The 71,879-nt window shown below is 29.2% G+C and overlaps 5 protein-coding genes and 1 pseudogene across 16 annotated transcripts; 3 read left to right on the top strand and 3 right to left on the bottom strand.

Annotated features, from left to right (window-relative positions):
• LOC111298335 (protein decapping 5-like) overlaps window positions 1-3,498 on the bottom strand; it is a 10,220-nt pseudogene extending 6,722 nt beyond the window's left edge.
• Window positions 3,499-16,875: 13,377 nt separating this feature from the next.
• LOC111298631 (uncharacterized) lies at window positions 16,876-18,009 on the bottom strand. The gene is made up of 4 exons (XM_022893355.2): window positions 17,838-18,009; window positions 17,656-17,709; window positions 17,410-17,532; window positions 16,876-17,133 (listed from the first exon to the last, which is right to left on the bottom strand). The coding sequence occupies exons 1-4, from the start codon at window positions 17,901-17,903 to the stop codon at window positions 17,002-17,004; spliced, it is 375 nt and encodes a 124-aa protein (XP_022749090.2). The 5' UTR covers window positions 17,904-18,009; the 3' UTR covers window positions 16,876-17,001.
• A 1,954-nt stretch (window positions 18,010-19,963) lies between these two features.
• Window positions 19,964-24,462, top strand: LOC111294569 (phytochrome-associated serine/threonine-protein phosphatase). The gene is made up of 10 exons (XM_022887962.2): window positions 19,964-20,389; window positions 20,973-21,119; window positions 21,236-21,303; window positions 21,799-21,856; window positions 22,265-22,375; window positions 22,459-22,509; window positions 23,363-23,506; window positions 23,582-23,677; window positions 23,764-23,835; window positions 24,056-24,462. Exons 1-10 carry the CDS (start codon window positions 20,309-20,311, stop codon window positions 24,137-24,139), a joined length of 912 nt encoding a protein of 303 aa, XP_022743697.1. The 5' UTR covers window positions 19,964-20,308; the 3' UTR covers window positions 24,140-24,462.
• A 13,566-nt stretch (window positions 24,463-38,028) lies between these two features.
• Window positions 38,029-47,213, top strand: LOC111294563 (SNF2 domain-containing protein / helicase domain-containing protein / zinc finger protein-like protein). Of its 10 annotated transcripts, XR_016328660.1 has the most exons (13): window positions 38,029-38,111; window positions 39,068-39,132; window positions 39,231-39,409; window positions 39,529-40,157; window positions 40,785-40,856; window positions 40,937-41,014; window positions 41,135-42,041; window positions 42,344-42,474; window positions 44,016-44,255; window positions 44,639-45,229; window positions 45,467-45,676; window positions 46,220-46,554; window positions 46,773-47,213. XR_016328660.1 is itself a non-coding variant. In XM_089745331.1 (12 exons), the coding sequence occupies exons 3-12, from the start codon at window positions 39,301-39,303 to the stop codon at window positions 46,325-46,327; spliced, it is 3,030 nt and encodes a 1,009-aa protein (XP_089601457.1). In that variant the 5' UTR covers window positions 38,029-38,111; window positions 39,068-39,132; window positions 39,231-39,300; the 3' UTR covers window positions 46,328-46,620. The 10 variants fall into 10 exon arrangements, 8 of the variants coding, with proteins under 8 accessions (XP_089601457.1, XP_089601455.1, XP_089601456.1 ...); XM_089745331.1 differs by lacking the exon at window positions 46,773-47,213 and having other exon boundaries at window positions 41,180-42,041; window positions 46,220-46,620; XM_089745329.1 differs by lacking the exon at window positions 46,773-47,213 and having other exon boundaries at window positions 46,220-46,620.
• Window positions 47,214-57,606: 10,393 nt separating this feature from the next.
• On the top strand, window positions 57,607-62,538 carry LOC111294557 (mitochondrial import receptor subunit TOM40-1-like). Its single transcript, XM_022887931.2, has 11 exons — window positions 57,607-57,873; window positions 58,823-58,904; window positions 58,998-59,097; window positions 59,212-59,307; window positions 59,419-59,469; window positions 59,704-59,769; window positions 60,470-60,571; window positions 61,207-61,275; window positions 61,349-61,432; window positions 61,888-61,983; window positions 62,160-62,538. Exons 1-11 carry the CDS (start codon window positions 57,735-57,737, stop codon window positions 62,211-62,213), a joined length of 939 nt encoding a protein of 312 aa, XP_022743666.1. The 5' UTR covers window positions 57,607-57,734; the 3' UTR covers window positions 62,214-62,538.
• Window positions 62,539-63,312: 774 nt separating this feature from the next.
• Window positions 63,313-68,853, bottom strand: LOC111294528 (uncharacterized). Of its 3 annotated transcripts, none has more exons than XM_022887895.2 (9): window positions 68,158-68,853; window positions 67,382-67,581; window positions 66,775-66,877; window positions 66,597-66,662; window positions 66,214-66,387; window positions 66,025-66,121; window positions 63,996-64,142; window positions 63,787-63,912; window positions 63,313-63,694 (listed from the first exon to the last, which is right to left on the bottom strand). In XM_022887895.2, the coding sequence occupies exons 1-7, from the start codon at window positions 68,508-68,510 to the stop codon at window positions 64,014-64,016; spliced, it is 1,122 nt and encodes a 373-aa protein (XP_022743630.2). In that variant the 5' UTR covers window positions 68,511-68,853; the 3' UTR covers window positions 63,313-63,694; window positions 63,787-63,912; window positions 63,996-64,013. The 3 variants fall into 3 exon arrangements, with proteins under 3 accessions (XP_022743630.2, XP_022743621.2, XP_022743655.2); XM_022887886.2 differs by having other exon boundaries at window positions 67,382-67,599; window positions 68,158-68,809; XM_022887920.2 differs by lacking the exons at window positions 63,313-63,694; window positions 63,787-63,912 and having other exon boundaries at window positions 64,092-64,142; window positions 66,025-66,110; window positions 67,382-67,599; window positions 68,158-68,654.
• Window positions 68,854-71,879: the final 3,026 nt, after the last annotated feature.

Genomic DNA, 71,879 nt, shown 5'->3' with positions numbered 1-71,879 from the left:
CTTCTAGATCATCCAAATTAGGGATTGATATTAGTTCTACTGTTTTTTCAGTAAAGACAGGATTTATATAACTTTGGTATTATCCTTAATTTGAAGCTGATAGCATTCTAGGATATGTGTATCCTACAAGATAGGTGAATCGCTGTGGTGGTAGACCTTATGCAAATTAGACTTGATATGGCTTGAAACCAAAAGGGTATAGTGAGTCATCCTCCTCTTGTTGGCTAGCATTCTCCTCTATTGCCTTCCCCTTGTTTAACTTGTTCAAAGCCTCTAAAATCTTATTCAACTCCCTTTCTAACTTCTCCTGAGCTTTCTCTATTCTTTCGAGATGATTGAAATTTTCTTGTTCCATTCGTCTGGCTTGAGCTCTTGTATTGTATTGGTGAGTAGGGTTCTTTGGTAAAGCTATCCTTGAACCTTTAGCACCACAATTATGATTAGAAATGCTATGCTATGCTTTATGTATGATGCGTTGATGCATGAATAAAATGTATATTTTTATGAATGAAATCTAATATGAAATGGATGCAAATGATTGTATTAAAACATGATCATAAAAATAATACAGATGCATAAAATCAGACAAACAACATAGTTAGTTTCATAGATGAAATGAAAGTGATGCCGATGCATAATGTTACATATGATAATGAAAATGATGCACAAAGTCGGACAATCAAAATGATTAGATAAACATTATTCTTGTGTCATAGTTTCAGGGTATACCTATCATTGGGTAAAAATGGCTCTATCTTAGGTTTAGGCACTTCTAAGGTTCACTATATGTGGTTCAAGGTTAAAGTCTAAAGGCTTTCAAATTGCTCATTACATCATTGTCCATCACAGACTAGTAAGGCACCCTAATCCTCACCCATTATAAGCTACAAGCGGAAAATGTTCAATTTGAATGGAAGTATTTCGCTAGCCACTGCAGAGGCATTAAACCTCACGAAAGCAATAGGTACTTGACTCCCTCATAGAGGGACGGAGTGCGGGTATAGAGCTCATATTATGCATATGCATATGAATGATATAATTAATAAAGTAAATAATCATGAATGAATAAATAAAATATATATACAAAAAGGTTCAATTTTATTAGGCTTTTGGATAACACAAATATATTTGCTGGCCTGACTCTCGGACGTCTCCAATGGAGTCGCCAAGCTATCATAACATCTAGATCCGGGGACCTATCGCTAGACATTGACTTAAGGATTCGCCACCAATCTTTTTTTTATCTAAGTGTGATTGGCCACCTAAGAAATCTATTCTTTCAGGGTACACCTAAGTTTAAAGGTCCCTAAAAAAATAGGTTCAGATCTACTAACCAGAACAGAGTACAGGAGTTCGGTTATCCTTGAAGAAGGTTATAGCACCCTCACAACACCCATCAAAAGATGGTACCAGCTTACTTTTGTGTTATCCAATAAGCCTTAAAAATTTATCAAGTGATTAACTATTGAAAATTATTCTCAATTAACTCTAATACTTTTAGCAAAAAATTGAAAAAATTTTCTCACCTCAAAAGTATGCAAGAAAACTACTGTTTCACTTGCAAAGGCTCCATCGTCGGATTATTTAACATTAAAAAAAATCTAAAGAAATAAAAAAGAAAAATGATCGCTTTTGTACAGGAAAATTTGATACTTTCAACTTCTCTCCAAAATATTTTTTTAGAAAACTTTAATTTCAAGGAAAATTGATACTTTCAACTTTTCCTTAAAACTTTTTTTAAAAATTTATTTTTAAAGAAAATTGATACTCTCAACTTTTTTTCAAAAATATTTTTTGAAAACTTTAATTTCGAGAAAAATTGATACTTTCAACTTTTTCTCAAAAAAATTTTTTTTTTTGAAAATTTATTTTTAAGAAAAATTGATACTTTCAACTTTTCCCAAAAAATATTTTTTGAAATGCTTATTTTCAAGGAAATTTGATACTTTCAACTTTTTCTCGAAAATATTTTTTTTTGAAATTATTATTTTTATTATTAACCAATGTTTTTAAATCACGAAAACATAAAATAAAATGAGTGAATAAATGACATGCTACAACCAAAAAAATCAAAACGGGAAAGAAAACATCTTACCAAAAATTGAACTTAATCCCAGATCAAAACTAATTTAGGCCAACTTTCTGAATCAGACCTAAATTGTTTCTTGAATGGGTTTTGACTCAAGGCTTTGGTTTTGATTAATGAACGGCTCGAGTTTAAGGTCTTGGGTGAGCCTATCTTGGAGCTAATTTTGCTAACTGTATTCCTCTCTATCATCACAAATATAGGATAGGCAGCTGCCCTTAGTCGAATAAATGCAGAGATATCTGGTGCTAACGTCAATTATGGAGATGACACATGAACAGCCTTCACGTCCTTCTGAGCTGTTTGTGAAGACAAGAAAAAGATGCTATGACCAATCCAGGTCGTAAAAGTTGGCCTGGGGTTACTAAAGAAGGAAGCATTCCATCATTCAAAACTGAACTTGTTGTCCCTATGGTGGAGGAAGCAGAATCAGGCATACCTTTAAATGGCATTATGGGATCAGAGACTGTCTTAGGCTTGTCAGAAAAAGACAACATGACAACACTTTTATCTAAAGCAGTACTTAATGGGGATACCAATAGCAAGTTACTAGTTGGAGCTATAGTAGAAAGAGTTAAAGAAGAAGCCCTATCTGGATTCAAACTAGTTGATGAGTCTGAAACTACTGTAGAAGAATGTGATGAAAGAAAAGAAGAGTATAAATTCATGACGCATATACCAAAGGGTGACAGTAACTGACTATTTTTAAAAAACTAAGAAGCTGGCAAGTTAGAAGCTGCAGTAGGCAATGACACATTCATGGCTAGATATTGCATAGATTGCTGCACGAAAAGTGGCTTTGACAAACCAGGTGGGGGTCGAAGTAAAGGTTACTGCTGTAAAGGAAGACCATTTGTTGACCCATAGTAACCTTGCCAGTAAATAGGCATGAAAAACCCACCATTTGTGGTTGGAGCAGTCAATGAACCCCATGGCCCTAAACTTGCACCAAGTTGATATAATGGAAGACTCTCTTGAAATGTTGGCTTCACCAGTCTTACAGACGGAGTTTGGGAACCTGGATCTTGTATAGATCCAGTACTAGAAGGTAAGCTTGTGGATGCAATTACTGGTTGGGGATAGTGAAACTGTATAATGGCAGGATCATTGTGTATAGGTGTTGAGGTCTGAACTGGTGGATAAGATTTAACTTGCAAGTCCTTTATGTCACTTCCACGGAAGAGTATGTACTCATAAATTTTATCACTTGCTGGAACTTGTGGATCATCTTTTTTCGTCTTTTTGTTCCAAATGACCTTACGTTTCTCAAATCGATGCTGGATTCTTCAGTGTTGATGTTAAAGAGAACACCTTATATCTGATTTCAGACTTAGCGTCAAGCTTATCAAGTTGCCTATGTATGAATCAGGAGACCCAGAAGTTGAAGATCTGGAGCTCTCAGTTGAAACCATACCCTTTTAGTTTTTTTACAACAAAGCTGGCTTCTTTTTTTTTTCCTTATTTTTTTCTCTGTATCTCCTCTCATTTGCTCTGAAAATCTAGCTCTCTCACGTGACCCACCACCAAGAGAATCATAGGACAAGGAATCAAAAAATCATCCTTGACATATACAGGCTTAACCTCCTCTTTCAGGGACCCAACACTATCTTTATTTCGTAAATCATTGACATCTTCCTGAGCTCAGCTACTTTTACCGAGATGACCCTAAACTTCATCCTTGTTAAATTTCTCATTCATCGCTGTGAAATCAAATTCTTTAGTAAATCTGGTTGCTGAACGTGAAATCCCATTTTCTCTTCCTCTTTCACGTCTTCCTCTGTAACTATGATAGGCATGCATTGGAGCTCCATGTAGCTTCTGGTCAAAAGGTGAAGGTGAAGACAATATCGGTTCCTGTCCTATTTTTTATGGTTACCGTGGTGCTTGTTCTAACAATTGTGGTGATGCTTGTGCTGAAACTGGTGGTGCACTTGTGCTAACAGAGGTGGTGGTGCTTTTGTTGACAGAGGTGCTAGTGCTTCATTTTCATTCTTTTCTTTTTGGTGCACGAAGGGAAAGGCTAAACCTTTTTCTTAGTTAAAAGTGATCTATTTCCTTCAGAGTTCCTTCAGAATGGAAGATTTTACCTTCAAAGTTTCAGGCTAGAAGTAGTCATCTTACTGGCCTTCGATGCTCTGTGGATCCTCAATACCACCGAGTCTTTGATCGAGACCAACTAATTGCCAGATTCAAATGGAACTAGGGTGCATCCAGACTAAATAATCAGCCTCTTCATTTAACTCTTGAAAGTTGGATTTATGTTTTTTTGAAATTAGTTTGCTGGGATTTGGAACTAGGCTAATGGGTGGTTTCGGACTGAATAAACCACCACAGTGGTTCAAATGGTAGTAAGAGTGAAGGTCAAGGTCAATGAAGGAAAAGTTTCCCACCAAGGGGAAGCCTCGAGGGCTTGGTGGTGATAGGGGCTTCCCTTTTTGTTTGGCTTATGTTTTCTTTTCCCTTTTCCCTTTCCTATTCGGATTTTTTTTCTATCTTTCTTCCCTCCTCTCAAACTGTGAATCACAATGATTTATAAAATCATGCTGATAGAGTTTCAGTTCAATTCTAATTAGTTATCCAATGCTAAAGATTAGCATCTAATTATGCTTTCTGATCATCATCAAGCCTAATCTTAATCTTTTTTCTTTTTTTTTTTAAATAATCAGATAACAAAGATAGAAAAAGAAAATAAACAATAAGTAGACCATAAGATAAAAATTAAAAAAATGATAAATATGAAATAAAAATCTGAAAGAAAAAAGAATAAAAATTTTTATAATCTAGCTTGGACTTGTTTTAATTAACAAAGGACCCCGAAAAAAATGGGGTGTCTACAGTCATTCCATAATAAATTCTATCAATTAATCCGCATTATGTTCATCACTTGATCACCATTCCTAAGCTTCTCAGTACTAGCCATTCTAAAATGAATTTTATCCATTGATCCACATTATTTTCATCATTTGACAACATCTCATAAGTTATATTGACTAATCCATCATCATACATGTGTCATCTTTTCTAGTTTCAAACATCTCTTCTTCTTTTTTTTTGCCCCTTATCATCCTGAATTTTTTTTCAAAAGAATACAAGAATCTTTCATGAACATTATCATTCATTCATTATCATTTCAAATCATGACAAATATAATGCAATCATACATTTTTTTTTTATTCATTTTGGGGATGCAAGAATAAAAAAATGCAAAGTGAATCGAGAGAAAGGTAATCAATGAGAAGTGAGTCTAATACAAAACAAATGGAGAAAAGAATGAATTCAAAGCATATCAATGGTATTGAGTGGTGTAACAATGTCCAAATAATGAATACTTAGACAATTCTTCACATTAATCCAAAATTATTTTTCAAAAACTCATTCCATTGACTTTTAAAGTCATTTTGAGCTTATTAAACTTTGCCTCGACTTTGAAATCTTCATATGTCTTCAATCTTTCATCCATGTGAACTGTTTATCCAACTTTCAGCTCAAAAGTTTTTCTACCTAAATCGCCCTTTCGAATTTTCAATTTAAGTCTCTCTTTCTTTCTTTTTCATTTTTATTACCATTTTTCTCATTTTTTATTTTTTCCTATTTTTTTTTTTTATCTTTCATCCATCACATAGCACGATTCTAGCATACCTTAGCTCAACACATGATCATTCAATTCGAGTATTCACCTTTGATCAAAATAAACTTTTAAAGGTTGTAATGTAGGCTATGGTGAGGGGTCATAAAAGAAATAGATAAAATAGGTCCAAAATATGTGTTTAATGGGTTCAAAATCAAATGATCATTTCTTATCATTTGATGTAACTTGGCATTTTGCCCTATTCTACATCATTTCACCACTTTTTCCTTTTTCACTCACCTTATTCCTTACAAAAAGACTGTCATTACTTTGTCCTAACTCATGTGTGGCATTAATTCTTTTTTTCTTTTTTTTACTTTTTATCTTTGAGACTCATTGCGATTTTTTGCCTATTTTTTTTTCAAAAACTACCCCTCAATGTGGAGGGTAATCCTTGATTGGGGTTCTTTTAGAAAAAAAAATCATAATAGGCCTAAAAGGGTAACAATAGATGGTTTTTCGAATGGTAAAAAAAGATGGCTATTTTTCATCTCAAACATGAATTTTTTCCTTAAAAATCATCTATTAAACAAAAAAAAACTTATGGATATTTAGAAAAGACTACATATCTTCAATACATATCTATTTCATATCTGTTAGCAGCTTGCTTATTTTGCTTAAATAGTCTTTTTAGATCAATGTGAATGAGTTCTCAAAATTAAATCTCAGAATTATTATTGTCATTGTCTAAGCATTCATCATTGAGAATTTAAGAATGAGAATGAAAATAACAAAGTATAGAATAATAGTTGGATGAAAGAGAAAATATAATGAAATACATCATACTTACCTTTTATTAAAATGATAAAAAAATAAAATCTTATTGCAAAAAAAAAAAAATTCCTACCATTACTTTGAAAGAAAAGCTAAAATGATAGGTAACTTTCAACTAGCCTTAACATATTTCTTCTTTCCAAAATTATGCCCCATGCGATCAAGTGAAAGATTTTTATTGACATCTGCCCCCTTGATTCATTGAAGCTTTTCAAGTATTTTCAAATCACACTCATTCTTGATCTTCCCTTGAGGCATTAACATTGTGATTGGGCAATGGATTACTGCTAACATTAGGCATTGTTATACCCCCTATATCAAAATTTATTGTCCCGTCCTTAATGAAACATTGCACTTTATCCTTTAAAGCAGTGTAATTTTTACTGGAATGATTAGCAATATCATGGTGGTAGTCACAGTGAGTTGTAGGATCATACCACTTGAGATAAGGTGGCATGAGCAGCTCCAGACGACTAAGGGCAATTAAGCAGTTATTATAAAGCTCTTGATATAACTTCATATAAGTTATGAAGATTTGATCAAATATAAATTTTTCTTAGGTAGTTCGTAGCTCTTGTAAACCACTTGTTAGGTTAGTAAGACGAATCTAGAGTCTTGCAAGAGGTTGAATATTAAGGTTATATATGAGAGCTTAAGGGTTGAAAACAAGCTGATATGTTGATGGATAAGCTGGTTGTAGGGATGGCTGATATGAGTAAAGTGAGGTATTATTCACTATAGGATAATATTGGGAGTAAGGTTCATAACTTCTGAACTGTTTGTCAAAGCTCATAGCTTAAACTTTAGTCTCTTTCTTCTCTGGCACCTTTTTGGTTTTCTCTCCTTTTAACTTACCATTTTTAATGGCATTCTCAATGATTTCGCTTAAGATCACTATGTCAACAAAATTCTTTGTTGCATTTCCTATATCTTTTTGTAATAGAGAGATTTCAAAGTGCTGATAAATAACACTGTGGTTTTTTTTTTCAATTAGAGGAGGTTACACTTAAGAAGTTACATCCCTTCACCTTTGGACGTATTCCTTGAATGATTCATTTGTCTTTTTCTTTATATGTTGTAAAGATAAATGATCAAAAGCTAGATCTATGATATACTGGTACTGATTAATGAAGTCATGGGCCATATCACTCAAAGAACAAATACAGGTCTTGTCCAACTGGATATACCACCTAGCAACAAAGCAGTAAGACTGTCTTAAAACACATGCATTAATAGTTTTTTATTATAAACATGAGCAACCATCTTTCTACAATACATGGTAATATGAGTCTTTGGGCACTTTGTACCATCATATTTTTTAAATTTCAGAACCTTGAACTTCAAAGGAATGACCACATCTAGGACTAAACAAAGCCCAGTAACATCCACTAAACCATAAAAACCAATGCCCTCTATGGCTTTCAATCTTTCCTCTAACAAGTTCATCTTCTATTCAGCATTTGAGGCTTTTAAAGTCTCATTCTCCCTAGGTCTTAGTTTCTCTTTCTTTTTTAGATCATCCAGATTGAGGATTGGTACTGGTTTTATTGTCTTTTCAGTAAAGATAAGATTTACATAATTTTAATATTGTCTTGGATTTGAAGTTGATGACATTTTGAGGTATGTATATCCTATAGGATATGTAAACTATTGGGGTAATACATCTTGTATGGACTGGGCTTGCTACGACCCAAAACTAAGAAGGTACAGAGGGTTATCCACCTTTTGTGATGGATGGTCTTACTAGTTAGTATTCATTTTTATTTTTTTTCCTTGTTTAACTTATTTAAGGCATCCAAAATCTTACTTAACTCCCCTTTCAGCTTCTCATGAGCTTTCTCTATTCTCTCAAGATGATTTAAATTTTTTTGTTTCATTTATCTGGCTTAAACTTTTGTATTATATTAGTGAGTTGGTTGTGTGAGATGCTTGATTGGTGGAGCTATCCTTTACCTTTAAATATCACAATTATAATCAGAAATGATATGCTATGCTTTATGTTTGGTATGTTGATACATAAATGAAATGTATATTTTCATAGATGAAATTTAATATAAAAATGATGCAAATACACAATGTTACATATGACAATGAAAATGATACATGACATGCAAATGCAAATGCACAAAGTCAAAAAAACAAAATGGTTAAATAAGCAATATATCATACAAATTGTTCCTTCTTGTGTCCTATCTTCGAGTTATATCTATCAAAGGGTAAGAAGGACTCTACCTTAAAGATGGCTTCTTAAATGTACACTATGTGCAATGTTAGGTGATTTTGACCACTTAAGGTTCCCAAATTATTTTTTATATCATTGCCCATTATAGACTAGAAGACAGTCTAATCTTCACCCATCACAGGCTACTAATGGAAAAAATTTAATTTGAGTGAGATTATTTCACTAGTCATTATGGAGATTATCATCTCACAAAAGTGTAGGTACTTTACTTCCTCTTAAGGGAAAAGAAACCTCGGTATAGAGCTCATGTAATGTAAATGCATGTGATAGTGTGTGTGAAGGAACATATAGGTTTAATGCCCCAAAAATAAAAGACAAAAAAGATAAAAAGTTAGTAAACATATAACATAAATGATTACAATTTAAAATCATTAGACCAAAGAATATGATAAATTTAAAAGTTTATGGCTTAACTCTCTATGACTGTCCCCAATGTAGTTACTAAACTGTAATAACATATAGATTCATAAATCGATAGCTAGACTTAACAAATGGAGTCACCACCAATCTTCTTTTATCTAGGTGTGATTGGTCACCTAAGGAATCTATCATTTTAAGGAGCTCTTAAGCTTGACTAAGGGTCCTTGAAAGAATAAGTTTGAGTCTACAAACCAGAATATGGCTCGGGAGTTTGGTTACATATGGGGAAGGCTATAACACCTCTATACGCCCATCTAAAAGATGGTACCATTTTATTTTAAATTTATCCTAAAGTCTTGATTCTAATGGTTTTAAAATTTATGTTGAAATGGAAATAACTCTTAAGACTCTCCATCAATCTGGCAGAATTCTTAAAAAATTTTCTCACTTCAAGAGTATTCAAGAATCCCATTTGATTTTTTGAAGAGGCTCCGTTGTCAAAAAAAATTTTTTTGTCAAAAATATATCTAATTATTTCACCATTTGGGCTAAATTAAAAATATTTTCTCTTTCAAAATTTCTAAACTTTTCACCATTTAGACTTTTTATAAATTCTTTTTATTTCTCTCTCTTTTTTTTGGAAAAGAAAATAATATGACAATTTTTTTTTTGAAATTTCATTTTAATTCTTCCACCATTTATGACAAATTTAAAGAAATTTCTTACATAGAGATTTCTTAAGAATTTACCATTTGAAATTTTTAAGAATCTCATCATTGGATAATTGTCAAATATTTTTCAACTAAAATTTTTATTTGAAAAAGAATACAATTACTTTTATTGAAATTTCATCTAAATTATTCTATAATTTGGGACAAATCTAGAGAAATTTCTCACATAAAAATTTCTTAAAAACTTACCATTTGAAATTTTTAAGAATCTCATCCTTGGGTAATTAGTATTTAATTCCAAAATTTTATTAAATTTTTATTATTTTTTTCTTTTTTTGTTTGAAAATAAATATTAATTATTGTTATTAAAACTTTATCTAAATTATTCCACAATTTAGGACAAATTTAGAGAAAATTTCTCACATAGGAATTTTATAAAAATTTACCATTTGAAATTTTTAAAAATTCTATCATTGGATAATTATTATTTATTCTCAAAAATAATATTTCATTGTTTACTTTTTTATTTTTTTCTAAATTTAATCATGCAAAATTATTAAAAAAACACATAAATAAAATAATAAATAAAATATATAAAAAAATACAAAAAATAGAAACGGCTCGATTGGAACGGCTTGGCTTCAGACACAAAATGCAACTCAGAGACACGGCTCAGTTTGACTAAAGGGCTTGGTTTGAGATGCGGGTTGACGGAACGGGTTGCGCTCGGGTCGAGTCGCCCAAACAAAAACATGCAGATCCTAATGGATTTCTGAACACCAAAACGACATCATTTTAAGAGTGATATAAAAGCTTAAATTCAATCTTTTGTTCTTAGATTTCTCATTCCCCCTCTCTTTTCCCTTTTCTTTTCTCCATTTTTTTCTCTAAAAATCGAAGAACTCCGATTGAATCTTCACTAAATTCTAGAAAAAGTCACCAGAATCTGGATTTGTTTGCTAAAAGTTTGTTGAAAAATTCAACCAGCACCGGAATCTTTCATCGAATTCTGGAAAACCTACCGAAAAATTCAACCAATGTTGGAAAACTCACCAAAAAATTCACCAAAAATTGAAAAATTTCGAGGAAATTTGAGAATTTTCTAGATTTTTCCAAAAAAAAAAGAAAAAATCTCTTTTTTCCTAAACCCAAAAAATATCTTCAAAATTTTTTTTGACTACTTTCTATTTTCTGTGTGATTTGTGTTTCTAATCTGTGTGAGTATTTATAGGATCAAAAAACCCTAATCCAAACAAAAATTCCAATTCCTTTTACACTTCAACTTCAACCTTCAAACTCAGCTCAAATTCAAACACATAATCCCAATCAAACTTAACTACCTATTTTTTTCATTTTTTTTTAGTTTTTTTAGTTTTTTTATTTTTTTATTTTTTATTAGCAAAAATCAAAAGTGGACTTTGGACAGATTATGGTGTTTACACTTATTGGTTGAAATTTTATTATGTAGATGTGTACCATGAGAAGTAAGAGGTTTTCCAGTGTGAGGCAAGTTGGTGCAATGTTTTAGTTTTTTTTAAATATATTTTATTTGTTTTATTTATATTGATTGTTTCTAAAGAAAAATTCATTATACTATGTATTCCACGTATAATATTGTAGGGGCAAATGTATAATTTGAATAAGCTTTTATTAACTATGCTATTAATATATTTTTTTCAGAGGGATATGAGAAGTTAGCTCTAGCTAAGGGGAAGAGCATATCCTAACTTGGGAAGTGACATACTCATATATATAAATATTATTGTAATAACTTCTTTTGTACTCTTTGACTTAGCCGTAAGTACTTCAAATTCAAATTTAATTGCTGCAGAAGTTTCAAGCAACACTACCGAAGGTTATGATACGTTTGTAGATGATGAGGATGATGAAAATTTTAACCGATCATTTGAGCCTAATTCTGATGCAGTCATTCAATCATCATTAGAAGCTGTAAACACTTTTTCTAAAAGTATGAATTGTCATTCATCATTTGATTATGAATATTACAAAACATTTTAAAGGAAATAAAAGTAAATTTGTTGCTTGACATGCTTATTTAATTTTTGTGTTTGCTTCATTTGTAGCTGGAGATGTACAAAAATGATTATGTCTATAACAAGTCTTCAGGATACCCCCACTTTGATCTTTCCTTGCCTTCATGTGCTATAGTTTGAAAATGTGATTGGATTTATTTGTTTCTATTTAGGAATTTCTTTTAAAGGAATTGGTTGTTATTTTTAAAATAATAAAAAAGCTCATGAACTTTACAACTTTACTTAAATAAGCTCTTATATTTTTATTACATTCAAATAAACCCTGATCTTTAATTTGAACCCAAATAAGCCCTTAACCTTTAATTTGTATTCAAATAAGCCTTTAAACTTTTAATTTGCACCTAAATAAGACCTTAACATAAATCATTTGTTTATTTGAAATAAAGGCTTATTTGGATACAAATCAAAGTATAAAGCCTTATTTGGATACAATAAAAGTATAAAGGTGTATTTAAAAAAGTGAAATAAAATTAAGGCCTTTTTAGTTTTTTAACCTATTGTTATTCATAAAGATCTTATAGATATTTGAAGACAGAATTGTTTTTAAATAAATATGTATATTGGTATTAGGTAATATTTGATCTTATTCTGGTAATCTTTTTGTTTAGGTATAACTACAATAGCATTTTGGGATATTATTATGACCTATCTATAGGACTATATTGCTTAGTATTATCAGGGCAATGGAAATGTTTTTGCCATCTTTTTTTGGCTCATGATAGCGTTAGCATTTGCATTTATACAGGTTCTTTTGTAATCCTAACTCCTAGGTTATAACCACTAACTAATACTTTAACTGTCAATTTGAAAAGTATGGAGAGCAGGTTCCATAGATCACTTTACATTGTGGATGTAAATAAATTTCTGTTAAAATCCAAAGAAACCTTGTGATTCATTGCTCGTGTGAATAATATGATACCATGCATAGTCATATTGTTAGCTTTAAGTTAAACTATGCCTCAAGAAGATTAAATGATCGAGTTACTTAATTGCATAAGAAAAATAGCTGAACATGAAAAGCTTATTTTTAAAGTTAAGGTTTTTGTATTAGATTTAGTACATCATTATTAATAGTCTGAAAGAAAATCAATATGATATGAACCAAAGACCCATAAACCACTTAGATTTAGTATGTTATCGTTAATTTTAAAGTAAACTTATAAGATATGAATCAAAAATCCATGAAACCCCCCTATTTTAAGAATATTTATTTATGATAACAAGTTATAACCATAGAGAATTCACATGTGAAGAGACACTTTCATCTTTCTAGATTTTCCCATAATGATAGGAAAAAACACATCTAATGAAATCTGCCTGTTTGTGGATCTTTGCTTTGATTTTTTTTTCCTTAATAGTAAACTTCGTGACTACAAGTGGCTAAGTGTTTATTGATTGAGCCATTCCAAAATCACCTATAAATGAATAGATTGGCAAGTTGCTACTTGAAAATTATGGGGAATGGTGAGCCAAGTACTTCCCTGTGTATGATTAAAATATAGTAATTTTGGTTTGCTTACCATCCAATATATGTAGATTATTATGATAATTTTAGTTATTTTGCTTTGGTTTTGCAGATTATCATGGGAATTTTCATGCAACATGTTAGTTTGAATGTCTTTAATTATGTCATCAACCTAAGTTTGAAAAGTATTAATTACCCTTTTGGATAGTGTGGCAAATGATATAATGGCTTGGATATTGACAAATGGAAAGCCAATAGTGTGAGGTAATTTTCTCTTAATGATGTATCCTTTAAGCTAATTACTTAGTTGTCTCTTAACTACATAGGTCATATATATAAGCTATTTGTCTTTTTCATTTTTGCCTTGGTCTGCATTGAGAGGTCAGTTTTTTGCCACACTAACCTTTCAAATAACCCTTGAAGATGGTTATTATCTACTAAGTTGAGGATTGCAGTCATTGTCCCATTATTTGCAAGGTTTTGGAGTTTTTTGCCAAGGTAAAAAACCATTAAAAGTTTCTATTGCTGCATGTCTTCCTTATACAAGTCATTTCATAATGGGAAAACAGAGTTATTTTTTATTATTTTAATTGTTCAATGCTTTATTTTTTTATTATCATTTTAAATGTTTTCATATTTTACAAATTAATTTAATCAAATGTTAATAAAAGTCACAAAGCGAAGGTTGAGCATCCATCTAGTATAATATATTTCACTCTATTAAAATATGCGTGCATCTCACTTTCATTACAAAATTTTGTTTTAAGTTAATTTGAAAATATTTAATCTTTAATTAAATTAAATTAAAAATGATAATATTAATTAAACAATACAAATTTTAAATCTTAAACTAAACATTTAATCAAAACAAAACTAAAAAATTACTATTCCTTCATCTACTACTACTAAGATTTACTACTTTAAGTTACTAATGACAAAAGTTTCAAAAAAATTGAGTCCATCAAAGATTGGTGCTAACGTCGGTGCTGCACGTTTAGACCCCCTATTTTCTGTCATCCGCATGCAGTCGATGAATCCATTCTTTATCTCATTGAGAACTAACTTCGTAAACCTTGAATTATCCAACTCTGTTGGTTGGGTTGCTGCGCAGGTTTGCTTTTCACCATCGAGCTATGCGGTAGAGGCAACCTAAATTCATCCCCAAAATAATCAAAGGTTATCCCATTGCTTAATGAACCATATTGTTTGAGGATTATGTGAGCTCACAAAAAATTAGAATCAATGCCACGCAAGTACTAACGCCTGTAAAAGACTTGGAGAATGCAGGAGAATCAAACAAAATTGAAGAGAAGGGTAAGATAGATTATTTATGCACAGATAGACCACCTTCTGTATATAACGAGGACAAAACATAATCCCAATCCTAAAAGGAATGGGACTTGGCAAGCGGCTATTTTCGAGATTTGTTTTAGGTTAAATAAAAAAGTAACTTTTGAAGCATCTATTTTTTGTCAATTTATTATTTAAAAAAATAAAATTTGATATTTGATATTTCAATTTTCATTTTATTAGTTTGAAATATTGACGTGACATAAATATTTAATAAGAAATTAACACATGTCAAAAATTTCAATCAGTATCATATCATCAATGTTACGTCAGCATAAAAAATTTTAAAAAAATTTTTAAAAACTTCTAAAAAATTTTAAAATTTTAAAAAATTCTCAAAAAATTCTAAAACATTTTGAAAATTTCTAAAAAATTTTTAAAAAATTATAAAAAGTTCAAAACATTTCTAAAAAATTATAAAATTTTTTAATAAAGTCAAAAAAATTTTCAAAAATTCTAAATTTTTTTAAAAATTTATAAAAAAATTAAAAAATTAAACATTTTTAAAATTAAAAAATTATGATAATTTTAAAAATTGAAAATTTTTGAAAATTTTAATAAAAATCCAATTTTTTAAAAAATGAAAATTTTAATAAAAATTAAATTTTCTTAAAATTAAAAAAATCACAAAACTTAAAAAACAGTAAATTTAAAATGTATAAAATCTTTTGAAATTTTGAAAATATCTAAAAAATTTTTTAAAAACTAAAAATTTTTAGAAAAACTCTAAGAATTTAAAAAAATTTTGAAAAATTAAATAATTTCAAAAATATGAAATATTATAAAAATTTTGAAAAAATTTTTAAAAATAAAAATAACTTAAAAGAAATAAAAATCCAAAAAAATTCAAAATATTTTTTGAAAAATTCAAAAATATATATAAAAAATATAAAAATTTTAAGATTAAAAAAATGGGAAAATTTTCAAAAATTTTTACAAATTTTATATGTTTTTAGAAATTACTTTGTTTTTTTCTTTAGATTTTTTTTTTTATTTTTAATTAACAGGGCTTACCTTTTTTTTTAGTGTGGAACTCGCGCCCTCGTTTTGTTATTTTTTTTTTATATGTTCTTCTAAATTTTTGGGGCCTATTTTTTTTTTTTTAATTTTTAAAGCTGTATAGGTCCACATTCTATTTTTTTAATTTATTTTTTGGATACGGAATCCACACCTAGGTTTATATTTTTCCTCAATAGTTTTTTTTTTATTTTTTAAAATTTTTAAAGTTGTATAGGTCACATTCTATTTTTTTAATTTATTTTTTGGGTACGGGATCCACAGTTTATATTTTTCCTCAACAGTTTTTTTTTTAATTTTTTGTAATTTTTTACCTTTTATTGTGGGACTTATATATTTTTAAAATTTAATACAATTGTTATATTTATAAATAATTAAGATTTAATTCATCTGTGTCAAACAATCTTATAGATTAATTGTGCATAGGTATGAATATAAATTGTGTGTCATGTCTCATCTGCATTAATTTTTTTTAAGGTTGACACATGCAATCTTTTTAATGTTTTAAATAAATATTTTTTAAGAGGTAGGACTCATCTTTAATTTTTTTCCTTGGATCCACTTTGACGCTATGTTTTCTTTTTTCCCCATTTAAATTTTTATGTAATTTATTATAATTCTTTTTTCATTGCGATTCACCTTTTTTTTTTTATGTAAATCATTTTTTTTCATAGATTTTTTCTTTTATATCACGTGTAATCTTTTTATTTTCTTTTTTAAATGTTTCGTTAATATTTTATATTTTTTACGAAATCAATTAAATAAATTTTATCTATTTTCTTTTTTTTTTATTTTTGATATCATTTTTCTCCAAAATTGAATTATCTTGAATCAAAAATCAAATACTCACTAGTAAAATTTCGAGAAAAAATGTATGAATGTTCAAAAATCAAATGCTATTCGAGACATTAACCCCAAAGTGAATATATTCTATCATAAGAAGAGTAATTTACTATCTAGTATCTACCAATAGAATATCTGGTTAAATTCGCGAATTCCCTTGCTAGATGATGACGATAATGCATATGTTCTGCATAATATATGTGGTTATGGTTTAATCTTTTGCTCCTTGATGTATGAACTGTCTTCTCCTGCCATTGCCGAGGCTTTGGGGGAGTATTTTGAGAGAGAACATCTGATTCTCGGGCAATCTCCTGCTTTGTTCATGTTTCATTTGTTATCTCTCCATCTCTCCAGTTGCCACCAAGAGAATATAATACATCGAAAATGAAAGACAACGACAGAATTGGGAATCTATAGATTCAAACAGCCTGTAAACATTCTAAAGACAAGCCTTTGAAGGGAGAAACAGGAATTTTAAAAGGAGAAAAAGGACAAAGGGCATAGTAGCTAGTCAAACATTATCTGGCCAAAACTCCCTAAAAAAGGCTCGCTCGAATTCCTTTTCTTGCTGATGCTTTTCCCGTTCTTGCATCTTCCGCATCCTTTTGGAAACTGCCTTGGTCTTCTTTGAAGATGTCTGTTCCTGAAATTCATAGCAATTACCAAATGACATCAGTACCATTGGAGCAAAGGAAAAGAACAAAAACATTCAGAGCCAAGAGAACATGAATCAACAATGCTATTTTTTTGTACTTTAAATTACAATGCTGTTGTTGACTGTCCAACACAACGCTATTACGGAGCATTGCTTGACTTAATCATGTGATATGTTTCAATATTAAAAATATTTATCATAACCCATCTAGCATCTAATATGGAAAATATATTGTAGTAGTGAAAAGAATGAAAGTTAAGTCACCTCATCATCTTTTCCCTTGGAATCAGTAGTAACAATAGGCTGTGGTGTCTTTCTCTTCTTCTTCTCTGCTCCCAGGCCTCTTTTATTGTTCTTCACATATGCTTGTACAGGCTCTAATCTACCCTAAGAACATTAAGTAAAATAGAACAATCTAAAAATCAGATGAAAATAGTTTGAAAGAGACATAAAATTTCTAATATTTCTACCCATGGTAAAGAGTTTAGGGGTTTCAAAATTGAATCAAACCTGCCCAGATATACCAAGACCAGTGCCTTCTTTCCATCCATGCTTCTTCAATAGCTGCCAAAACAAAAACAACAACCCCAAAAGTAAAAAAAAAAAAAAAAAAAAAAACCATTAAAACACGATTCTAAAGAAAAACAAGTTATTGTGAAACCCTCGAGGCTTGCTTCATTGAGATTGAATACCTGGAAACCAATGTTGGAGGAGTCAATGGCGATAGAAGAACCGCTCGAACCCAACGCCTCTCCCATTACTTTCCTCCCGAAACCAGTCAAGATAGAGAATTGCCGCTTTTCTCTTTTCTGCCTTTCGTTTTTCCAATTCTTTCAAGAGGTTGAGAGTTGTGTAGGATTATGAAGAAGAATATTTAACACTACGAGGGGAATAAAAAAAAAGAAACGAAAATAAAGAAAAGTAATAAAAATAAAAAAAATCATAAATTTTTAATTTACAGAAAAAAAAAAAAGCTAAAAACTTAATAATTTTTTATTTTTTTTAATACCTTGGGGAAAAAGTTAAGAAAAAAAAAGTTGAAAATTTTTTATTTTATAAAAAGATTATTATATTTATTTTTTTATTAATACTAAAAATCTAGTAAAAAAATTTAATTACATCACAATCTTAAATTTTTTCAAAGCTTTTTTTTTTTTTTTTTGTAAATTTCACATGTTTTTTTAATATAAAAATTTTTAATAATTTTTTAATAATTTAATTTTAATGAATGATTGAATATAAATAGACATATTTTTTAAATTTATGAAAGGTAATGTTTTTATATGATTGTATTTTTATATTTAATAGATTTTATATGAATATATCATCAAAGTGATAATATGTTGAAATTTTGACAATTATCAAAAAATTAATTAATGTATATTTGTAAAACATGTTTTTGTTTCATTTAATTAAAAACTATTGATACATAAACAATTGTAAGATCATACAAGATAGTAAAACATATTATAATTTAAAAATATTTTAAAATTACAGACAATAAAATATTATAATTCAATAAAATTATTGTAATGAATTATTTTTTTCCTTTTTATTATTTATCCAAATAATTATTGTTAAAATTTTTTTTATTAATTTTAATTATCTAAATAAAATATACATATATCATTTTTTTAACTTTTTTTTTCTTCTATTAATATTTATCCAAATGCTTAAAATTAGACGGATGCTAGCCTTCGAATGGCTTCATTTTTTTCTTTAGTAACTTTTTCTGTTTTTATATCGGCTCCTTTTTGGGCTTTTTTGGGCCCAGGGAAAAGTGCTAGCCCATAAGTAAAACTGACATTTCGCTCCCGAGTGTGGAGGAAGAACAATCGGCCAGTAGTTAACAATAAGCCCATCAACTCGAAAAGAGAATTTGCGTGGTCTTTTTATTTTGAGATAATAGTCAAATAACTACTTAAATTTTTATAATAAAAATTGAAATTGAAAATGAATTTTTTATTTTTTATTACATAAAATTCAGATTATAATTTTTTTAATAATTATACCAATTAAAAGTAAAAAATAATGGCGAAATAAATAAAATTAAAAAATATGAATAAAATTTAATTATTTATCAACTAAAAAATTATAATAAATATTTTTTAAATTAACATTCCTTCAAATATTTTTCAACTAAAAAAATTATAATAAATATTTTTTAAAAATTACATCAGTCAACTAAAAAATTTTTGAAAAAATATAAAAAATTTTATAACGTCAATATATTAACATGAAATAAAAATTCATAACTTAATTTTATATAATAAAATATTTTTTATTTTTTAATAAATATTATAAACTTATTTGAGTATTATGTCTTTTATTTTTTATAAAAAAAAAAAAAAACATTCTACCTAAAATCTTTATAAAAAAAACTCATTCAGCCTAAATCACATAATTCATTTGTTATAAATTTATCTTTCTTATGTTGATAAAAGTAATATTAACTCACTATTTTTGTTTCATTTATGGCTCTTATATTTAATTTTTTTACACGATATACCTTTATATATTGTTTTCTGTTTTTTTTTTTATTTTAATTCTCCTTAGCTATGTTAATATGAAAATTTCATGTCATTTTCAAATTTATATTTTAAAGTTATATAAAATAATAAAAAAATTGTTACAAATTAAATTTATTTTAAAATTAAATATAGTAATAAATTTATTCTAAAACTATAAATATAATGAAAAATTTATACCGAATAATAAATTTAAATAATAAATAAAATTATAAAATTATAATTTTTTGGCCAGTATAATTTATTTTCAGTTATTTATTTATTTATCATATTACGCTAATAATAGTGTTGCCAAAAGAAAAAAAAAAAAAAAAAAAAAGCCAACGAAAAATAATTAGGGTAAATACCAGTGAGAGACGCTGTCGTTTTCACTGCCTTTTTATGCTTTTTTCGCCATCTTCGTTAAAATGAAAACAAAAAAAAAAAAAAAAAAACGCCCAGATCTGTTTGTTGGTTTTTTGTTTCGCTCAATTGTTTAAACGAAACACGGACGAAAAAGCAAAAAGAGGGAAAAAAAAGGAAAGGAGCGTCCATTGAAATTTTCTTCTCGCTGTCTCTCCTCTGGTTAAAACCCTAGATAAAGGGAGAAGACACAGCAAACGAAAAAGAATTCAAATTTCGAAGAGAAGAAATCGATGGATTTGGATCAGTGGATAGCAAAGGTTAAAGAAGGCCAGCATCTTTTAGAAGACGAGCTTCAGCTTCTTTGCGAATACGTATCTATTCACTCTCTTTTTCTTTTTCTTTTTTGGGGCCCTTTCTACTTCTAGGGTTTTAAAATTTGTTACGTTTTCTTCATGTTTATATTGATGCGTAAAACTAGGGTTTCTTCTGTTTCTTTTGGTGATTGAGAAATTGAGAGAAATTCGAAAATGAATGTTTGAGTTGTTAATGGATCAAGAACTGCTAGAAATTGTCAAGTTCATGTCTGTTTTTGAAGCTTGTCGCATCTGTGCATTTTTTTTTTTGAAATTATAGTGCTTACTTTCTATAGCATCACCTGTTAGTATTGCTTCTAAAGAATTTTCACATAACTGAGTTATTTTGAATAAAAACAGAGCTTTCCTGAGCTGCAATAACTTGCATTTCCTGGGATTTATGTTTTGAAGAATCATATGCATTTGCATTTACTGTTATATTAGTTATTGTATTTAGTTTCCATGTTATTCGTTTTAGTGGAGTAATTTGGTCGTTGCTATATTGTCAACTTGCAGTTTTATTTGCTATGAAGGTTTTTTTCTCTGTTTCATTTCATCTGAATGCTGTTCGTTATATACTTTATTATGTAAAACGTTACAGGTAAAAGAAATCCTCATTGAGGAGTCGAATGTGCAACCTGTCAATAGTCCAGTAACTGTCTGCGGTGATATCCATGGCCAGTTTCATGATCTAATGAAACTTTTTCAAACAGGAGGTCATGTTCCAGAGACAAATTACATTTTTATGGTATGGTTTATATCTTCTATCTGGAAATTGTTCTGAAAGTTTATTTGATGTCGATGTCTATTGTAGATTAGTGATTTCAACTAACGGGCTCTAAACCTTTCTGTTCCCTTGGACAGGGAGATTTTGTTGATCGAGGTTATAATAGTCTTGAAGTTTTCACCATTCTTTTGCTTCTTAAGGCAAGGTATGCCCTCTGGATACATGCTTAAGTATCTCTATAACTTTGCTTGGGTTTTATCTACTGATTTTCAACCATTTACCTGGGTGCATTGTTTCTCTGCTTGTGACTTGTTCCTGCTTCACTATCTGATTACTGGCCCAATTTTCAGACCTCTAATGTACAATGTGCCCTTAGGTTAAAGTGTATCTGATCATCAGCAACCATCTTATACAGTTTCAAATTGTAGTTTGGTATAGGAAGAAAAAAAAATGCTCATTCTTATTTATTTTGAAATTAATACTTTTTCCTACTTCAGGTGAAAAGGTCCTTTTGAAGCTATCATGGTGTTCTGGCACCACGATGGCAGGATATATTGTATACATTGTCATTCTTGCATTTCGAGGAAGCATTTAATAAGAATATTAAATTTCTGGTTTTGTTTTTGGCCTGTTAGGTTATAAAATCCTCTTTCTTGTTTGAAATAAGTGGTAATATCACTTTATGTGCTCTGAATCACAGGTACCCAGCTAATATCACTCTCTTGCGTGGGAATCATGAAAGCAGACAGCTAACGCAGGTTTGCTTTTGAATACCACAATGGAATATGCTTGTAGAGAGCTTATGGAATGCATACGTATCATGTGTGATTATAGGGATGTTAGACTGCTTTTTCTGTTTTCTTTCTTTGAGGCTGTCTGTTGGCCTGCTTAAAGCTTGTATACAGTTCCATGATTACTTTTTTTTTTTTTTTTGAGGGAAAAGGGGATTGAAAGCCTTTCTAAGGACACATTACTGAAAATCTAAGGTTAAATTTTAAGACTAGCGTACTGTATGTGAGGATCGGGATTATTGGAAGTTCTCTTTGCAGTACCATATTAGTTTGGTTTTTAGGGTTGTTAAGTAATGCTGTAAAGCTGGAATTTTTTAAAAAATCATCCCAAATACCAAGGGCTTACATTTTTTGGTGTGTATATGTCTTTACTAGGTTTATGGTTTCTATGATGAGTGCCAGAGGAAGTATGGAAATGCTAATGCATGGCGGTATTGTACAGATGTTTTTGACTATCTTACGCTTTCTGCAATTATAGATGGGACTGTAAGCATTCTTTCTCTAAACCCTCTATATCTAAGCACCTTACTGACACCTCTTTAATAGTCCTATTTTTTTTTATTTTGCAGGTGCTGTGTGTACATGGTGGCCTTTCTCCTGACATACGAACAATTGATCAGGTGTTTTTCATTTTGGCTTAGCTTTTGGTTGACTGGCATGTGTATTTCCTGCTATACTAGAAGTTCTCCCAAATTTTAGTTTTTTTTTTTTTTTTTTTTTGCTAAGCACCCAAATTTAGTTTATCATTTATTGTGTTGCTTGTATATGTCATGTTCTGTCTTTATAGAGTATTTGCATATAACTGAGATATTTCTTTTGATCGCTACTTGCATATGTTGAAGTTTAAGCTAGTTTTCTTGTAGCAAAGCATGAATAATTATGTAGTAAACTGGTGTGATACATCTTGAGTAATCAAATAAAAGCAGGGCGTGTATGGAGGCTCTTTTCTTCTCTTTCTTTCAGGGGAGGACAAAATTATAGTAAACAGAAACTGAGTAAAGTTTTAAGAAATAATGGGGAAGGTTATAGTTCTTTTTTTTATTGATACTGTGGATTGTTTTTAGCTTTTGCTGCTATATTTCTCTCTGAAGAAGTTGATCATGCAAACTTTCTGGCTATTATCTGTTAAGGGGGTGCATTGGAGCATTGACTTTATTGACTTTGTAACCATCTAGTCCCAGAAGCAAATATCCTCCTTATTCAGTTTAGTAATAACCATCCACCGCAAATCATATTAAGTAAAATATAAGTACTTGGTCATTTAATTACTTTTTATTCAGTTTCATCTGCCGAAGGGATAATTGACTCTTTCGTCACTGACCATCTATTTCACATTAGTGGTATTTTCTTTAACAAGCACAAGTAATAGTTTTCCTGAGCAACTTATTGAACTATAAGTGTAGTGATTGTTAGTATATTTCGTTATTTCATTATATGATGCTGATGTACATTTTTTTCTCTCTTCTATGCCAGATTAGGGTGATTGAGCGGAACTGTGAAATCCCTCATGAAGGCCCATTCTGTGATCTCATGTGGAGTGATCCTGAAGATATTGAAACATGGGCAGTCAGTCCACGTGGAGCAGGTTGGCTATTTGGGTCCAGGGTCACATCTGAGGTAATTGATCTCATCTCAGTTTGTGGTCATATTGTCATGCTGAAATTATAATTTTAACCTTTTCATCTGTTGCAGTTCAACCACATAAATAATCTTAATCTTGTTTGTCGAGCTCACCAACTTGTTCAAGAAGGTCTTAAGTATATGTTTCAAGATAAAGGCCTAGTAACTGTGAGACACCAAACTTTCTGTTATTATCATTTTTGCTTAATGGTATTAAGAGCTTAATAGAATTTCTTGATTATTGAATGTTGCAGGTGTGGTCTGCACCAAATTATTGTTACCGTTGTGGGAATGTAGCTTCTATATTGAGCTTCAATGAGAATATGGTGAGAATTATTTTTTCTTGTGCCTTTCTTCCCTCTTTACTTGATACATGTATGTGTGTGAGAGTGTATAAAAGACCTTGGTCTGCCTTAGATACCCAATTTAATTAGGATTGCAGGTTGTTTCCAGTTATTTCTGTTCCTAGGTCATAACTTGTATTGATAATCTTCCATAAAGTGATGCTATTCATGATGCTTTATTGTTTTGGGGGCATTTATTCAGGAGAGAGAAGTGAAGTTCTTCACTGAAACAGAAGAGAATAATCAGATGAGAGGGCCCAGGACAGGAGTTCCTTATTTCTTGTAACCAAAAGGAGTTAAATACTGCAGTACTTGTAAAATTATCCCAAGCATTTGGTTGTTCAAAGGAGGTGTAACGAGGAAGCCTTGATACAATATTTGCAGATGGAGCTTTGGTGGAAATTTTGTCTGGACCTAGCTGCATCTGGGGTATTAGTGCAAGGTTGCTTTATGGTTGCAACATGGCTTTTCCTTCAAATGTCTGTCTTCATTCCTTTACGTTCCCTATGCTACTTGACGTTCAGTTAATGTGTGCTTTGAATTCTTGGGTTGTGTATTTTTTTCATTATGTATACTGCTTCATCTAGTTCTAAAATTTATCATTGTTTCCTTGTGTTTTTCTTTTTAAACTGAATCCTGTAAGTTGATTATGGTTGCTCCAATTGTAAGATGGATTGGAGAGGAAAATGGTGGAAATTTGGCTCCTGCTTTCTTCCTCACTTGAAGATTGAGTTTGGTCCATTGCCCTCGCGTTTTCGTAAGATGAAAAGGTCTTCATCCCAAGCAGGGAAATGCACGAATTTCACTGATTGGTAATACATAGTATAAAAGTTTTAATTTAAGAAAAAATGTATCATTCTCATTTTCTGCGACATATATGTGTATGCGGGATCCATCTTCTAAATTATAGGATCGATTGGTTTTTTATTTAGATAGTTTTCAAGTTTTATTTTTTACAAAATGGGTTGATGATATAAGATTGATTTGGTTTAACATTTGGTAAAATGGATCGATCCTTTACGTAAGTGGATTGATCAATTTTATTTTTTTTCAAAAAGCCATGAGATTGCAAAATTGTCAAAAGAGATCGATTCTTTACGATAAGGGATTGATTAGACAACATTTAAGATCAATCGGTTTCAAAACAGGATTGATCAATTTTTGTTGGTTTAGGTTCAAACGATTAATTTTTCATACATTCAATGGGTAATTTTTTATCTAATCAATTTTCAATGGCTACAAAATCATTTTTTATAAAATAGGCATTTTAACACACCATTTTATGAAGAAGAAACAAGAGAGCAAATATCAACAAGTCTGAATTTCATTCTTTCAATAATTCAAGAGTTTTTAGAGTTTAAATTCAATATACTTTGTATTTTTTGTTGTTCATTCATCTTCTTTATACTTCATTAGGTAAACGCTTTACCTTTAAGAGGTATTTTTAGTTTGTAAAACATTAGAGCTAAATTGTAATCAAGAGATGAGCATTTTGTTGAAAAGGTTTTAAAAGTTTTGTAAAAACTCATTTTATGAGATTAGAGGTTATTATCTTAGCCTAGAAATGTAGGAAATTAGATATTGCTATCTTGAGTCTAGAAAAGATAGGGATTGTATTTTGCATTTCAATTAGTATATTGAACTCCTTGGTAAGTGAGACTAAGAGAGAAAATGTAAGTGGCTTTGAAAAATGACCGAACTTCTATAAATTATTGAGTTTGATTTCTCTATCTTTACTCTCTTTAATTTCATTGTTGTTTATATTTACATCAAGATCATTAATTACTGTTAATTGTCTCATATTTTCATTAAAAAGCATATTAATTTCTCATTCAAATTTATAAAAATCTATTTTTGGGAAAGAATTTGGAGAAAATTCAATTCACTTTCTCTTGGATTGCTATCTACACTTGAGCTAACATTAGGGAAATACTTTATTATCCTAGGTGACGGTGATCTTAGATCACTAAAGTAGTATTGGTATGGGTGATCATTCAAAAAATCATGGTGATTTATGAATGGTAATTAGCTTATTGTGTTTGGTAGCCATTTAATGATCATACGTCGAAAGTGATCAGATTATTACCTTGAAGAGTGGTCTAATTCTCAACCAAAGAGGTGGAAAGCTTTTATCATCAAGGTGAAATAATATGTAAAATTTACAAAGTCAATATTACATATTTAAGAATTAAAAACCTGCTTATTCTTAAAATTAATTGTAATTATTTTATATTATATTTTTTTATTTTAAACTAATATTCATTATAATAAGTTAAAAAATATTTCGTGTGATTTTTTTAATTTTTTTAAATTTATTTATAATATAATCCTTTGATTTTAATATATTAGTTTTATTTTCTAATTCAAATATTTTTTTTACATAATTTATATTATAAAAACTAATTTAGTATCAATAAATATATTTTAATTTAATAATTTAATTATCTTTATTATGAAATACATAAAACATTACTAATATTTTATATACAAATTATTATCTTTAATTAACATTGAAATCATTAACTTATGTAGCTATTATAATGTGCATAGCTATTTTGGTACTTCCAAAATAAAATGATTCTAAACACAGTGATATTTAATTACTCAGAATTAATAATTTTTAATCAAACAAAATTATTTCAGATCATGAATGATAAGATCATTTTAGTAATAAAATCACTTTGATAATTATATAATCATTACAATATCCATGATTATTTTCATACTTTTAAATAAAATAGTAATAATTTTTAATCACTAAGTATCAATAATTGTTAACCAAATAAAGTAGTTTCAAATTATGAGTGATAAAATAACTTTGATAATAAAATCACCTTAATGATTGCATTAGTGATCTTACAAAAAAATTGCCAAAAACTACCTGAAAATGAGTATAATTGATTTCCTTGACTGAGTTCAAGATTTTAATGCCTTTAAGTACAACCTCCTTTAACTCTCAAAAATGATTTAATTACCAAGATTTAAATTATCAATCTTATGTACTAACCTAAATACATTAGAAATTGCATTTATTACACCAAAATTAAAATCCCGAAACTAGCCAAATTCACCAATTTATTAATGTCCATTTCCAAAAACATATTGTGTTTCCAAAATCACGCATCAATTCAACCAAATTTTTGATTATGTTGACTGAAATTTCATAAACACTTTACTTGCCTAGATGTTATTTGCTTTTATTGTTGTATCAAATTAAATCCCAAGTGAAGGATCGAAACAATCGATGACGAGGAAGAGGATAAAGCTTACAATTAGATGTGTTTTGTTTGCAAGAAACTTAAAGGACAAATGGATAATTCCACAGTTCTTCATGGATTGATTTTAGGGTTAGAGGTTGAAAGGGACTGTTTTTTAGGGTGAGGAGATTGGAAGGGAGGTGTAGGCAGATTTGGATTTAGATATGATGTCGGTGGGCAACAACCAACGATGATGCATGACAGACTGATAACAGATTTTGAAAAAAAGTTAGTTGTAGGTTTTGAAGTTTTGATTTAATAGAGGAATTATTTTAAAGAGAGAATAAAGAGAAAACTTTAACACATGCTCTAAACTGTGAGTTTTAAAATATAAGAAAAAAATCTATCTTATTTATGTGGATTAAATCAAAATCCCAAACAATTATATGATAATACTAGCCACATAAGTAAAGTCATATTAAATGTCATTGATAAATGTCTACATCAATAGATTTAACAAAAAATTTAGTACCTTTAACAATTAGATCAAAATTTTAAATCAAAAAAGTAAAAATACTATCATTATTAAAATCATTATAAAAAGATCAAGATTTCATTTAGAATCTATTGCACCATCAAATGTGGTGCATTTGTATTAGAATAGGCTGCCCAAAATGTGTGGAAACTAAAAATAACTGCGTATTGTAGTTATACAAAAAATTACTTATAACAGTTAATAGTTTGATTTTAAATCAAACTAGAAACAGACTGGCCTTCCTTTTATCCTTTTATGAATGTGGCAACCAACCCTGTGAAAAAAATGATGAAAGGATTCATCTAAAGAAAAAAAATGGCATTAGGTTATTTTCATGTGTGGAATGAAAAATGAAATTATTTCTTCCTTTCTTAATGTTTAGCATGGAATTCGACCATTCTAAAAAATATGAATATGTTCATCCCATTACAGGAAAATGAAGATTCGATGGCATTTATTTAGTGGCATTTTATCACAAATGCTGCTAACTATTGTGTTTTTGTAATTTTAGAGGCATTTTTTGGACAAATACCACAAAATAAACATATAATGGTGTTTGAAATGTAAATGGCACAAAGTGAAAGAATTTAGCGACGTTTGGAGCTGTAAATATCACTTAATGTACAAATTTAAAAATTTATTAATATGAAAATATAAATATATAAAATTTATTTCAAAATTTTAGTGACATTTATAATTTAAAACGCCTCTAATTTATAAAATTTAGTGGTGTTTATTTAAAAATATCTTTAATTTTTCATTTATTGATCAACCTAACCCTTATAAACATTTTCAATTAATGATTTTTTTTTTTTTAAGAAAAACACCTCCAATTTGTAAAATTTAATGGTGTTCGTAAATACAAATGCCGCTAATTTGCTCTCAAAAATATCAAAAATTCACCTAGCCCCATCTTTTCCCCCTCTTTCCTTTCTGCCATTCAGTTCCTTTTTATCATTCTTTGTTGCAAATTTTCCTCTCGATTTTCTTTCATTTCCCTTTCCTTTTCTTTTCCCATTCTTTTCCTTCAATTTTACTTCTACTGAATAACCTATTTCTCTATTGTCAAGAAGTTTTAGTGAAGATAAATTTGCTCCGAGCGACATCGTGCTTTCTCCATCATTGATGCCCAAAAGTGCTTCTGCAACATTTTTAACTATCAAAAATGTTGAAGCAAGGTTAGTTTCCATCTCTCTCATTTTCTTTCTATGAACCCATTATTTGTTTCATTTTTTTTTTTTTTGTTTCTTGAGAAACAAAGTGTAAAATAAGAACAAAATCTAATTTTTTTTATTTGTTTGCATGATTGTAACCCTATAAATAAAATTGAGATGAAACCCATGAATGAAATTTAGCTTTTTATCTTTTGATTTATTAAATTAAAAAAAATACTACCTTCAACAGTTATTAACCGATTTAAAATTCTAAGGTTTATAAAAATATGAAATAAATAAAAATTTTATGTGGGTACTATTAAGTTGTTTGATAGCTAAAAAAGGTTTGAATTTTTTTTATTAGGATGTGGAGGATCAATTGATAACAAGTTTAGGGGTTACAGTGAACTGTGTTGATGACACTGATGCTAAAAGTCTTTATTTCATCTTAGTGAAGGGAATCAAGGGCCATCTTAACCGCTTGCCATCTACTTGTGTTGGAGATATGGTGATGGCTACTGTCAAGAAAAAAAAGCCTGATCTCAGGAAAAACATCTTACCTGTTGTCATTGTGAGGCAGCGCAAGCCTTGGCGTAAAAAAGACGGTGTTTACGAGTACTTCAAAGGTAAAAATTTTTTTGTTGCCTTTATGGTTCTGGTTCTGATTGGTTGTGTTTCATCACATGGTAAAAGAACTTGAAATCAGTGATCTATTGGTGGTTATATAACATTTTTCTTAGGTTAGGGCAAGTAAAAACTATAGATATTATTGGTATGCTACTGATAAGTAGTGTTTAGATTATTTGCTGAAGATAAGATGTTTGTTGGTTAAGCGGTGTCTTAATATGTACATTAACCTGTGCATACTATGATTTGATGCTTCCGGAGACTAGGAAAATTATTTTAGTGGTCAAATATTTTTATCAAGTGAGATTTTTTTCAATAAAGATCTCATTTTTCTCATTTTTGAGAGTTTCATTTTGGTTTATAAAGTATTATAACTTTTTTTTTTTTTGCCTTTGTTGGTGCTTTATATGTTGGTGATGTGGTATGGAGAATTTGTTTTATTCATTGTCAATAGGTTTGCAAGATAACTAATGTAGCAAGCAGGGTTGAGAACCAGCTGAAACTTCTTATCCAACCTATGTTTTCAAATCTATCAATTCAGCTATCCTGCTTTAGTGTTTTATTTCCTTTAATTTTTTTTTTCTTTTAATGGATTTCTTACTCTTAAATGAATGTCCTTATTTTTATTCTTTTCACCAACAAGAAAATGTATAATGAATAGGTGATGAGTTGAAAATAATGGTTGACCATAACATCAGCATGCACCAATAACTTTTTAATGCTTTATGTGCTAAAAGTCATTTCAAAGTTCCTTTCCTTCTCTTATTGCAATTTTTTATGTTACTTTGCTCTGTTTAAACACATTGCCTTGCTATTTACATGAAAATAAAAACTTAAGCTTTGGAGAGCTACTTTTAATCAAGGTTCATCCTTGTATATATGTTGTTATCTCACATTTACCTTTTTTTTCCATTTGACAAGAACACAAGGTGATTGGAGTCATATTATCAAACAAATTGGAATGTTTACTTTCATGGACTAAACTCAGAATAAGTAACCTTTATGACCAGAGAATACAACATTTACATGACTTTTGATGGGTAAGAAGCTCTATTACTTTAGTCTGTGAACCAATTACTGACATTAGACTATTTTTATATAATGACTATTTTTATATTTAACCTTAAATAAAATTTTGGACACTTTAAAGTTAGAACTACATATATAAATGTTGTCCTATCAGCCCTTACTTTATGATGGAAGGAAAGCAAGTTAAAAAAAAAGATAAGTTTAATTAATTTAATTATAAAAAAATACTGAAAATGCTTTTAAATGGTGGGATCTATATATATATATATATATATATATATATATATATATATGGATTGCCATGGTATAATGGTTTGAATATGGTCGGTTGCTTTTTTTCATGAACCACTATAGAAAGTTTGGTATTACCCATGATCCAATCTAAAAGTAAAGCAAAGCTTTAGCTTGTTGTGGCAATCTATATGAATTTCCATTTCATTTTTTTTTGGGTAATAATAATACTATAATAACCTGACACTGATCATTTGTTTTATTTACTAACCCATCAATTGCATGCCCTTTAAAACATATAGATATAGATATAGATATAGATATATGATTATATCTTGCCTTATCAACCATTTACAAATTGGCCCATATCTCATTTTTGTAAATGGTTTGCATGTTTGAATTTCCTAAGCTTTTGGTTTAAGTGATTTTACATATTCTCTCTTGTTTATAAGAGGATTAGCATGGTAGGTATGATGCAATTCATGCTATTGTTATTCGTATGTCATAAAAATTGGGCATTGTACACAACAACTTTTACGAGTAAATCACCTCTTTTGTGAATGATACCAAGTCTAAGCGATTATTAATTTTATATATTTAAATTTTTTTAATGCACTGAAATAATTTGAATGTTGTTGTATTAAATTTTATGTTATATGTATATTAGAACAAATTATGTATTTAAATATTTAAATATTTATAATATTTAGTTTATGAATATAAATTCATTTTTATTTCTTTCAATAATTATCATTTAATTATTATAATAAATATTGAAAGAAAATTTAAAAAACTAATTTTTTAATTTAACGACCTTTATAGTAAAAAAATGCCACTAAATCGTAAAATTAGTAGATTTGTGTGCAAAAATACCATTAAATTTAATGGCATTTCTTAACTCAAACATTGCTAATTTTTGGTAATTTAGCGATATTTTTTTACAAAATTTAGTAGCGTTTGTGTGCATAAATGTTGTAAATTTAGTGGCATTTTTTCTTAAAATATCATTATTTTTCCCGACACAAATATAATCGATACTCTTAGTGACGATTTTAGTAAACGTCACGAATCATTTAGCGGCGTTTATACATAAAAAAAAAAAAGCCACTAAAAGCCTATTCCCTTGTCGTGTCTAAATCAAGAATGAGATAAACTTCGTTCATGTGTGAGATTATATGATAAGTTATATAAAAAATAAGAGCAAAAAAGAGAGAGCTCAATATAGAGAAAAAAACTCTTCAAGGAATCTTTTTTTATTGGTGTTTAAGAACTTACATTTAAATAGTGGAAAATTTTTTAATGCATGACCTTGTCCTTGACCATTGAATTAAGTTGACGTTGTTTTCATAACAATACTTTTGATGTGCTTTTACAAATCAAGTAAGTCTTTCATATTATTTTCTATATATGATCTTGTTCATATATCATTACATTATCCTTCATTGGTATCAGAGTTGGGTTAGCTTGATTTTTTATTATTTTGATATTTTTCTTTAAACACAAAAAATGTTGACATATCCTTGAGTTCTTATCAAAATGCATCTAGAAATTAATGAAAGTATTACATAAAAGTATATAATTTTGTAGTAGAAAATTGTTGTGAATGTTATCAAACATTCAAATGCAAGTTACCATTGCGTTTTAGATCATTTAAAATCATGTTTTTAGTTTCCAAAACTTGACATTCAAATGTTTAACAAAGCAATGAATGCTTTAAGCAAAATTTTTAAAATTAACGGTTATTTTCAAAAACAAAAAATGATTGTTCAAATGCTCCTTAAAGCATTCGAAAGCTATCTCTAGAGTATTTAAATGCCTTCATTTTTTCAAAAATATGCTTCAATTTAAAAAAAAATTTAAAATTATTTTGTCTTTAATTAATTTTGGGAGGTCAGATCACATAAGAATGATTGAATACATCTTAATCATTTTTTTACTTCTGTTGACTCATGAATTCATGATTTTTTTATTTTATTATAAAAAATCATGACTATTGTATGAGAACTGTTGTATTTATAAGGACTTAGGCATAATTGCTTAAAGCCATAAGGCTACCACTTGAATTAGTGCAACATCAAATGGATCTAAATGATAATGATATTATATGTCATATCATCAAAGGTTAACGAAAATATTAAAAAGTTGATTTTGTGAGGCAATATACATGTAAAGAAGACCTAAATATATATATATATGATATTAAATAGATACACTCCTTATACTTAGATAAAAGAATATTTTCGAAGATCTTTGGATGTTTAACGAGAGGAAAAATCTTAATGTTATAGCTTTGATAAATTTTTTTTTTAATTTTATGAGAAAAGGGTAAAGAGGAATTCGATCTTCTTTATTAGCCCAAGTCTCCATAATGGCACATACAAAATTTTTAAATCTCTATGAATGGCTAATAAGAATATAAAACTATCATAGAAATTTATGAATTTCATCTTAGTTACTAAACAAGTTATATGTATTGAATGGGAACATAGTTTAATAAATTATACATATGTTTAATGATGAAACTCGTTTATATGTTCAGTATTTACATACTTTGTGAAGCTTATCTAAGTGAATGTAATTAATATATGTTATTAATTGAAAGTAACCTTATAGTTAGTGGGAGTTCTAAGGTATTAATAAATGAGTTATTTTATAATGATAAATTTTGCACAATGAAATAGAATAAGTGACAATCAAACACATTAAAAATAAAATTTGATTGTGTACATAGTGATCTTTTGGTTTCATTTTTATGTGAATGTTTGTCATTATTTTATTTATAACATTGTGGAAAAATAGAAATGTGTAATGCTAGGCATTAATTTGTGCATAAGTCTTTCAATATTGAATTATCCTTTGAATATGACTTTTGTATTTAAGTATATAATTACTAATGAGGATAATTATGAAATCTTGAGTATGAAAGTTAAGTATATGTTAGAAGAATAAAAGGTTTTTGAAATTTTATACATTGTCCTAATAAAGCATGAGTATAAGAATATGTCTTAACATAAAATGGATCAAGAACTTGAGAAGTCTGAATATAGAAAACTTCATTGCTTACATTATGTTGCTAAACAATGTGAAAAATGATATCACGTGTGAGGTAAAATAGCATGATATTGGTAAAAGTGATGTAGAGTGTCTTGATAACAAAATTTATTTAAAAAAGAAGCTAGTCACATTTTGACAGATGAATAAGGGGTTCAAGTTGCAATTCAATCTTTGTCATATAATTGAGAGCACATGAAGGTGTACCTAACCTACAATAAAAGTATAAGGACTCTCAATAATATTTTTTGTCATCTTCAATTAGAGGAAAATCATATAAAAAGCAATCTAAGGAAACTATAGACTTTAAGCGTAGGCCACATGGTAGGAACAAGTAGAAAGCTCCTAAAATACCAAAAAGTGATCAAAATGGTAAAGGCAATGATCCTAAAGCTTAATTTAAGAAGAATTAAGCTAAAGTCAAGTGTGTTAACTGTGATAAATAGTCACTTTGCTTGTTAATGTAACGAGATGAAAAAGACTAACAGGCCACAAATCATGTAGCACGAGACATGAACAAAATGTATTTGTGTAGAAAATAATCAAATGATTGAAATAAAAGGTGTTGACACTTATAGGTTAAGTGTGTATGGTGGAATAATCATTATCTTACATAATATCTTATTTGTTCTTAATATTTAATGAAATTTAATTTCTATCACTATTCTTGTTTACCCAAGATTTGTTATGAATTTTAATAACAATAATATAGATTTTTTTTTAAAAATAATTCGTTATGAATCTGGATGTTTATTAAATAATTTTATGATGTCAATATTAATGTGAATGTTTAGCATACTAGACTTAGCCATATGGGTCAACAAAAAATTGATAGATTAGAAAAAGAGGGATTACAAGGCTTCATTGATAAGGTTAATCAATCATTATGTGTAAACTATGTAGAAAGAAAATTGACAAGAAAACTATTTGATAAAGAAACTATATTTGATGTTTCATTACAATTAATAAATTTCGATATTTGTGTGCCAATGTACGTAAGGACTTACAGTGAAAATTAATATTTTATTATATTTATTGATAATAACACATGTTTCAATTTTGTCTATTTGATTCTTCACAAGTGGGCATGACGTTTTGTGTTATCGTGTTATGTTTCGTGTCAGATACCACATAAATAACCTTGACACAAACATGAAATAAATATTTAAATAACATGAATAACCTAAACATGAACACAATACATTTATTATAAGTATTACAAGTGACATGATACAACTAATATGTTTTAATTTGTTTTAGGAATGAGTAACACGAAATGATATGACACAGTTGACACGATTAGACATAGTTATACTAAAATATCTAATCAACAATTCAACATAAAACCAAAATGATAACATAATAAAAATATTAAAATCCTAAACACAATTAACATTTTAATCATATGTTTTTTATGAGAAAAAGAACATAAATATAACATAAATATAATTAATTATGAGACAAGGATATCACTTACACATGTCATAAATGAGTCATTTATACATGTTGACACAATAATACGATTAAAATATAATTACTTAATTAGTCGTATCTTAAACGTGTAACCACATAAAACATGAAACACATTGTGCACAACATTGTGTCTTAAACGTGTTGACACCATTATGTTATAATTACTTAATTACCTAAATGGGTTGGTTACATGAGGTTTGAGACTTGAGAGACTTTGAATTGAAAATAAGAAGACAAGAAACGTTTGACAAACTAGTATGTAACAAGATCCTTAAAAGTAAGATACTCATGACATAAGAAGGAGGTTTGGTTTGTAAGTGTCACTAGATTTATCCAACTCTATATTTTTTTCTATTGGGATTCATAGATTTTTCACCTTTTAGGATTTGATGGACAGATGATTAGATTATATGTCGTTTCTTTTGTACTTTCTTTATTTTGTAAATAATAATATATTGGGTTTTGCTTTTGATTTTGTTAAAAACTCTTTGTCTTTCCCAGCAATTGTTTATTAATATTTGTGCAATTAATTTTTTTCTTTCTTTTTCTTATTAGAATTTAGATTGCTTAGGTTTTTTTATATTAAGACTATCTTTAAAATTTAAAAAGTTAATTGATGACTGATACATATTGTATTTAAGTTTTTAGAGTCAACATATAAATTGCAATAAGCATCTTGACTTTAAGAGGAATAATACTTTGGTATTACTTTTTTTCTTTTACAAATTACACAGGTTTGGTTTGTTGATGTACTGAATGCTAAATTCTTATAGCAATGCTTTCAAGAATAGTTACTATTAAACTATTACAGTTTGCAAAAACCATATCGGTATAAGTTCAGCCATACCTTCATGCAAAACTATAAGCAATGCTAGTTGATTTTAATTTACAGATGGTGCAGTATGCAAATCAAATACTATCAAAATTTGAACTTTGGTAGCAAGAAAAAAAAGATTATGAGTGCAGCAAATGTTTTTGTATTCTTTTAGGTGGCAGTAGCTTTTTGTTGTAGGGCAGCATTGTTTCTCAATTTTCTCAAAAAAAATTTTTTTTTGTGCATTGGTGAAAAGTTGGAATATAGCTTTAACTTTGGTTTTTTTACCTTGTTTATAGATGGACTTTGAAAAAGATTTTAGAAAGCGAAGAAAAGATTGTCATTCATGGACTATAGAAGAAGATAACGCTTTTCTTGAAATATTATGAAACCATTAAAGGACAATAATGACGTAGTTGAATTAACATGATATTGAATGTATCAAGTTAAATTGACACAAATGTTCAAATTATTCTGTTTGTTAAGGATTCGAAATAAAAAAAAAAAATCACTATACTTTTTTAATCACTAAATGGTCATAATAATAATTTTTTTGATATAAAAAAATAAAATAATATTTTTTATTTTCTTGAACTTATTTATAATTTTTATTAAAATTTTAATTTTTTTATTTATATTTTATTTATATTATATTATAATATTATATTTAAAATTATCAAATTTACTTTAAAACTCTATCATAGAGTTTTAGATAGATATCTTGTCAAAGTTCTGCTCGGAGATCTAAAATTCCCGCTTTAAACGGGGAACTCAGGGATCATAAGATTTGGTGTTGAACCTTGACCTACAAGCTGCTACGGGCCATGAGACTTGATACCACCCGACAATTCGTAAACCTATTTGTCCAATCCATTTCTTTTTTTTTTTTTTTTTTTTGTAATTTTGCACCTACTTAATTGTCATTCGATTTCACCCCCACGAGGCTCGTTCAAATCCATTCCTCTGCTTTAATTGGAATGGTAAAATTAATGTGGAGGGAGAGCTGATAGGAACTTGATTCAACTCAGCGTACTTACAAATTTTTGTTATAAATATAATAAATTAGATTTAATTTATAATATTTCAGCTCTATATTTTTATATAATCCATTATATACTAATTTATTATATTAAATAATAAAAAGGAGGGATCCCTTCTCAGTTTATTATATATTTTTATTAATTTATATATTTTAAATTATTATAAAATAAAAAATTATTTTAAATATAAATTTATTTAAATATATTAAAAATTATATTAAAATAATATATAAAAATTTTAAATTTAAATTTAAAATATCAATAAACTAAATTGAATTAATAAAATTTAATTCAAATTAATTTTAAAAAAAATCAACTAAAAATTAAAATTAAAATTTAAAACTTTATAATATTATATATTTTTAAAAAAATTGAATTGCATTAAATTAAATTTTGTTTGAATTATTATTATTTTTAATGAGCGAGTTAGGTATAGTCTAACACGATGAATTTGATAATAAGTTCAATTGCACCCAAAGTCACTTCAAAACATAAAAGTTTAAATTTTGAATTTCTTGTAAATAAATGTTTTAAACTTATTTATCAAAATAATTATTAGAAATCTAGCCAAAAAAATAATTATTAAAAAAATAAAATTTAATTCAATTATTTTTACAGTTATTATTTAAGAAATTATATCTAATAAATTTTCAAATCTTGAAATTATTTTAAAATTTCAGACTGATTGATTTTTTAATTGAAATAAAAACAGTTTTAATTTAATTTTTAAATATTTTATAAATAAAATCTTAAATACAACAAAATTAAAAAGAATAATAAAGTTATATTAAACCTGAGCTGGCAAATCCTAATTGGAGATTACCAAAAACCTTACCGAAGAGGACCTTTTTCCCTAAAAAAGTTTTAACCCCCTTAAAAACGCAATAAATATTCACTTGTTTTACACAATTACCAAAATCCTAAAATTTGACGCTGTCACTAGACCCTGGTTTCCTTGTCCGAAACGCTGCCGTTGGCTTTCTCTGAGATTCTACACTTGTACGCTTTAGAAACTAGGCCGTCCATCGCTGAGAGAGATTCTGTCTTCTTGAGCATCACCTGAAATTTCAAAGGAAAACCCTACCAACTGTAGCTTTGTATACCAAGGTAGGTTTTTTTTTATTTTTTTATTTAATTGACTCGATTAAGTTCTAATTTACTGCCTCAATTTGCCTTTCTTCTTTATGTCTCATTCGGTTATTTTATGTGAATGTATCTGCTTGATTTTATCAAGTTTGAATTCTTGAACTTGTGATGAAGTGGAATTACTTACTGGCTTAGCTTTTTTTTTTGGGCTTTTGAATTTGCTTTTTTTTTTTTTTAGGAATTTGTTATTGTTGTTTGTTTTGATGGGGGCAGGGGAGGAGCAATGGTGCTGTATAATTTTGAAAAAAATTTGTTACTTTGATGGGTGATTAGTGGTATTGGTCATTTTGGGTGATGGCTTTTGATTGATTTAATGCATTTGACTCACTCCGAGAATCGGATGAGCAATACCCGTTTTGGTGGAAGGGAACTTGTTAAAGAATCTGGAAAGAATTTAGGAATTATAGGCAGCACTGCACAAGTAGTACTAGTTAAAGGAGATAGGGCCTTTGTTTTCATAAGGAAATTAAAAAATGTACTCTTTTTTTTTTAATGAAAATTGGGAGCCCTTTCTCATAAGTTCTTGTAGAATTAAGTTTCTGTATTGTTCCATTGGCATAGTTGTACTTCTCTGAGGAGAACTGAACTTTCTTTCTAAAATCCTGGTGCTCCTCCAATTCCTTCTTGTTTGTGGCTGCAACAACCCTGAATGCATGATTTCATAGATAGCTTTCCAAGATGAATAATAAAGTTTTATGTTTGGTTGGGTCAAAGTGTAACTTAAGATTGTTAATTTGTTGATTTTGTGCTTTGTTAACAAATCGTAACTAGATCTTCAGAGTTTCCGGTTTAATCAAGTCCAGATTTTGATGTTTTCTTTTCTAAATAATTGCACTTATTTGCTTAACGCTGATGTGAGGGAAGTGGCTATTAGATGTCTGACCATGTGGATCATCTTCATGATTTCCTTGATGCAGTTCATAGAAGTTGCTCTTTCTTAAATGGATGGATTTGCAGCTTAATTTCAAGATGCCCAATCCTGGTAAGTGTAAAAATTGTGTATTTTTTTGAGGGAAGAGGGGGTGTAAAATGCTAGTGCTCCATAGGTCACATTACTACACTGATTATTTCCTCCCACAGGTTGGGTTTCCTTTTAGGAATCTGCTTTCTGCTTCAGCTGAGGAGAAAAAAAAGTAACTTTTCAACTCTAATGGCTGAGATGAATCCAATAGACATTAGTTCTTCTGATAGTGAGTTGGAGATAGAAGATGATGGAGACAGAACTTTACGGGTTCTTCCAGAACAGGCATATACACATGGTACACAAAATCAAGGAGAACTGGCTAGTCTGTGTTTTGCAAACTAACCATATGGTCTAAGTTTCAAAGTTCAATGTTTTAGTCACACTGACACCATATAACCATATTTAAATATGCAGGTTATGTTAGACAGTTTCAGAAGATGCATTCTCCCAATCGAGCGCAATTTTCTAATTTAAACTCTTCGAATCTAAATAATCATTCATGGACAAAAGTTCTGATGCATGACCCCAATGATGGTGTTAAAGCCTCAACTCAACTGATTGCCCTAGATGATGGTCCTGAATATTTTACCGGGAATGGGAATATCGATCAGCCTCAGACTGTTAATTCTCGAATTGCTAATGGCTCTGGTACTGATTTTGAGAAACTGACATCTCAGCAGGCTCTAAAGAGGACTCTTCCTGCCTCTCTTCAACTGTATGGACCAAGTAGCAAATCTGACAAGTTAGTTGAGAATGTGAGTGGCAGTCAGATTCGTGATGCTCACAGAAGCTCTAACCATTTGGCTGGCCCTAGTTTTTCCAATAGCCAGGGCTATATGAGAGATCATTATAGCAGGGGCAACAATGATGAAGTTATGATGTATGGAAACACTAGTAGGATCCTTCCTCCATCTTTGTTGCATGGAAAGTCTGTTAATTATACACAGTTTGCTGGTCCGGATGATCCTGTATACCGTGCTGGAGTAAGTGAAGAAAGAGTTCCTGTAAATGATGAGAGAATGATTTATCAAGCTGCACTGGAGGTATTTCTTGTTGGATCTGAGACTTTTCCTCTTTCTTATCATGAGTTAATACTTGATGATCCACCGCACATTATTGAAATTGTGATCATAAACATTTTGCTCCATTGTGGTAGCTATGTCTGTGAATTCTTGCATCCTACATTTGGGTCATATTATTTTGATAAAATGGAGCTTTATCCTCATCATGCATGTTTTTTGTTTGAATACAAACTCTATGGTAATTTCAAGTTCAAGACAAACTTGCCGGGCTTCTGAATTTTCCCTCATATGCATAAATTTATTCACTTTAATGTGTTATATACCTTCTCTGGATAATATTTAAAGCAAACACTTATGCTATCATGTAAACATCAAAAGTCTTTGTATGATAATGCAGACAAAAATTGATGTGCTACTGCAGCTATTTGCAATTCTGAATTTAATGAACTTTCTTATGAGAAAACTTTGGAGTATGGATTTGGCTGTGGGTTTCATTTCTGGCCTTTTTGCGCTTGTTTTTCTCCATGTGATTTGTGTGTACACAATGTTATTTTGTTATCTGCTTTATATCACAATTGCTAAAAAAATGGTTTCATATCTGATGTGTTAAGAGAAAGATTACACAAGAAGGACTTATGTTTCTTGCAGGACCTCAACCAACCAAAAATTGAAGCTACTCTTCCTGATGGTCTTTTGTCTGTTCCTCTTCTTAGACATCAGGTCTTTTTTTTTTTACCTGTTATGGATGATTCTTTGGTTTATGTTAGTTACATGGGTTATTTAATCATTGAATTTTACAGAAAATTGCATTACATTGGATGCTTCATAGGGAAACAAGAAGTGGGTATTGTTTGGGTGGAATTTTAGCTGATGATCAGGTTACTTGTTTAAAATCCAGTGTTAATTTTATTTATATAAATGATCAATGTGCCTTTATTCATGTCTTTGAATTTGCTGCATGAATTTCTGCTTAGACCAATGATGGCTTGATCTTACAGGGCCTTGGTAAAACAATCTCAATGATTGCTCTTATACAAATGCAGAAGATTTTAGAGTCCAAATCAAAATCAGAAGATCTATCTAATCACAAAACTGTAGCACTGAATTTGGATGACGATGACGATAATGGTAATGGTGGGTCAGACAAAGTAAAGCAGAGTGGAGAATCTGATGATCCCAAGTCAATTCCAGAAGTGAGTACTTCTACCAGGGCATTCAGCAGACAGAGGCTACCGGCAGGAACATTGGTTGTGTGTCCAGCGAGTGTTCTTCGACAATGGGCCAGGGAGCTGGATGATAAAGTTGCAGAGGAATCTAAACTTTCTGTCCTCACATATCATGGAGGTAGCAGAACCAAGGATCCCTCTGAACTTGCCAAGTATGATGTGGTTCTTACAACATATTCAATTGTAACCAATGAAGTTCCTAAACAACCTATTGTGGATGATGATGAGAGTGATGAAAAAAATGGGGAAAAGTATGGATTATCATCTGAATTTTCAATTAACAAGAAGAGGAAGAAAACATCAAATATTGGTAAGAAGGGGAAAAAGGGTAGGAAAGGAATTGATGACTCTGCTATTGATTCTAGTGCTGGTGCACTAGCCAGATTAGCTTGGTTTAGGGTGATACTGGATGAAGCACAAACAATAAAGAATCATCGAACACAAGTTGCTAGAGCCTGCTGCAGTCTTCGAGCCAAGCGGAGGTGGTGCTTGTCTGGAACACCTATACAAAATACTATTGATGATTTATATAGCTACTTCAGATTCCTGAAACATGAACCATATTTTCTATATAAAGCATTTTGCAATGGGATAAAACTTCCAATATCTAGAGATTCTGTAAAAGGTTACAAGAAGCTGCAAGCTGTTTTGAAAACTGTAATGCTGCGTCGCACAAAAGGTAATTCCCTTCTCTATTAATATTTGGAGGCGAGATTTTGGTATATTAAGAGAAGGTTCTTACTTTGCCCTTATAACCTCTAAACATGCTCCATATATTTCCATAGTGTTTGCAATTTAGGCCCTTAACCGCCCCTCCCCGTGGATCTTTTCTAGTTTCATCCTTGTTATGCAGAAGTGGTATTATCACTTTGTGTATGACAATTTTCAGTAACTGTATTATCCACTGTAGATGTGCTGTATTTGAATTTAAGCTTGGAATCTTTATTGCTGTTTTGGCTGATTTGATTAGTTTCTATCTAGCAACATTGATCGATGGGGAGCCCATAATTAAGTTGCCGCCAAAGTTAATTGACATGTCTAAGGTGGAGTTCTCAGCTGAGGAGCGGGCTTTCTATACCCAGCTAGAAGCTGATTCACGTTCTCAATTTAAGGTGCCTTTCATTCTGCATCTGTTTCCACTTTCAAGTCACTCTTTATATCATGTGTGACTGATGTACTATTTCAATCGGAATTATCCTTCTGTTTTAATTTGCAACCAGCAGCATATTCTACCTTTTGTATTTGTCAAATCAACGCCTTCTTTTGAATCCCTGGATGGTGCATATCTGAAATATAAGTTTTAATCACTATTATTGTACTTCAGTTTTAATCACTATTATTGTACTTCAAAAATCATCATGTTTTATTTTTGCTCAAAATAATAATTTGGGAAATGATAATGAAATGCTTCTAATAATTTTTCTGGTTCAACAAGGAACCTCCACCTCCCAGAAGTGACTCCTTTCTTTTGGGGGTTGGGAGGTTTGAATAATGTTATAATGCAAATAAATTTTGCAGTCTTATCGTGTAGCAAAAAGATGTTACATGATAAAGAGCTGCGGGTTTGGCACAGCAGCTCATGTCCCCCCATTTGGTTGGGTTGATCCTGCAGGGCCAGTGTTCAAATCCTGGTTCCTGCTTGGGGGGTTAAGATGTTGCATAATTAAGACATGGAATAGTGTAGGTGATGAAACCATCAGCTGTGCAGTGTTATGTTAAAGTCCCCCTTCCCTTTTCTTGAACCACCGTTTGACATTATTTCCTGAACCAAAGTAATAAATGGGGGTTTTTGTGAACTTGTTGTACTTAAGAGAACTAACCTTGCAGGGGGTGATTGCTGTAATTTTAGGCTGCAGGTTATAAGATGAATGAGAACTTACTCCCTCATAATAGTGTCATGAGTGAGACATGTTGTAACTTGTCTGTTTTTATGTGATTAGAATGCATGAGAGATATTGAGTTGATAGTATGTATCAAATTTCATTGCCTTAGGGTCCAAAATAGGCAGACTCACATCTCTCTTCTTCCTTGTTACCTAGAATCTTTTGTACTATTTAGACTTTTAGGTGGAAATGGAACTGGTAAGTTGGGTGGCCAAAGTATACTGCTCAATCTTGCTAACTTAAATGATCACCCACTATTATTGCTAGATAAAAAATTGACAGATAACTCATTTAGACTTTCTTTTAGCTTCTTTTAGAAGCATTTTAGGGCAAATTGGGTTCTCGAACATCTTTACACTAGCGTAATATTAATAATCTGGTTCAATTTTGTAGAATGTACAAATTGTTCCACAACAATTTTTTTGTTAAAAAAATTCATAATGATTATTAACCTCGTACAGTGTAATTGCCTGATAATACACTTTACTAGGATCAATTTTGTGATTTAAAGATTTAATTCCTATAAGTTAGTGAATATTGTTTTCTGCTGTCATTTTACAAGCATTCAATTTCTGTTGTTGTCTTGCAAACATATCATTTACAATACCTTGGGCATATTTCATTTACACCAGTCTGACATCATGCTGTAAATATGGAGTAACCTCAACTTTCCAGTAAAGTTTTTTGCTTATGTGAAGATTAATCATGCTTTTAATATTCTCTACCATCTGATAGTTACATATCTTTTAAATAATATATATTTTCTACAGGCATATGCGGCTGCTGGCACAGTGAACCAAAATTATGCAAATATTCTTTTGATGCTTTTGCGCCTACGTCAGGCTTGTGATCATCCACTTCTTGTCAAAGGATTTAACTCTGACTCCATTCGAAACTCTGACTCTGTTGGACGAGATTCTGTAGAAATGGCAAAGACACTTCCTAGAGAAATGCTGATTAATCTACTGAACTGCTTGGAAACTTCCTTTGCCATCTGCCTTGTATGCAATGTGAGTTTTTCTTGAACCTAATATTTTGCCTAAATGTGGCTTTATTGCACATCATCGGATGTTGTTACTGTAGCAATGACTTATCTGTAATTTTTATACAATTTGCAATTTCTGAGAAAAATAAGCAAGTTCCTTGTCATGGTAATTTTTAATATTTTAAGACCAAAGGTGAGGCAATTGCAATTTATTTGTTCAATCTGGAAAGGTTGGCACATGGATGAAATTATTGGAGTGAGGGGTGTGGCTTTCTAGAAGTGTTTTCCTATTCCGCTACTCAATTATTACTTTTTGTCACCTTTATCCTCTTTGGTATAGGCAGTAGATGTAAAATATTTTTTGATTCCAATTCTTATAATTATTGAAATGCTTGATGCTTTTTACAGGATCCACCTGATGACCCCGTTGTTACCATGTGTGGTCATGTTTTCTGCTATCAGTGTGTGTCAGAATATTTGACGGGCGATGATAATATGTGCCCTGCACCTGCTTGTAAAGAACAACTTGGTGCTGATATAGTTTTCTCTAAAGCTACTCTTAGGAGCTGTCTTGCAGATGGTCTTAATGGTAGTCCCATGCATCCTCAATTCTTTGAAAAGTCGGTGATTTTACAGGATGAGTACAGTTCATCAAAAATCAAGGCTGTCATAGATATTCTTCAGTCAAAATGTTTACTAAAGAATTCAAGTCCTGAATTACAGAGTTCTATTGGATGCAATGAAACTTCTTTGTCTTCTGAGCAGACATTTACAGAAACTGGCCATTCAGGCATTAGTGTTGTAAAGCGCACAACAGTTTATTCAAACTCACTAGCCGACGAACCAATAAAAACAATTGTTTTCTCACAGTGGACTAGCATGTTGGACTTGGTTGAGCACTCTCTACGTAATAATAATATAAACTATAGGAGGCTTGATGGGACAATGTCTTTAGCTGCACGAGACAGGAATGTCAAAGATTTCAATACTGACCCAGAGGTTTGTTCCTACCTCATGAATTTAAGTAATTCCCCAATGCCAATAGGTTGTTTCTTAGTGGGCAATTTGGTTATTATTTTGTAGACTTACTTGCATACATATGTGCTTATATTCTGTAAACACTTAAATAATCATTAAGAGTGTGCTTTAAAGTTTTACTTTAGTAAATCAATGATGTAGAACGTGATGTAATTCTGTTTCTTTTCTTACTTCTCCCATCCTTTGATTTTCTCGCAGGTTACTGTGATGCTGATGTCATTGAAAGCTGGAAATCTTGGTCTGAATATGGTTGCTGCGTGTCATGTTATCCTTCTGGACCTTTGGTGGAATCCAACTACTGAAGACCAGGCTATTGATCGAGCACACAGAATTGGACAGACTCGTCCTGTTACTGTAACTCGGATCACCGTTAAAGACACAGTGGAAGATAGAATGTTATCTCTTCAGGTATTTTCTTTCTATAGATTGTGCTGACTTAGAATTGTCTCCAACTAAATACGTACACGTATAATTTGAAATTTTAGGTTTCCTTTTTTTTTGGGGGGGGGGGGGAGGGGGGTGTGCTGTTGGGTGGGGTGGAAGTGTGTTGCATTTGGTTAAACTATATTTTCCTTTAATTCTCTCTGGTTCTTGTATATTTGATGGATTGACAGTGAAAGCAATATCATTTTCTGGTACCATTAAATGGCATGAAGTCTTCAAGGTCGGATAGGATCTCCCTACCTGAACTTGCCACCTTTAGTTAGGGAAGCCAAGTACTTAGCAACTTTAATTAGGGATGTGGACTACTAATTCTTTCTGGTGTTGTTGATTTGGACATCATTACAAGGATTGCTATATAATAATTGTTCAGTATTACCTTTTGGGTCTTTCTGGAATTTGTAAGACAAGCAAATGTTTTGTAGCCTTTGGTGATTAAGAATTTGCATTTTTGGCAGACTGGTGAATATTTGTTGTCTAATACTTATTTCTTCGTTTGCCTCTATATAGGATGAAAAGAGAAAAATGGTTGCTTCTGCCTTTGGTGAAGATCAAAGTGGTGGCTCAGCAACTCGATTAACAGTGGAAGATCTCAGATATCTATTTATGGGAGATTAGCCATCTCATTTTGTTACATTCTTCTGGCCTTATATGTTTCTACTTGAAGTTTCCTTCAAGAAAGTTTGAGATATGAAAATTTTTTATCAGAAATGGGAATTGCACACATCTAGTGCCCTCCTACTAAATGATGTCACTCATGTTTTGTAAATTAAGATGGTGACTTATGTGGGATTTTTGAAGACCAGAAGCATTTTTTTGTTCCCATCAGGTGCAGAAATAGGAAGGCAAGGCTGCCTGTAAATATTCTAATTATTTTGTATTGTATATCAAACTTTTAATTTTTGTTGTTAGTTTCTTTTCTTCATAATGTGCTACATAATGTTATTCCAAATTACTGTGTTTCTCTCTAAGCTTTCCTTGTTTCACCTTAGAAGCCCCTCTCCTCATTACTGAAGAAAGGGTAGTCTAGTCCTGATTTCGTCGGATGTATTCATTGCATCAGGGCTTGGGTGGAAGGTCAACGATGGAAAAGCAAAGAAGCTTCAGCTTGGACTCATTCAAGGTACATTTTCCACTAACAGCTTTTTAAGTTTGGTGATTAGGGGATATGCCGATAGATTGTAGGGAGGATGCCCATAGTTTGCAGGGAGGGTGTGGAAGAGAGACCCCTTTTGTGCGGATGACTATGAACCAACTTCACTTTGGTTGGCTTTCAGCCCAAAAAGAAAAGAGTTGAGAATTGAGAGGTATTGAACCTGCAGCAAATTCTAGTTTCCCTAGCTGTACATTCGTTTTCCTTTTCCTGCTTTTAATGAGAAAAGCTATTCCATCCACTGAGCTATCATTTTCCACCCCTTTTCTTTTATGTTGTTTTTCTTTTTGTTGTCATCCAGATTTATTTCTCATATATTTGGATTTTAACCCGGTAAGGGAGAAGATAAAAGTATTTGCAGAGGTCCTTCCAAAGGGAGTGAATCCATGGACCACCAAAACTTAGCATGCATAAATTCTTGTATCATCTATCATCTATATAAAGTATAAACTTAAAAAGTGTTAATAGTAACCGACATAAATATCATTATAAAATTTTAAATTAATAAATTTATTTTTAAATATATAGATTTTATTAGTTTATTTAAATTTAATTTAAATCAACTAAAATTAAAAATAGAGTTTACGTGAAATTAAAATATTTAAAATTTTAAAATTTAATTTCAAAAGTATTAAAAATGATTGGTTAAAATATATTTAGTAAATGGTTTTATAAATTTTAATTTAAATGAATTTTTTTATTATTAGATTTTTTTTATAATTAGATAAAAAAATATTAAAAGTGATTGATTAAAATACTTTTAATAAAATATTTAATGAAAATGTTAAAAGTGATTGTTTAAAAGATTATTAGTAATTTTTTATAAATTTTAATTTAAATGATTTTTTATTATTAGACTTTTTTTTTTAAATAAAATAATTTTTCACATAAAATGAAAATACAAGTAGAATGAAATCAAAACTTAATGTGTATAGAAAATGAGATAATTATTTGGAGTTTATTTATTTAGTTGTTGTTTAAACAATTTTATATGTAATTTATGTTGATAAATATTCATTAAAGATAATTATAATTAAGTTATTGACGCATTTTTTTATTTTTATTTCTTGCTTTTTATTTTTTTTAATATATTAACTATATATGTATGTTAATGATTTTATTATTTATATGTTTTATGAGTTGATCATTAATAACATATTGAAATCTTTTGTCCTTTGAAATAATTTTTTAATGTATCATTTTTATAGTTTGGTCTGACCTTATAATTAATTCTCTTTTATATTTTTTTTCCTCTATAATTTCATAATTCTTATTCCCATGAACAAAAATTATATTAAATCAAATGCAAATCAATTGTATTCCCTTCATTAATAATTAGTACTATATGAACATTGAACACTTTAATTAGATTTTTCACTTTTAGAATTAGATAATTGAGGAGGTAATGGAGTTTCCAATAGTTTAGGATTGGGTCTCATCAAATTACTATAAGAATTGTTCACTTTGATTGAAATAATAATTGATTTAATTTTTTCTGAACTTTTATCTTAATATGCATATATATGATTAATTCATATTTCAAGATTATTTAATTATTCTCAATTGTATTAAATTATTCGCTTTTTTTTATCATTCAGATAGTTGAATGACCTAACGTGAATTATTCTAAGTAAAAATTATCAAGTAAAGTAAAATTGATTGTTTTTAGTAAATTCTTTCCAGAAGTGAAAAAATTCATTGGAACTATATTTTGAATATGTTTATATCAAAGTTACATTCATTCATGAAAATTTATGTTGTTAATATTGTAAATAAAATTATTATAGATTGTATAGGTATTACATAACAAGTTTATTATTCTTAGAATTGAAATTTTCTTAAAAAAACTAACAAGTAACAAGGTTAGGAATTTATTTTATTTTATTTTTTAAAATTATGTATTTTAATATTTTTATATAATAAAAATTTATGTATAATAAAAATTTTTAAATAAAAGAAAAATTAAGCTTTCAATTAATAGAATGCGCAATTACATTTAATTGATAGAAGCATCAATGAAAAATTATTTTAAGGAGAAACATGAGATGAAAAATTGATTGGTTATGCATAACTCTATCTTTTCAATATGACAAAGAAGGTTAGTGTTATATGATGTTTCAATGAAAAATATACAAATGTATTAATTTTAAATTTCTTTAGGATTAATATGAAACTATTTTATTTAAAAAAAATGGTATATTTATTCATTTTCTCTTTTATATCACTTGAAAAATGCTCATTATTGTATCAAAATTTTTAAGGTTATTATATCTAGTGATATTTATTCACAAGAATTGAAATTCATCAAATTAATTATCGCTTTACATCTAAAATAAAAAATTGTATTATAAATTATAATTTAACTAAACTTAACAACAATTTAAAGGCATTTATTAGCAAAATTAATTTGATAAATCTTTATCTAATTGTGTATTTAGTATTTCAATTATTTTAAAATTTGACTTTATATAATTTTGAGTTGAATTTTAGACGTGACTAATTAGGTTAAGTCAAGCTTTATTATTTACTTCTATTTATATTGTACTCAATTATTCACTTATGTACCTAAACAAATTTGATTCAATAATTGGTGTGTACTTTTCTTTGTTTAAAAAGTTAGATTCAAATCATCTTAAATTCAAATAAAAAATAAGTATACTTAATTTACTTTAATTGATATTTCACTTTAGAATTACCTTAAAATTAATTAATTAATTCTACCATAAAGACAATAAAAATAAAACATTGAAGATGAAGGGAAAAAAAAAAAAGCTTAAATAAGAAACTTTTAAATTGTTATGAAAAATAAATAACTAATATTGGATTTTAATTGGTTTGCTATTTCATTTCGAATTTTGGTTATATTCAATCATTTTAAGTTTTAAATAACTATTAAGTTATTGACTTCTTAAATAAATTAAAATCGAGTTAAGTTAGTTCATTTTTATAATTATATGTATTATATTATTTTTAATTAAATTAAAATTTAAAATAAGTAAAAAAATTATTTATACTTAATTTAGGTATTGAATTATTTCAAGTTTGAGTTGATTAATTCATATTATTTTAGTTATATTTTTAAAACACCAGTAAAAAACTTTAAAATAGAATTAGAACACAACACAATAAAATTTTAAGTGCAAAGTTAATGGAGAAACCAATAATAATTTTAGAAAAAAAATCCTTATGCCTAAATTTTGCAAAGATTAAAGGATATTTCTTTTTTTTTTAGAATTTTAAAATTCATATTGCAAAAATGTTAATATAGATAAACAAGACTATAATTATTCATTTGTTAATCAAGTTGTTATTATATGAATTTAGGGAAATAATTCAAACATTTCATTTGAAAGAGATCATATTATATTTTAAAATCATTCATAATGACACTATAAAGTTAAACATTATTTGGGTTGTTATTATCTCTTACAATTTTTTTTTACTCTTTTCAAATGGAGAAGTTAATTGACAACAAAATATCAAAAAAGTTATTTTGAATAATAGTAATAAGAATGAAGTAACAATTAAAAATATATTATTTTTTCATTTAGTAGAAGAAATTTTTTATGGAGAATGCAAAATATTTTTTACTTTTTTCAAATGGAGAAGTTATATTGGCATAAAAATATTAAAATAGTTATTTTGAATGATGGTAATAAAAATAAAGCAACAATTAAAAATATACTATCTTTTCGTTTAGTAAAAGAAATTTTTTATAGAGAAAGCAAAGTATATTTTAATCTTTTCCAAATGGAGAAGTAGATTAACATCAAAATATCAAAAAAGTTATTTTGAATGATAGTAATAAGAATAAAGCAACAATTAAAAATATATCATTTTTTTTTGTTTAGTAAAATAAATTTTTTATGAAGATTGCAAAGGCAATTATTGTGAATTTAATATTTTTAAAATTGTTATTTGTTTAATTTTTATAAATTCTATTTAGTAAATTTGTTCTCATTGCTTTTATCATATATGTAAAAAAATTTTTACCTAAAATTGTATACTTAAAAATATAAATATAAGACACAGTTTGTTACTTCTATTGGTGACATAATATTTTAAATATTTCAATATTTTATATGCAATTGTACTTCGCTAATAAATATGAAAATACATACACTAATAATTCAACCAAATCATCAATAAAGCTTATCTTAATATGTAATATTTTACTATGACTAAAAAAATATGAAGAATATCTTAGAAATATTGACTTAATATATATTGTATATACTTATTTAAATTAGTTTTAATATTTTCATTAGAATAAAAGTTAGGCTAAATATTCAATTTAGGACTAAATGTTTAGGGTGTTGTTCAATTCAAGACTAAACGTATTATTTAATTCAAATTAAGATCAAATGTTATTGATTTATAACATTTTACGATTTTTTTTACATAAAAAACCAATGTGGAACACACACGCCATTATCTCAGTTAATACAATGAATTATTATTGTTAAGGTGACTTTTTGCTTATTTGGCAAACACATTTGAAGTGAAAAAATAAAATAATATTAAAAATACAAATTATGCTTAGAATGTTGTTCTTTTTTTCTCATAAAAAACTAAAAATAAGTCACTAATTTACCTCTAACAATCTTTTTTCAGTAGATTGTAAATTTCAAACTAATCAATGTAGTCGGAGTATAAATAATTCATTATGAAAGAATCAAAGGAAGAAATCACAAGACTATCCAAAAACTTGCTACAAAAATATTTCAAATTCAAATTACATTTGAAATATTTTCAAATTTTATTCAAATTTTACACTCGTAAAAGAAATTGAACATCTATTAAAGAAAAACCTAATAAAAAATGACTAACTTGCTCTACTGATGGAGTTGGAGCAAATCCATCAACAACAAAGTGAGGATTGTTAAGTGTTTGCTGGGTCCAACTAAGGTCAAGCTAAGATTGGTGCTTGTATTAAAGTATCAGTTGGTTTTCCCCATCAATCATTGGATTCTATCATGAAAACTTAACCTCTCATTTCCTCATTTTGAGTTATCACCATAATATTTACCAACAAACAGCCACAAAAAAAAAGCCAACAAATAAAAAACAATTCATATGAAAAAAAAAAAAACCAAAACCCATTTCTAAAATCATCCCAACATTCAATTCGTGATAAGAAAATGAAAGTAGTCTTTTTATTTACTAAAGATGAAATTGGATTTTCATGATTAGAGTTGTAATAGTTTCAAACAAAATCCCTTATTTTCTTCGAAACCCATCGTTTCCTTCCTTCCATTTTTCACACCAAGGCTCAAACCTAAATTAGTTATGCCATTATTGATTCTAATATCATGTCGTTATCATGGATGCTATAAACAACCTAAACTTGGATGCCCATGTCATTCTTGTTAGTTTAATAAAGCAAAATTAAGCTCATTTTACTCAAAACTCAGCTATGTTATTACCACTTTCATATGCTTAATTGTAAAAACATTATCTTCTCTTTTTTTCTCCAACAACCATGTAAAAGAGTTTTAGACAAAAGAAAGATTTGAAAGATTTTAGAGAATGGGGAGATAAAAAAAAGTTTTAGAGAGAAGATGAAAAAAATGATAGATGTTAAAAAAAATTCATTTAACTTTTATTTTTTGATCTTATTTGTTGTTTACCATATTTTATATTTTTGACACGTGTTACCATTAAAGAGTTAACTATGCGTGTAAAAGTCTCAAATTGTTATAAGTCGTTAATGTTTGGTCGTGATTTGGATAAAATAATATATTTAGTCATAAATTGATCAACATCACAAACGTTTAGTCCTAAATTAAGCATTTAGCCAAAAAGTTATGATTTTAACAACTTATTATTATATGTTAAACTAGGAATAGTAAATTATGAGTATTTACTCATACTTTTCTAGTCATTTAAACTCCAAACTTTTTCTTTTTTCTTTTTCTACCTTACAAGTTACATAATCTATCATACATTGTAATTACTTTCTTTTTAGATATATTCAAATCAATAATAACATAGTAGTAGATAATTAATAATTTAGTAATTAATCATTAAAAACTTAAATGTAATTAGTATAACTTAGTTGTAATTAGTATAACTTAGTTGTAATTAGTATAACTTAGTTGTAATTATCAATAACTTATTAGTAAATTAATGATAATTTAAGTAAATGAATGATAATTTAGTAGTAGATAATTGATAACTTTTTAGTAAATCAGTAATAATATAATAATATATGCATAATATCTTAATGGTAAATTAATTATAATATAGTTGCAAATGCATAATAACATAATATTAAATCAATGATAACTTAAATAAAAAATAAGTGATAACTTAGTAGCAATAAATTGATAATAAGTTAATAATAAATCAGTTTTAGTTTAATAGTAATTAATTGACGACAGTAAATTATAAATAATTTAGTAATAAATCATAAATAATTAAGTAGTAAATAAATAATAAATTAGTAGTAAGTAATTGATAATTTAGTAGTTAATCATTGAAAACTTAAAAGTATATCAGTATAATTTAATAATAAATTATCGATAACATAATAGTTAATAAGTAATAACTTAATAATAAATTATGTATAATTTAATATAAATCAATAATAACTTACTGGTGAATAATAGATAATTTTGTGGTAAATCGAAAATAATTTTACAGTAAAATTAAGTAGTAAATTAATGATAACATAATAGTAAATATATAAAAATATAATAGTAAATTATTGATAATTTAGTAGTAAATTAATAATTTAGCAGTAAATCATTAATAACGTAATAGTAAATTACTAATAATTTAGTTATGAATTAGTGATAATTTAATAATAAATTAGTTAATCATTGATAATTTTTTAGTGTATTACTGGTAAATAATAATAAATTAGTTATAATTTTATAATAAATCATTAATAACTTAGTTTTAAATCACCAACAATTTAATAGAAATAATTTATAACTTAATAATAAATAATTCATAATTTAATGATAAATTATTCATAAATTAGAAGAAAATTATTAATAATTTAGTAGTAAATCATTAATAACTTAGTAATAAATAACTTATAATTTAATTATCAATCATTGATAATTTTTTTATACTTAAAATTGTCAAAAATTGAACCCTGATTACTAGCAAAAACAAAGTAAAAATTTTAATTTTAAAGCTAGGATAAACCTATCATTAACATATTCAATAAAAAAATTAGTGAAAAAAATTTATAAACTTAAATAAAACAGTACTATTATTATATAAAAAGAAAATCATCTCACATATTATCAGTGAATTTTTTAAATTAATGTTTTATAATTGTAAATACATAACAATAAATTAGTAAATCAATTATAGGTTAATAAAAAATAAGTAATAACTTAGTTGTTAATCATTGATAATTTAATAGTAAATTAGTTTCAGTTTAGTAATATTTAATTGATAAACTTAGTAGTAAATAATAAATAACTTAATATTAAATCAATGATAATTTAGTAATTAATCATTGAAAAATTAAAATTATATTAATATAATGTAATGGTAGTTAATTATTAAAACTTAATAGTTAAATAACTTAACAGTAAATTATGGGTAATTTAATATAAATTAGTAATAACATGATAATAAATTATGATTAATTTAATAATAAATCTGAGATGATTTTGTAATTTGTAATTGAAAACTAAATAATAAATCAATAATAATATAATAGTAAATGCATAATAACATAATAGTATATCATTGATAATTTAGATGTAAATTATTGGTAACTTAATAGTAAATTAATAATAACTTAGTTGTAAATCAGTGATAATTTAGTAGTAAATTAGTTAATTGTTGATAATTTTATCATAAATAATTGATAAATTAAATAGTAAATCAGTTATAACTTTATAATAAACCATCAGTAATTTAGAAGTAAATTATTAATAATTTAGTAGTAAATGATTCATAATGTAGTAGAAAATCAATAATAACTTAATTGTAAAGCAGTGATAATTTAGTAGTAAATTAGTTAATTATTGATAATTTATCATAAATAATTGATAAATTAAATAGTAAATCAGTTATAATTTTATAACAAATCATCAGTAATTTAGAAGTAAATTATTAATAATTTAGTAATAAATAATTCATAACTTAATAGAAAATCAATGATGACTTAATTGTCAATCATTTATAAATTTTTTATATTTAAAGTTGTTAGAAATTGAATCTTAGTTACTAGTAGAAATAAAGCTAGAGATTTCACTTTGAGATATTAGGATAAACCTATCTTAAACCTATTCAGTAAAAAAATTTAGTGAAAAATTCTAAGTTTGAATGAAATAATACTATTATTATATAAAGAGAAAATTATTTTATATTAGAATTGAAATCTCACTTTTTTACCAGAATCTATTATTAAATGTATTATGACACAAATTTTATCAATAACTACTAAAAATATATCATAAATTAGCATAAGGTTAATTATTAAAATTACATTAAGAGGTTATCAAAATTTTATCAATAGTTATTAAAATTATATTATAAGTTACCAAACTAATATCGAAAGTTATCAAAATTGTAGCTAAGGTTACCAAATTTTTTTAAAAAGTTATTAAAATAAAATTATATAAAAAATTATCAAATTTTATTTATATTATATCAAAATAAAAATTAAATTATTAGTATTTATCATTATTATTATAGTATAAAAAATTATTTATTGAAATGAACTTTTAAAAATAAGAATTACATAAGGTTATGCACGTGCCCAAAACTAATGCATATAAAGACAAATCCACTTAAATTGATATAAGTTTTCTTTTTTTTTTTTTTTTTTTAAATCCTTTGATCAAAATGGTTTTAATTTTAATCCAATAGTTAAAAAAGATTGTAACACTTACGCTAGTATAAGTGGATCATACTAACAGTGGAATTTTTAGATTTACAAGTAACGTTAAAAAAGTAACACATCTTTTAAGATATTTTTAAAAAAAATAAAAAAAATAATTAAAAATAAAAATGAGACATATGTCAATTTTTTAACACCATTTGTAGAATTAAAAATTTATAATGACATTGTCTCAAATATATATTCCTTTTGTTTTTTTTTTCTTTTTCTGACTTCTTTTAAGAGTTTCAATTTGCCTATTTATTACTAAAAGTACATTTGAATGAGCAGAGTGATTGACTTTAATAAAATTAAAAATAGCATTTGTTTAATTAGGTGAGATTAGATAATGTAATGATATAATTAAAAATAACGATGATGATATATATTTGAATACACATAATGACAGTGTATTAATTATATATTCCTTTCGTTTTTTTTTTCGACTTCTTTTAGGAGTTTCAATTTGCCTCTTTTTTATTAAGGGTACATTTTGAATAAGCAATATGATTGACTTTGATAAAATTAAAAATAACATTGGTTTAATTATGTAAGATTAGATATTGTAACGATATAATCAAAAACAATTATGAAGATATATATTTGAATACACATAATAATAGTAGTAAAAATTTTCATTTTCACATTAAGATAGCCAACTGTCATATGCAATGTAGTGGATTGCCCTAAAGTAGACCTAATCATAGATTGAGTTGGGTCCAGTTCGAGCCAGATCTAATATAATATTTCAATATTTTAAGCAAATTTAGGTCCGGCCCTACTCAATTTTTTAAGCATCATTTTTTACCTAAATCCAATTTTATATGTAATAATAAAATTTAAATTCACCAAAAGCATTGATATTTAAAATTAGAAAAAAAAGAATTTTTTTTTGTAAATTATTAATTTACCTAATTTAATTAATTTTAATTAAATTTATGAGTTATTTGGACTTGAGACCAATTTAATTTTATTGAATGTAATTTAAATTGGATCATTATTTTGTATAAAAAAAATAAGTTTTATCCTATAAGTAATAAAGAAAATTTGTCTTATTCATTATAAAAAATAAAGCAAATGAGTTTTGTCTCATTATAATAAAATATATTTTTTTAATTTTTAAGTTAGACTTTAAATGATAAAACTCAAACTCAATTTATTTTTTGATCGGTCATGTTTATTTGTTTAGACTTATTTAATATACTTAATATTCATATTTAAACTTTTTAAAATTTTGAAGGAATTTTTAAATTTGGATGAACTATTCGACCCATAAGCAAATTTACCCTAAAGTCTAATTATTTACTAAACCTTTCTTCATTCTGCATTGCAAAAACTATTAAATTACATCTTACAATACAATTAACTTAAAAAAAATTAAATTTGATCGAAATTATGGTGAAATCTAAATTTACCTTAAAGAATTTATTGGGATGATTATGACAATTACTAGTAATCTCGTATAGTCTATAATATCATCTGAAGCTAAACTACGAATCATATCTTTCAACAATCAAATCTTCAAAGTTTTCAAAATTTTCATTATTAATTTGTTTGAAACAACGATAATTAGTACAAAACAAATACTAGTTGACTTCACCCAATATTTACTTTGATCGACAATAATCATCATTCATCAACAAATACTCCGTTTGCATCCCCACCGTCCATCTCATTCTCATCATACTTAATTCCAAGCAGCAATATTCTAAAACCCTATTTTTTAGTAAAAAAAAAAAAGACTAAAACACTATTTAACCATCCATGATAAAACAAACAAAACTAAGGAAAAAACCGAAAAAATGAAAATTATTATTTTAAAAAAAGAAAGAAAAAGAAATAGAGGTGGACCCCTCCCGTAGGGAACGCGCACATAAAACCCTGCCTAAAACCCATAAGAAGCGCTGCCTCACTGCTGCAACTCCTCCCTGTGCCTCCTCTCCATCTCTTTTTCCTCTTCATACTCACGGTCGCGGCTGTTCGATTTTGCGTCAAATCCCTCAACAGAAGAGAAGAGAGAAATGGCGGGGCTTGTACCTCCAGGTACCGCGATTCCAGCCGACGCATCCAAGACGGCGCATACGAAAGCTGACGAGAAAATCGATTACATGAATCTCCCATGCCCTATTCCTTATGAAGAGATCCACCGCGAAGCTCTCAGTTAGTCTTCCCTTCTCACTTTATAATATATGGGTTTTCGTTTTATTCTTTTATTTCTTGATTAATAGCTAAGTCTTGAGATTATTCTTTTATTTGAAACCTTGTTTGGTCTTTTATTGATCTGTATTGGCTTATGCGGAATTATATGACTTGGCATTTTGAGTAGAGATGGTGAAGTTAGTTGTGTGGAGGCGCCGCAGATTCGGTTTTTGGTTTGGTTGTTAAACCCCTTTCTTAAAACCCTAGTCTGCTCTGATTAGTGAAAAAAGATGATTCTTTTTTTGGTATTTCTGTATGAGTCACAAAAATCAAAATTTAAATATCTCTTTTTTGTAAGAATAGGGAAAGGTTTTGATTTTTGGTTAATCTTAAGTGCAAATTTTATAAATGCAGTTGCTTCTTAGAATTGGGGACAACAGGTTCTTTGGGTTTCATAAATGGGCAATTATATTACTAATAACACACCCAACTTCCAAGGGGTTATAATAGTAGTGTGTAAAGCTGGTGGGTAACGAGCATGGCCAGTGAATTGAAATGTTTGGCAATAAGAGAAAAATAAAGGTTTATTAGGGAACTAAAAGCATGTGAGAGTGATACACTACTATGGTTGTTGGTGAAGATGATGTTAGGTTCTTGAGATATGATTAAGTTTTTCTGTGAATCTTTATCTTGTGTGCTTTGAGATGTATGTTTAATTTAATGTTTAATATCTTTATCAGGGTGGCATCTATTTTCCTAATTTGTGCCTATCAAAGTGTTGACGAATATCCACTTTTTTTTTCCTAATTTTATTGTCTAATCATGTACCTCTACAAGTTTTGAATTCTAGGGTATCATGATGCATCTATAGCGGGATTATTATGTAGAAAAAAAAATGACTTAAAATAGTGGTTAGGGTCTGTTGTTTTTCATGAAAAATTAATGTTTATTCCTTGAACATGTCTGGCAGTGTCTCTGAAGCCAGAAACTTTTGAAGGATTACGATTTGATTTCACCAAAGGGCTAAATCAGAAATTCTCACTCAGTCACAGGTGGCTCTTTGAGATTTTTGGTTTTTTATGCTTTTCTTATGTATTTTCTCTATAAGTAATAACAGTATCCATGCATTCCCAATCATCTCTCAGTGTGCTTATGGGCCCAACAGAACTTCCTTCTCAATCTGGTGAAACCATTAAAATTCCTACTGCTCACTATGAATTTGGTGCCAATTTTATTGACCCAAATGTAGGTGGCTTCTCTCATTATATTTACTCTTCCAGTGTCATCCTATTGTCCTCCTAAATTATTTTATCTTACTAAGTCAATCTAATAGTGGGATCAATTATGGGGTTTCCACAGTTGATGCTTATAGGGAGGATGCTGACTGATGGTAGACTCAATGCAAGAGTGAAATGGGATTTGACTGACAATCTAACCGTGAAAGCTAATGCCCAGGTAAATAGTGTTTTCATTTATTCTTTAAGCTCTTGTTTTCTTGTTTGCAGGTAGAATATATGGTTTTTCATTTGTAAGCTAGTCTATAACTTTATCTTTTTCCTGTTCCAGCTCACAAATGAGCCTCATATGTCACATTGCATGGTCAACTTTGATTACAAGGTTAGTCACTCTTAAACTAAATTATATCTTGGCTAGTTGGTTTTGGTTTGTGCCTGTATTTTCTTTATGTTATTGTGAGTGTGATATCTCATATTCTGATTTTTTTTTCTTTTGATTTTATTCATCATTTTTGGGAGCTATTTTTATGCTTGTAAACAAATTTGTGTGGTGGCCTGCTGCCATGAAATATAAGCTTGCATTTTGTCTTTTGACATTTTTCTTTTCCTTGTATAGGGTAAAGATTACAGGTCTCAGTTTCAAATGGGAAATGCTGCTTTATTTGGAGCTAGTTATATCCAGGTAAATTATATGAAGCCACATTATATCTGTTGAATTGATACTTAGTATAATGGACAAGTTATTGGATCATCTGTACATTGAAAAATAACTTGTACTATACCTAGGTGCAAAATAATGTGGACTTTGCAATTTCTCTATGCATTGCTAATCCTGAGATGTATGCTTGCAAAAAATTAACATGAAGACAGGATTGTATCTGCTAGTTAAACTAACCACAGATGATGCCTTCACAAAAGGATTACTCACCATTGTGTTGTCAAGTGACTATAGCAATGGTATATCCTGCTAGAAGTTTTCCTGTTACTTTTGTTTATGTATGTGTCTGTGTTACCCTGCCTAATCATGCTGTAGGACTAGGATCATTCATCACAATCAGTGGACAAATGCTTTTTCTTGAAGAGTACATATAAGAATGTGATGATGCAAGCTTTCACATTTGTTGTTTCTGCAGATGCGGTGCCTTATTTTTAATGCTATGGTTTAGCTTCCTTGTTTTAAATAAGAAATACTATACATATATTGATAGTGATGGAAGCAACCTAGACTTCCTGTGCCAAAGGCCTTCTGCATTTTGCATTTTCTTTGTTGTTTTAGAGAGGCATTGCATAGCATTCATCATCAATCTTCTTGTGAATCCATTACTTCTGTAATTGTGATTGTGCTGTTATCAATATACTGAATCTATGCCATATTTGTGCAGAGTGTGACACCACATTTATCCTTGGGTGGTGAAGTATTTTGGGCTGGTCAGCACCGAAAGTCGGGCGTTGGTTATGCTGGCCGATATGAAACAGATAAGATGGTAATTTAGCGTGGTTTCTTCCTTTATAACTGGCTTTTCAATATTTATTTTTGCAATAATTAGTGGGTGCTGTTTATTACTCCCTAATATGTTTCTAAACCTGTTATAAAGGTAGGGTTGTCATATAGATCCCTAACCAAAATATTGAATATGGTAGCCAATTTCTGAGAATCAGGATGTCCTTTCTTTTTAATGACTTGCAACATTTCCAAAGTATGGAAGTGGTGGACCAAGTCATTGGAATCAAGGACATGGTTTAATGCTGTCTTTCTGAAGGTGAAACTGAATGTGCATTCAAAACTAGTTAATGCAAAGATTAATGTTTGGCACATTCTGATCTTGTGTCGCCTGTGTTATAGACCCATGAAAAACTCTTCAGCATTTAAACTCCTGTTCATGAAGTTTCTGGATTTTCAGAAATACTGTTCCTCTGGTCCCTGAATATTTGATATCAATGCTTCTTCTAAGCAGACTTTTAATCCTTAAAATAGTTAATTCACTTCTTCCCCACCAATTTTTTGCCTTACCCCTGCCAAGGATAACTTCTTGTAGGCATGGAATTCAAATGTTATCGTTAGAAATATTCTCTGTTTGCTTTATGCACATATAACTAACCTAAGCACTCTCTGCCTCAGGTTGCCACAGGGCAAGTTGCAAGTACTGGAATGGTTGCTTTGAGCTATGTTCAGAAGGTATCTGAGAAGGTAAGAACTTTTTCCTCCTAATAATATGCAATTTGTTTTGATGTCATTCTTACATAATTTTGTTGCTATCAAGGTTTCTCTCGCGACAGATTTCATGTATAACTACATGTCAAGAGATGTAACAGCAAGTGTTGGCTATGATTACATCCTTAGACAGGTAAGTTTTGGGTTGCTAGATTTTCAATATTAATGCACATTGATGTTTTTTCATGTCTATAGACATTAGAATTTAGTATTTATATTGTTTTACTCGTGCATATTACCTTCTCAATATCATCAAAAAATAACTTTGTGACACAGTCTTTTCTTTCCTCTATTCTCTGGGAAAGGGGAGGGTTGACTTTTAAACATGATAGACCTCTTACGGGCAGTTATCAATTTTAATGGAGTTAAATAAAGGGAGTAGACCTAGGGCAGCGGGAGGAAACATGAACAACTACAATGGGTAATTTAGTAAGACATCCAAAGAAGCAAAGCTACTTTTTGTTATGAAATTTTTTGACATCAGTTTAGATTTTTCTTTAGTTGTATTCCAGCAAAATTGTTCTAACAAGTAATAGAATGGATCTAACTGGACCATCATTATGGTCAATCGATTTGTCATGTTTTCAGAGTCGCTTGAGGGGAAAGATTGATTCAAATGGATGCACTGCTGCTTATCTGGAAGAGCGGTTAAATATGGGCCTAAATTTTATTCTCTCTGCGGAGGTAAGATAACTTACGTAAGAAAGAGATTTGCAATTATACACCTAGAGAAGTTTTGATTAGTTGCTTTGCTATTGCTTATGAATGTGTTGCCAATAATCCTTTATGTTTTAACATTCTTATTTATTTGTCTTGATTGATCAAGCAGTGAAGTTGGTGTTTCTTGACATGTTTTGCAGATAGATCATAAGAAGAACGACTACAAATTTGGATTTGGATTGACTGTAGGGTGATTCAATTTCCACGTAAAAGCAGTTGAAGAAGTTTCTTGTGTTTCCATTTAGCATGTGGTTGAAGATTAAAGAATTGAGTTTGTACTGGAAACTGATGTTTATTGGCGGGGCAGCAGGAGCTGCTGGAGCTATTTTAACAGTTGTTGGTATCGATTTGGCCGGTTTAGAGCTTCCCGTTTTGACTTTAGAGCTGTAGCATTTGTTAAGAAATTAATGCAATTTGAGATGTTTGTTACTCTAATAATAATATTCAGAATCCAAACAGCTTGTGACCTGAGATGAAGGCATAAAAGTTGCTACAAAAGTTCTCTTTCACCATTTGAAATTTCCTGTTTACGTTCTTTTTTTTGGGAGCATCAAATTCCCTTGTAGAGAAATAAATTAAGCAGCTATAACATTGAAAACATTTGACGGCTCCTGCTCACCACCCCCAGCAAGCTTGGCAAGGGGGTCTGAAGGAGATATATACATAGTGAGGGATTAATTTATCAGTGAAAATTTTTTTAATCATCGATTTCAATAACACTTAATAAATAAGATTAAATAATTTTTTTTGACTTGTCTCTGTCATCACTTAATGAAAGCAATAATTAGAAAAAGATGTAAAAATATATAAAATTTTTTTCTGTAAGTTGATCTCTCCTCTCTCCCTCTATATATATAACCACCTTAACCACAAAATAAACAAGCCATTTTAATCTACTTTTGAGGATACAGTCTAGGTCTCAATCAAACAGCCATTGATATAAATAATGCATGATTTTACTTGTTTTATATCAAACAATTGCACTTGAATTGGTATTACCTTTTAATCAAATTTCACATTTTGCTGTCACTTTTAGCTTACAACAATTCTTTAACTTCAAAACTGAGGGACCGACTCTGGATCTTAGTTACAAAATACAAATTGTGAAGATGAATGCCCACATTATTATTAAAAATCTAACACTTCTTAAGACCAGGTATACAAATCTCGGTGGGTTGAGTATAATGGACCTGAATCTGAAATAATTTCAAAAAAGATTATAGCTCCAAATAAAGATGCAAGAAACTGCATAGAAAATAAAATTAAAAAAAAAAAAAAAAAAACCTTGACCAATTATGAATCTTGTCTGGGACAAAGTTATTCATATGTTAATATCTGCCAATGATGCATCTATTTTTCAATTTTGTAAGCATATTCTGTCACACTTAAGCATAAGCTCTTAAATACTTAAAATACAAACTCCCCTGCAAAGTTTATTAGAGGCCAACTAATTAATTCTAATACCTGCCCCTCATGACCAACAAATCAGGATTAATGTTCATAGTACACATGTCAACTGGATCATCAAATTTTTGAAAGCCTTGAAAACTTCAAAATATGAAACATCAAGTATCATCAAGTATACACTCTGATAAATGTATGTATATCAGAAAGATGAAATTCAAGGACCAGCTAATTGTGAAAAAGGCCTCCAAAACAAGCAAAGACCCATAATCTGCAATGAACAATAACAACTTGAACCAGCTGATAGATAGAATAAAACCTGAAAAAAAGGGGGTAATCAAATAATAGAGAACAAGAACTCACCATGGATAGCAACACTGATAGCAGAACCTTCGTTGAAATTGTAGAAAGTTTTTCTTAATTACTAATTATATAATGCATACAAGTCTTGCTAGAAAAGAGTTTGAATTCTATTGCTGCCCTTGTGTTCTGCAAAATTATGGCAAAAAGAGATCCATTATGCAAAGACAGACAATGATAAGAAAAAAAAGATTACTGACGGTTCCTCTTACCTATCATGAAATTAGCATTTAGCGAAACTCATCGTGGTATTCATAGTCATCTTCATCTTCATCATCATTGAAGATGGCACTATAAAATACATATGGGTTGTCAATCATCTCAACTAAGCTTAAGCGACCATCTTTATCTGAATCTGCCTGCAATTAAATTATCAAAACATTCAATAACGGAGAGGCAATGGATAAGGAAGTCCAAGAGGAACAGGGGATTTGAACGTCGGACTTTATTCCTCTTAAGGAAAGGCAACAACCACAAGGCAAGCCTTGGTTGAGAGAGATGCCAAACTTAAAATTTTCATTTCATTTCATCCAAAAGGTTGCAAGAAACTCATTTCCTTATGCAAGAACATTCAATCTAATACAAAGACCATAATATTTGTGGACGCCAATCATAAAAAATAAGAAGAAGAAGAATAATAAGTCAATACTGGTAGTAACCAAGTTATCACCTTCAACACATTAGCATAATATAAGGTAAAGAGATTTCTAGGACTTCGAAAAAGAGCATGTATGAGAAAGGGGGAGTATTTATTTTATACCTTGCCTTAAACATTTTCCATGAGGAAAGTCATTATAATTAGATTCATGCAGAGTGAGTTGTTACAACCATTGCCAGGGAATTCCATAATGCCATAAAGATACATAGAAAAAATTCTTACACTGTTGGTATTAGGTCTCCTTGGTTATGGTTACGAAAACCATGATATTAACTATTAAAATAATAATGACAGGAATGGTCTTAGTATTAAGACTCCTCCATCCTATAATGAATGATACTTTTCAAAATGTACAAACCTTAAGAATGCATGAATGCATTACTGTTTCTAATAGCCGTCTCTTTCCAGCTGGTATAACTTTGTCCTGTTTTAAAACATAGGCTAATATTGAGCATAAAGCATTTAATGTTTTCAGTTTAAGTAATGTTTCACTTATCTTCTGCTGTCCCTAAAAGGGAAGGGCAAAGGGATCAAAGATTATGACTCTGACTAGTACTAACAATGTTGTCAAGGTGCAGCGCCTAGGCACTAAGGTGCAGCACCAGGAAACAAAAGCGCCTCATACCCCTTTGGACGAGATAAATTTGATCAGATGCACCTAGGTGTGCTTTTTTGTTAGGCAGTGGGTGCAAAAAACACCCATCTGATTGAATTTCTCATTCATTTCTTTTCTTTTCATTTCTAATATATTTTTCTAATTGTACCCTTAATAGTAAAAAAAGGGACAGTGTCAAACTCTACTTCTCAATGTATAAGTATTCAACAACAAACTTGGGACCATAAAGAAATCATGTTTGCAAAAAAAAAAAAAAAGGAAAAAGGAAAAAGGAAATTTTGCATGTTTTGTAGGATAAAAAAGGATCACTCTTTAGAGTTTATTATCAGAATTAAATGTCTTTAAGCTTGTTTTATACAGACATTATTTTATACACGTGCACACGCACACGCACACGCACACGCACACACACACACACATATCTATTGTACCTCACTTCATTCAGGTGAGTGATCTTTTTGCGCCTTGCACATCAGGCAATATAAGAGTTCTAGCGGCTACAGTGCACCTTGCACCCTTGACACACTGAGTGCTAACATCTGTTTTTGTTCGTCACGTTTCTCATCATAATTGATTTAATAATTATTCTTTTTTCTTTACAAAATTTAAATTTGTTATGCTCTATTTGTTTGGAACTTTAATTTTCCACTAAAAATTTCTTTGTTTGAATAATATAATTGAAATCATTAATTGCATTGCCTTTAAATTTCATTATACCAAACTAAAATATAACACTTAAGACTCCATTGCATTATTCTCTTCCTAACCCATCAATTTTCACATTACATTACATTCCAAGTACAAGTGCACAGCTAAACATTGTCCAAATGAAATATGTGGCTTCAGCAAAATACTTCTAATAAAAGGTGATTCCAATTATCAAACAGAAAAGAATAAAGTCGAACATTAGAGAACTCAAACATATATGCATGCATAGTAAAGCTCAATTATTTGGTGTCATATATACCTGTGATATGGTATAATCTGCTTGCTGTTTTGCATAGTACCGCTCTGATGGATGAAGTTTCCCAATTATTGGTAGTAGCTCTTCATCTGACAAGAATCTGTTAATAGGATGTACCACAAATTTAACTATCCAGACAACTAAGTTCTCAATTCAACCATGACACTAAACATCAAAAGTTCATACAAGTACCTGTCACCATCTTTATCAAGCTGGCTAAACAACCGTTTAGCCAGGGTCTCCATTGAGTCATCAGATGGATGGGAAGAGTTATGACTTTCTTCATCATAGTTTCTTACCAAGTCAAATAGCCCATGAAAAAATTCATTAAAATTAACCTTCCCATCTTTGTCTGTATCTCTTTCCCTGAAGAGGAAAAAGAAGCAAAATTAATAGGCAAAAGTAGAAAAGGCAGATCAAATGCAAATGGGATAACATGGCCAAAAGTTGGAAATTGTTTTCGTTATTTCTTGAACTCAAAATATATAATTTAAGCATGAGTTTGTTCATTTTTATGAGTACAGGCAAATACGACTATCATAGGGAATAAGGAAAAGAAATAAAACTCAGGTTACCTTACTTCCTCCTTGCACAACCATTGAAGCAACTTTGGGTTTTTGCTGTCAGCTGGGTGCAGAAAGCTAGGAAAACACCAAACATAAAAATTAGAGGAAGAGAAATAGCAGCAACTGAAAAAAACCCCTTTTGCTGGGAGAAGATCAATTGAAACTTGTTATAGAATTTAGTTCTTACTCATTGAACTCAGTTAAATTCAATAAACCATCCCCGTCGGCATCTGATGCATTAAAATGTCCCTCTTTCCACCAGCCCATATCATAGGCAAAAGAAGTGTTGTCTAGAAAAGGAAGCACAAATAAGTCACCATCTCTAAAGATTATTATCTGCCAAATTAAACAGAAATCAATTACCATATCCAAGTTTCATCATAGTGGTCATGATTGAAAGCAAGATAAAATCCATACATAGACTAGAATTGTCATAAAGGTTTGCTCTATGTTTCTATCACAAAGAATACGATAAGTACCAACTTGTCACTCATGGCAGGAAACAACAGAACATAGATGTTTATATTGTTCTGGCTTAATGTTACTACATCTGTCAAAAAATTTGAAAACTACTTCAAAGGATGCCTTCATAGATTCGCAAAAAGGAATTGAAAGATATATAAAGCTAATTTCTGTAATAAAAAAAATGTGCACAACCATCCATTAACCACCTCAAGGCAAATAATAACTTAGAAACAAAAACAAACCAAAATCACATTAAAAAAAAAAATCACTAAGGCGTAGTTTCATAATATGAATTAGAATTTAGTAAAATAATGTTAGAGATCACTGACCATTGTTCACCCAACTGGGAGGCTCATACTCTGTATGTGAAATTAATCCATCATGATTTTTATCATGAATCTCCATCTCCCTCTGAGTCCTGTGCAAGACTTCCCTTGCAGCCAGCTGCAGGGTCCACTCAGTCAACTCATTCTCAGTCACAAACCCATCTGCTGGGTCCACATCAATCTTTGGAAACAGCAATACCAACCTGTTCATTACATTAAACCTCCACTCAAACAACATCTATCAAAATGTTAGTGTCAACGTGCATGTTCGTAGACGAGGATATAAATACAGGTTCAAGGTTTACATAAATTGTGCCATGATGCAAAGATACACACAGTAGTATCAGTTTATATTACCAACCAAATCATCACAATGTACTCGAAACAACTAAGCATACTCACATCTCAATCATTACAACAATAAAGACACCTATCATGCTTCCTATAAAGCACACGAAAAACTACAAGACTTACACAAAAACATAAGCATTAGTACATAAGCTAAAATTAACTACCAACAATTATTATGATTAGATCTGCTCCATAAATTCACACCTGCATGTAATTGACAGGGATAAAAGAAGCATCATTGTGAACAAGTACATGCAGCTCATAAATAGTAGTAATTATTTAAGAACATTACTTGATCAAGCACCCATTTTTAACTAAAATTAGCAGCTAAAACATTGATTAAAGCTACAAACATTCAACCCTTAATAACAAAAACAGAAAAAAAAAAGTAGTAACATGAATTTAAAAGCAAATGTAATAGCACCAACCTATTGGTAACATTGAACTTGTCCTCATCATTCAAATAATCCTCAGCGTTCATGAAATCCTCCCACTCGGGCTGCGACTCTTCAGCCGGTGCGGGGTCATGCGTAAACTCAGGATGGGAATGCTTGAAGTACTGCTTCTCCCATTGGCGGTCTTCACGGTGGCGCTCGAAGTCGGCCACGAGTGGGTCAAAAGGAACAGGCTCGTGGATGGTGGGGTTGCTGAAGCTAAAGGAAGAGCGGAGCTTGAGGCGACGGTGGCGGTTGTGGGAGGAGTGTTTCCTAGGGGCATAAGAGATGAGGAAGAGGATTAGAAGAGCCACTGTGAAGTACAAAATGGCTGAAACTTTTCCCATATTTGGAAAGTACCCAAAAGTTGACGGAATATAAAAAGAATAAGAGAGAGAGATCTGGCCTCTAGGAGAATAATGGGAAAATTTTGGGCAAAAGATCTAATCAAAGGAACAAAAAATTAAAAAAAAAAAAATTGCAGAGAAGATAAAGAAAGGGTTTAGAGTTATGAAGAGGTTTTGAAGGATTTGGACTGAGAATGGAAAAAGGAAGGAAGGAGTGACGATGGGCCCATGGGACGGAAGTCTGTCTCTTCGATCTTTGAAATATTCCGAAGGATTGAATCCCGGTGCCGCAACCTCCCAGCGTACCAAAATAAAAAATGAAATAAATAATTTCTTGGCCTTTGAACGTACGAAAATAAAAAATTAAATAATAAATTGTTTTTCAAACATAAGACTTTTCAATGAATGTACCACGTGGCACGCTTTAATTTTTTTTTAACTTTTTTTATTCTCTTTCTTCTTCGTAACCTTTTCTATATTCTCTATCAAAAACCATTTTTTCCTTTCTCACGTTACGTCCAACAATTTTTTTTTTTTGGCCAAAAATCAGCCCTTCTCTTCATTTCTCATTCATGTTTTCAGCTATTTCTTATGTTCCACAAGAAACTATCTAAAAAAAACCTAATACTTCTTTGGTTTTTTTTTATTGTTGTTGTCAATATAGACTTTGGCCGCAACTCCTTCCTCCTTTCCTTTTCTCTTTTTTCTTCTCTTGACATCAATTAACTCCTTTTTATTCATTATTCTCAATTTTTTTTACTACAAAAGTTGAGAAACTAAGTCAGTCCTTTAAAAAAAAATTGTCCATTGAAATATTTTTCTTTGATTTTACCCAAATATTCAATTTTTTAGGATTTAAATCCGATTCAGTATCATTTTTACTCTTTAGTTTAGATCAAAGTTTGAATTATAGGTTTTTATGGTCATTTTTAGTCAATTTTTTAGGTTATTTAAATTCGATTGATGTGTTAATTGTTGGGGTGGTTAATTTTGTTTTATTTCTAAAGGTTTTGAATGGATATACCTGTGTCATATGTTATGGAATATTGGTGTTTTTTTTAAAAATATTTTATTTAGGGATTTTAAAGATAAATTTTTATATAATAATTAGATAAAAATGATCTTTTTTTTTTTTTTTTCAAGTACTCAGACGAAGGGTTCAACCATTTGAAGAGGTTAGTTAGAGAATGAGAGAGATGAGCTTGGCAAATAAAGAAAACAAGCGCCTAAAAAGGTGAGAGCTAGACTATTATGGGTTTAGCCAGATAATATTACTATTTTGTCTTTTTTTTTTAGTTGTTCTCATGTGAGACATGTGGCGTTTTGATGAATTTGGATTTTTTTTTTTTTATTTAGAGAAGGTTATTGAAGAACAAAGTTTCAATACAGCAAAAAAAGGAGAGGAAAAACGTATACTTGAATGAGCTTGAGAACAGAGTTGAATAGAACAGAGTTAAAAAGTTTGGCGGGTTAGTATATACTGTAAACATGTGAAAAACATGCATAAAAAAGCATGATTATATTAGAATTGGGGCCTCCTCCTTTGATTATCTCAAGGTCAAGTAGAAAACCTTTTGTTGTTTTTCGTAAATCTTTGTCAATGGATTGATTTCTTCACTTATAAAATGGATTTTTAGTTGCTACATAGATTAGTTGGTTGATAAGTATAATAGTTATATATATTTTTTATTTGGATTCAATTGTTATAGGTAGTATTTAGAGAATAAAATTTGGAATACATCACCATGATCACCTTAATGTGGGAGGATATGCTTTTAAGATTGTCCCAAAATGAAAATAGATTGAGGCAAAAACTAAAGCTTCTTTGTCTGTATTAACAAAATGGTTTTCATTAACAATTTGCATCAAAACAATTGCACCATTAAATTTGAGGTTACATTGTTGATTAACATAAAATATTACTTAGTTTAGGATTATCTTGGTGTCCTTATTTCTTAAGAATATCATTTATTATCATTATATGGCTTTGATGTTTTTACATTACTATTATTACTTGATTTCTACTGTAAACCTTTGTTGAACTTTTCTAATAGTGACTAGCTTGGTAAAATGTATATTTCCTCTAACTAGAAATTTCCTGTAAATAAAAAAGATTAATGAAACACAAAACTTCCCTTTTGATTAATGTTTAGGTGGAAGAAAAACCATATGATTAGTGGAAACTTTGTTGTTAAGAATGATAAGATTAGTTAATATATTTTCTAAATAAAATTATCTTTGCCATTAGAGACAAAAATGGGGACCCTATGACAAGAAATGTGAAGTATAATTGCCCACTCTTCTAAAAGAGGGAAAATTCCAAAACCTCATCTCCCAACAAATACAAAACAAAGTCAAAGATAGAAAAAGTGCTAGAGGAATAACCCACATTACACATGCATTTTTCCTTTGTTTATTATTATTATCATTATTATTATTATTTTTCCATAGATCGTCACTTTTAAATAATAATTGCATGGAATGAAAACAAATTTTTTATAGGATGGGTTTCTAATCAATTAGTGGAAGGCAACACCAAAGATCCATCCAATACTAAAAAGATGTGAAAAAGCATGCATAACTTTGGCTTCACTTTTAATTTTGTTCTATTGGAAAAAAGTTGCTTTTAAATACTTCTTGCTTTCATGAATATGATTTAATCACATAGAATTTGCTCTTATGGTTTTATTGTTTAATTTAAAGATTTTAGTAATTTAATTCTAGAATGATCTATTCTTTTGAATTTAAGTTTGCATTTACATGCAGAAGGCAATGACTAAGCTAAGTTCGTCCTTTGGTTAATTTTATAGATAAGCACTTTTTCTTTAAATCTAAATGATTAAAAAGTTTCATGTAATATCTTAATTTCTAAATAATTGAAAATTTATGGTCTTGAGACCTAATAATTTGTTGATTTTTATACCTTTATCTTAAATATAATGCATTTTTGTTTGTAGCACTGTATCTTTATGTTGAAGCTTAAATTGTTTGTTATACTCTAATTTTATAGTAGATTACGAAAACCAAATGCTATTAAATAGCTCAATGTTATATCTTTCTGTTTTGTTATTTGAGATGGACTTAGATAATCTTGCTCATTCATTTAATAGCATTATGCTTCTATGACTAAGCCTATATTGTATTGAATTTGGACAAGTGAATGAGCTTGAAAGAAAAAAGTTGAGCTTTTCCTAATACAAAAAACCTAAAGGGGTATTTGGTTCGCGGAATCTTAGATTCCGAGGGAAAGTGTGATATTCGAGTTTTCTTTCATTTTCAAGGTATCTCACGTTTAGATTCACTCGTTTGATTAAAGGGAATTCACATATATTAATTTATATATAATTATCATAATCTCTTTGACATATA

Source organism: Durio zibethinus, chromosome 16, assembly GCF_047325235.1.
Source record: "Durio zibethinus cultivar Kanyao isolate XHJ-2024 chromosome 16, ASM4732523v1, whole genome shotgun sequence".
Lineage (NCBI taxonomy): Eukaryota > Viridiplantae > Streptophyta > Magnoliopsida > Malvales > Malvaceae > Durio > Durio zibethinus.
The sequence above is the reverse complement of the archived record's forward strand: the minus strand, read 5'-3'. Positions and strand labels throughout refer to the sequence as shown.

Bases quoted from the DNA above. Each gene is read 5' to 3' on its own strand.
- LOC111294569 (XM_022887962.2), top strand. From the start codon at position 20,309: ATGGATTTGGATCAGTGGATAGCAAAGGTTAAAGAAGGCCAGCATCTT. The intron at 21,120-21,235 runs GTATGGTTTATA...TCCCTTGGACAG, and splicing joins AGACAAATTACATTTTTATG to GGAGATTTTGTTGATCGAGG. The intron at 23,507-23,581 runs GTAATTGATCTC...CATCTGTTGCAG, and splicing joins GGTCCAGGGTCACATCTGAG to TTCAACCACATAAATAATCT.
- LOC111294557 (XM_022887931.2), top strand. From the start codon at position 57,735: ATGGCGGGGCTTGTACCTCCAGGTACCGCGATTCCAGCCGACGCATCC. The intron at 59,308-59,418 runs GTAAATAGTGTT...TTCCTGTTCCAG, and splicing joins CCGTGAAAGCTAATGCCCAG to CTCACAAATGAGCCTCATAT. The intron at 59,470-59,703 runs GTTAGTCACTCT...TTCCTTGTATAG, and splicing joins TGGTCAACTTTGATTACAAG to GGTAAAGATTACAGGTCTCA.
- LOC111294528 (XM_022887886.2), bottom strand. From the start codon at position 68,510: ATGGGAAAAGTTTCAGCCATTTTGTACTTCACAGTGGCTCTTCTAATC. The intron at 67,600-68,157 runs GTTGGTGCTATT...GTTTGAGTGGAG, and splicing joins AAGTTCAATGTTACCAATAG to GTTTAATGTAATGAACAGGT. The intron at 66,878-67,381 runs GTCAGTGATCTC...TTCCTTTTCTAG, and splicing joins TCCCAGTTGGGTGAACAATG to ACAACACTTCTTTTGCCTAT.
- LOC111294563 (XM_089745328.1), top strand. From the start codon at position 39,301: ATGGCTGAGATGAATCCAATAGACATTAGTTCTTCTGATAGTGAGTTG. The intron at 40,158-40,784 runs GTATTTCTTGTT...TGTTTCTTGCAG, and splicing joins TTTATCAAGCTGCACTGGAG to GACCTCAACCAACCAAAAAT. The intron at 44,256-44,638 runs GTGAGTTTTTCT...TGCTTTTTACAG, and splicing joins CCATCTGCCTTGTATGCAAT to GATCCACCTGATGACCCCGT.
- LOC111298631 (XM_022893355.2), bottom strand. From the start codon at position 17,903: ATGGGAGAGGCGTTGGGTTCGAGCGGTTCTTCTATCGCCATTGACTCC. The intron at 17,710-17,837 runs GTATTCAATCTC...TTGTTTTGGCAG, and splicing joins CCTCCAACATTGGTTTCCAG to CTATTGAAGAAGCATGGATG. The intron at 17,533-17,655 runs GTTTGATTCAAT...TAATGTTCTTAG, and splicing joins GTCTTGGTATATCTGGGCAG to GGTAGATTAGAGCCTGTACA.